Below are 70,339 nucleotides of genomic sequence, written 5' to 3' on the forward strand. Positions count from 1 at the left end.
TCGGAAATCATCTCCTCCGTGTCTGACGTGAAGTTCAGCCACAGTGGCCGCTACATGCTCACCCGGGATTACCTTACAGTCAAGGTCTGGGACCTGAACATGGAGGCAAGACCCATAGAGACCTACCAGGTGGGCACCACAGCAGGAGACCTCCAATCCTGGGTCTTTTTTCCCTATGCTGAGATCCCCATCGAGGGGCCTTCCTAGCCAGGTGTGGCTTTCATATGCCCAATTTATAGGTGAAGACACGGAGGCTGAAGAAATCCAGCAACTCATCCTCACACATAGCTTGGCAGAGGGTCGGAGTGCTCAGTCCTGCCTCACAGGGAGCTTCGGATGTCCCTAAACAAAGGCCCAGGGGCCTCAATTCAAGGGAGGAGAGAGATGTGGGAACAGAGATGAGCGTCAGGCTGGGCCCCAGTGGAGCGTGTAGATGATGACTTCCCTCCTCACCCCCGGGAGCCTGTATCGGAGCTGTACCATTAAAGTGGGTTAAGCGTTGCCCTCCCAGGGTGCATCTGTAAGTAGCGCACACAGAGGTGAACTTGGCACATGTTTCCTTTCCAGATCCTCAGCACAGGTCTATAAGCCCAGAGTATAGGTGAAGTCCAGGCCCTTCTTGGACAGTATTATTTATTATCTTGCTCTTTTGATCCATGCAGATATGTTAGGGGGTAGACAACAAAACTCATGTGATGTTAAAATAAAATGTGGACTTCAAAGAAATGTGGGATGGCTTCAAAGCCAGTTCCAGTTAGGTGGGGAGATCAGGGAGGCTTCTTGGAGGAGGTGGCATTTGTGCCAGGCCTTGAAGGATGAGTAAGATCTGGCTGTGCAAACATGGGTGGGAAAACACCGCATCAGAAACCCCAGCCGGTTCCTCACGGTGTCACTCCTTACACACGGGGTACCACGTGCTTGACATCTGTCACCTCCATTCCTTACTTCCCGGTGACAAGGAGCCATCATCCCATTTGGTGGAAAGGGAACCCGGGCACTAAGAGGTGGGGAGATGAGGGAGGTGTCTCTGGGCTGGGCGGTGACAGATTCAGAGCCCAGGCTCAGAGCCCTACGCTTTCCTTTCCTCCCTGCCAAGACCTGGGGGGAAGGCGTCCTGGGCGGCACAGGCCCCTCTGGGAATGGGTGCAGATGTCAGAGGGTGGGCTGCTCTGATCTGACTCAGGCCCCAGAGGAACAGCGCACGCCCCTGGAAGCCGCACACCCACAAGGACCGCTATGAGGACCGCCCCTTTGTCAGCCATGTGTGTATACTTGAGTTCTTGCGACTGCCCCAGTTCCTCCCTCAGGCCCCCTCCTCACACTGCACACCCCAGGCAGGACTCAGCCCTCCTCTGTCCCTGTGGGAATGGCGGAGACCCCAGACTAGGAGAGGGACAGGATAAGCCCGACTCAAGCCTGCAGGAGCAACTCTCTGGCTCCCTCTGGAGGCAGCTCAGGGAAATGAACATTTTAAACCCCCGCTGGCCCCTCATCCAGTCGCTTACGTCCATCCCTGTGGTCATCGAAGGCCCTTGAACCCCTGAAACTACGTGGAATGTTTTCTACCGGCATTTTCAGGGGAAGGGGGCACAGCTTTCCGAAATTCTCATGAAGGACCCCACGAAGCAGGGGAATGACTGCTCTGAAGGGTGAGGCCCTAAGCTGGGCACTTGGCATCTGGCCCAGCTGACCTACTGATGCTAAAATAATAGTAATAACTACATAAAAGCAGCACAACAACCAACATTTTTTGGTGGCTTATGATGTGCTAGAAATTGTATGTAGCAGGACTGTGTTCGGCTGGTATGCAGTGCTTAACAAATCGTGGCTGTTTTTCTCCCACCACAGGGAGTCTGGAGAGGGCACTTCAGGAAGGTGGGGGTGCTCCATGACCCTGGCAGCACCACAGTGGTTCCTTCTGTGATCCAGTCTGCCATCATTTGGGCGTTGGTTTTCCACCTTCATATGTGGTACCTCATGGTGGCAAAGTGGCTGCCACACCTCCAAGCACTTTGCCTACATTCCAGGCAGGAAATAGGAAATGTGCTTTATCTCACCCCTGGGATCTATTGCGTGTTTCACTGTGATTGTAAAATCTTCCCCAGAATGCTTCTCAGAAGACTTCTTATAACTCATTGTCTAGAATGGGTCCCCAGCAGCCACCACAGTGGCTGGGAAAATTAATAGTTTGACAGCCTCTGTGGTTGAAGAAGGAAGGGGTGAAGGGGCTGGGGACGGGTGTTGAATGAGCCACACTGTGGTAAGTCCATAGTAGACTTTGCCTCATCTAAGCCTCCCAGCTGTCCTGGGAGGTAGGGCCGGTGTTCTCTCCATCCCATTTTATTGGAAGACCATTGAGTTAGATGGTGACAGAGCCAGCAAGCAGCAGACCTCAGATTGACGTTCACTGTCTTTCTCCAGAGCTCCTCCTCACCCTGCCACTAGAGGGCAGGAGAGGCTTAGTGCACGGGAGAGAGAACAGCATGCATATTTGGAAGCATGCAGCACTAAGGCTGCTGGGACTGAGTAAGGGGGACACACAAAAATGCAGCCCCGTGATGGGACATGAACACTAAAACCTGCTGCCATTCATCCCCCTTGATTTTAGTTGTTACCCATACTGAGCCAGTACCCTGTGCCCAGCACAGTGCTCGACCCTGGGCCCAGAGAGAAGGAAGAACCTCAGCCTCACCTTCAAGGGTCCCAGACAGACAGGAACACAGTGACCCTCAGCCTGGTGGGGCTGCAGCTCAGGGGCCCAAGGGGAAGGCTGGGGTCACCAGGAGGACACGGGGGCTGGGGAGGATGAGCAGGGCCCCAGGCGGGAGTCCAGTAACCTTGTCTAACCATCCTGTCTGCAGTGAATAGCAGGCCCCTCCTCCCAATCCTGCTTCCCCTAATGCCACTCTGTTTTCCTGTGTAGCCCTTACCACTGTGTTAGTCAGATGGCTCAGACAAACAGAAGCAACAGGATGGGGAGAGAGACTGAGAAAGAGAGGGAGATTTGTAGGAATCGGCTCATGTGGCATGTTCTAAATCTACAGAACAGGCCAGCAGGCTGGCGACCAAGGGGAGTGATCGTGCGAGCCCACAGGCATCTGTTGGCGGAATCCACCGGTCCTCAGGGAGGTCTGTCTGTTCTGTCAGGGTCTTTGACTGATTGGACGAGACCCCCCACATGACGGACGGCAGCCTGCTTTACTCAGTCTATCAGCTTAAATGTTAACCTCCCCTACAAAATGTCTTCACAGAAACACCGAGGATCTGGGTACCATGGCCCTGCCAAGCTGACACACGAAATTGATATTCACACCACCCTTCACGTTTTCTGTGTTCATTGGTTGTTATTTTCAACTTCTGGGAGTTGAAACCAGGCTCCATGGCACCCAGTTACCTCCCCTTCCCCACCCAGAGGGCAGAGCCCGTGCCCTGTTGTCCTGGCAGCTCCAGCCCCAGCAGAGGGCTGGCACTCATGAGGCCCTCCGGGTACCGGGCTTGTAGGACCGGCTACAGTCAGGTGGATGCGGGTCATGGGATGTCACCGTCTCTCCTGTGAGGTCCAGGAATCGTGGGGAGGGGTCCTGGTCAGCCTCTTAGAGGCTGTGTGACCCTGTGAGCCTCAGTGCCTCATGCGGTGGACGGATGAGAAACCTGTGTGGGTTCCCTCTTCCCCTTTCTTCATGGCTGCCACCCTGTGTTCTTGGTAATCATTACCCTCGAAAGGCCTGCCCTGCACTTAATCCCAGAACTACTGTGGGGTTCGCCCTCTTATCACTTTAAGTTTGAAGAAACTGAGGCTCAGAGAGGTGAAGTACTTGTCCAAGATCACACAGCTGGGAGGGCAGAGCCAGGATCTGGCCCCCAGGCAGTTCTGGCCCCTGTGCTGTGGGCGTTCTGTTTGTCACAGTAGACTCTGCTCCTGGGTGCTGCTCCCTTCTCTGGCCACAGCTCGGAGGTCAGCCGTGTGCCTGGTCGCCTGATCGTGGGCCCCCCAATAAGATGAGCAGGGCTGTATTGGGCTGTGTCAGGGCATTCAGACCCTTGCTGAGATGAGCAGGGCTGCGTCGGGCCGTGTCAGGGCATGCAAACCCTTGCTGCTCTTTGAGACCCTCCTTGTGGAGGGGCCAGGATGATCGGGGTGCCCCGTCCACTCACCTCATCCCTTCTCCCACCAGGTCCACGACTACCTTCGGAGCAAGCTCTGTTCCTTATATGAGAATGACTGCATTTTCGACAAGTTTGAATGTGCCTGGAATGGGAGCGACAGGTAAGCCCTGACCTCCGCCCACACCTCACCTCACCGTAGGGAGGGTTTCTTCCCTGCAGGGGCCTGGGCTAGGATCCCGGTGACCGGCAGCACAGGGCTACTCAGCCTCGATGGGTCCAGGTGTCCGGGTGGAGCCCATGCTTTCCAGAGCAGGTCCAACTGTCAGCGTTCAGATTCAAGGGGCAGGACATGAAATTTTCTTCATCTTCTGTCACTGAACCTCACAGCCATGTTGGCGCCTGCGCTATAGGCAGTAGTGGGAACATATTTAGTTAATTCAGGGGCCCTAGTGATGTGCTCCCCTCTCTCAGCTTGTCAGGGGCGAGGGCTGTAGCCCAACACCTGGTCACCATCATCTATCCACACCTGCATGCCCTGAGACAGCCCTGCGCCCCTATGGCCTTGACCATCGGCCTACTCACCCCTCTTCCCATCACCACTGCTGTCTCCCTCTCTTCCTGGTGACACCCCACTCAGGCCCGCTGAGGCTCGGGGGCACCTCGGAGCTCCTGCACCCTCCAGGGCTGGTTATAACCCACAGGTCCAGCTGTCTCTCAAACTCACCTCCTTGGAAAGTGGCGCCCCAGTGCCAGAAGTGAGTTCCTGTGTCTCCCTAGCCTGGGCTCAGCCCAGGGTGGGTATAGACAAGGGGGTCGTGGCAGGGGCCCCTTACCTCTACCTGTGGGTCCTTACCTCTGTGTCTCTTTTCTGGGATTCTTCCTCCATTCTGGAGGTGGGAAAATCCCTCCTCTGCCCTCCCAAATCACATCAGCTTAGTGCTCAGGCTCCTGCCGAGTGTAAGATTCTGAAATGGACAAGCCTATTCTCCATCTGTGAGTTTCAAGCTCAGAAGCTGAGAGGTGGCTTCTCAGTGTCTCCTACAGCTACTTCCTCAAGGACCGGATGCCTTCTAGTCCAGCTGCCCAGATCCGGAAGTGGGTCTCCAGGTGACAGACAGTGCGGAGATAAAGACCACACTGGCTGCTAGATCAGAATACCACCCGTCAGGAGCCCATGTACTGTCACCTCCTCCCCGCAGTCCTGTCCAGTGTGGTGGGCAAGGAGGGCAGAGTGAGAGCCAGCAGCCCTGACTCGGGCGTCACCTGGTGGGGGGTGTCCACCCTGTGGATGGCATCAGTCTGGCTCTGCCAGACCTCTGAGAGTGGCCCGCACTGTGGTGGTGATGTGAGATGACTAGGCTATGACTCTCTGGCTCTGGGCACAGGACTGGGACCATCAGGGTTGGTGTGTGGGATAAGAGGAGGGGTTGGACATGGCAGGGACAGGACTAGGAGGGAGCCCCCTGGAAGCAGGGCTGGATCCAAGCAGGGGGCCAAGCCATTGTGTCCAGGGAAGGAGATTCCTGAGAGCTGCCAACATCCTGGAGCTCCCCCTGACGGCGGGGGTCTCTGAGCAGAGCCCGAGCTCAGGCGAGGGGCCGGCATGGTGATCACAGGGGGCCACTAAAGGATACTTAGAAAACCAGGATGGAGGCCTGGCCTGGGGCTGGACTGGCACAGCTGGGTCGGCAGGACACAGGACCTTCTCTCTAGGCCCTGCCCCCAGATAGATCCCAGACACCCCCAGCAGACAGGGCTCCTCCCATGCTCCTGAGCTGCAGGCCCTGACACATTAGGGGTTCCCTGGTGCAGTGGGCCCCAAGAGGGTCTATTCAAATCAGAGGAGAGGAACCTGCAGCTCTTGTGCATTTTGGGGGGTAGGTCCCCACTGGTTGCAACCCACAGCCCATCCTTCCTTCAAGCTACCACAAGGGGGCACCCACGGCCAGGTGACGCCTGCTCCCAGGACTGGGGAAGCCGCCAAACTCCTCCAAGCTGACAGTGGTGTCCAGGCCTGGGCTCTCCTGTCCTGCCTCCCACCTGCAACTTCCTGCGTGCACTTTACACGCCAGCCACGCCCTGTCCTAGTGGTCCCCCACCCCCCTCCCTGTTTCTCGCTGCACACCTGGCTCTGTCTGCCCGGCTGGAACCTCTGTCCTTGTTTACCTCCCGCAATGGGTGGCATGCCCTGGGGGGGCTACTATGACTCAACCTGTTCTGAGCCCTTCACTGGGACGGCAGGTGCGTCCAGTGGCTGTGGATGTTTCTAGAAGGCATAGAGGTGTGCCACCTCCCACTTCACTTTGAGCACTGTTCTGAGAACAACATGCCCCATGGTCAGGAGTCCACGATAAACAGATCCTGGGTCCTGCCTTCCAGGGGCTCAGAGGCTCAGGAGAGAAGCAAGGATCCCCCCCAGTCCCCGCATCCTTGCAGACCAAAGCAAACTCGAATCTTCGCGGGCTCCCAGTTGCTGCCCTCGTATTCCTGTTGACCCCCTCTGACCATTGGCCCGGCCCACAGACGGCCGCGGCCGCCGCATGGTGGCCGCCCGATGGACCCTGCAGTGGGGCTTCCCAGCGCCGGCAGAACGCGGATGGGCAGCGCGCTGTGGAGAAGCAGCAGCTCTCCTGCTGGACTCCCTCAGTTTCTGGTCCACATTCTACCCCTCTCCACCGTGTGCTTGAGGAAGCCCCTGGGCCTCTCTAAGTCAGCTCAGCTGGAAAGTGGTTCTAGGAAACTGTGACCTTGGTGGCCACTTTGGGGATGAGACCATGTGTGATGCCTTCAGCAAGATCCCAGTTGTATAGGCAGGGGTCCCAGTGATCCTGCGTGGACTATCATGTTGGCAGGCCTGCCCTTCCCCTGGTTACCCACCTGGAGGAATCCCGCAGACCCTCCCACACCCAGCTCCAACGTCCCCTCCTCCATGAAGCTCTCCTTATCTGTCCTGCCTGGTGGGAGGGATTTGTGCCAGCTGAGCGTGCTCAGGTGCAGGAGTCAGATACGCCTATACTTGCTCAGAGAAGTCCCAGGGCAAGGCTTCCCCAGGGGCTCATGCTGTATCCGTAGGGCCATTTTCTTCTCTCTGTGCTTCCCCATCTCTGTTTCTCCCTGCTTATCCTTACATACTAGCCTCGTCCTCTCCCTCTTCGGAGATGACTCCCAAATCATTCCCCTTTCCGTTATCCTCAGCCAGCAAACCCCTCCCAGGGACTGTGTAAAACTCTCATGGAAAGATCTGATTGGCTCTGTGTGGGTCACATGCCCACTTTTTGAACCCAGTTGGCCAGGCCAGGGGGCGGAGAGAGCACTGTGATTGACAGCTCACAGGGATAGGGAGTGCAGTGGCGCCATCTCAGCTCACTGCAACCTCCGCCTTCCGGGGTCAAGCAATTTTCCTGCCTCAGCCTCCCAAGCAGCTGGGATTATAAGCCCCAGTGGGGACGGGGTGGGCAGGAGCCTTTCTGTCCCCAAAGGAAAGAGGAGGGGAGCATTGGGGCTGAAAGCAGCCGGCGTTTTGATCCCACATGCAGATGAGGCTAGGAGAGGTGAAGCAGCTCACCTGCCCTTTTCCCTGTTAAGGGAATCTTCTGGAATTTAAGAAACCTGCATGAATGTAAGGAATGGCTCTCACGGTGCTGGGGCTTGGTGCTCTAGGATGAGAGGGGCCCCCTCCCTCTCCCCCAGAGCACGTGTCAGCTGATTTCCACACCAAACAGAGGGAAGATCAGGAACTGTGTGGGTTGCAAATAACTTTAATTATGTCGCTCTCCTTCTACTAAATGGATCAGAAGAGCCAGCGTTGTGTGACATCACGCAGGTTCATTATGTGAACTGTTCCCTGAAGAACAAAGGGGACTGCCTCCCCCCGGGCCAGCGCGGGGAATGTGGCCTCCCCTACTCAGCCTGTGGTGCCTGGGCAGGGTCCTTCTGTGGGACTCGTTCACCCAGCCCCATGCTCATGTGCTTCCCTTGTCCCAGGCTCTGAGTCACATATAAAGCAGGTGTGGCTTCGGTCACATGGACGATTAGGATCGAGAAGTACCTGGTAAATAACAAGAGACAAAGTGCCCCAAGCCCAGCACTGTGCGGGATATTCAGCCTGCGTCCCCTGATTTGCACTCACCAGGGGCTGCATTCCCTTGTTGACCCCAATATTTATAGAAAACTAAGATAGGGTGCGTGCCAGGGTAGGGCAGAGCTGGGATCCAGACCCAGGGGGACTGGCCAGAGCCTAAGCCCCTGACCACAGTGCCTGAGCTCACGTGTGAGCTTTTGTCCTCTGTGCATAACCCGTGGAGACCCAGGGATCCGCCTGGTTCTGTCTCAGAGCAGTGTTAACCCCAGGAAGCCCAACTTGGCTTCCAAAAGGAAACAGGGTTTCCTCCCTGAAGAGCCTTCAGCAGGACAACTTCTTTATCTCGTGGCTGCTTTTTGGAATGCCCTCTTCCTCTCCGCTTACCTCGCGCACCACAGCTGCTCCAGGGCCCTGCAGAGGCCAAACCCCAAAACCCTTCCTCTGGGCGCAGGCCCACAGAGCTGTGCTTTCTCTCCTGCCTCTTACTATGTCGATGAACTTATCCTTCCTCCCGTCAGCAGCATCCCCTCCTTAGGAGCAGGGAGAGCAAAGAAATGGTGTGGAATTCTCTTTAGCAGGATGGTGAGGGCGGTGAGCCTCTGCACGTCAGCACCGCTCGCCCCGTCCCTCATGGCGATGCGTGTTCCTTTATTCACCTGACTCCTTGGGACAGGCGGGCCCCTGGAGGGAAGCAGGGCCTGGTGGTTCTCTGTCCCAGCTGCTTCCGTGTCTACCTCCTGCTGTGGTCGCACAGTCCCTTTGGAAGGCCAGGGCTTTATCTCCTGGACTAACGGAAATTACAGGAAGGCATTGTCTCGTCTTTTCTTTCTTTCTTTCTTTCTTCTTCATCTTTTTTTTTTTCTTTTCCGAGACGGAGTTTTGCTCTTATTGTCCAGGCTGGAGCGCAGTGGTGCGATCTCGGCTCACTACAACCTCGCCTCCTGGGTTCAAGCAACTCTCCTGCCTCAGCCTCCTGAGTAGCTGGGATTACAGGTGCCCACTACCATGCCCAGTTAATTTTTGTATTTTTAGTAGAGACGGGGTTTCATCATGTTGGCCAGGCTGGTCTCAAACTCCTCACCTCAGGTGATCCACCCGCCTCGGACTCCCAAAGTGCTGGGATTATAGGTGTGAGTCACCGCGCCCGGCCAGGAGGGTATTTTCATGATGATTGGTGCAGAACATAAAAATGATCTTAGCTCCTGGCCCCAGAGTCTACATGTTGGTGGCAGCTGACATGTGAGGGGATATAAGAGACCCCAACAGACAGGGGAATAGAGGCAGGTGTGCGTTCCCTTTCCAGGGAGTGGTGGCTCTGTTGGCTCTGGGCTTGCCTTCTTTTCTGTTTGTTTGTTGTTTTGAGACAGAGTTTTACTCTGTCACCCAGGCTAGACTGCAGCGGTACAATCACAGCTCACTGCAGCCTCTGGCTCCCCAGGCTCAGGTGATCCTCCTGCCTTAGCCTCCCGAATAGCTGGGACTACGGTCATTTAAAATTTTTTTTTTGTAGAGGTGGAGTCTCGCTATGTTGTCCAAGCTGGTCCTGAACTCTTAGGCTGACGCGATCCTCCCACCGGGGCCTTCCAAAGTCCTGGGGTTATAGGTGTGAGTCCCCACACCTGGGCTTATTTCTTGAGAAGAGGCTTGTGCTCCTTCTCGCCTGACGCCTCTCCTTCTCCCCCCAGCGTCATCATGACCGGGGCCTACAACAACTTCTTCCGCATGTTCGATCGGAATACCAAGCGGGACGTGACCCTGGAGGCCTCGCGGGAAAGCAGCAAGCCCCGGGCTGTGCTCAAGCCGCGGCGTGTGTGCGTGGGGGGCAAGCGCCGGCGTGACGACATCAGTGTGGACAGCTTGGACTTCACCAAGAAGATCCTGCACACGGCCTGGCACCCGGCTGAGAACATCATCGCCATCGCTGCCACCAACAACCTGTACATCTTCCAGGACAAGGTGAACTCTGACATGCACTAAGTACGTGCAGATCCCGGCCCCCGCCACCCAGCCTTGCGCAAGTCATCCCGGACATGATCTTCACGACCGCAACGCAAGGAGGGGAAGGAAGTCACAGCGCCAACGAGGATGGCCGCAGAGGTGGCAGTGTGTGGACACAGGAAGCCTGAGCCCCCATCCCTGCCCCAGCTTCCCTAGGCCAGAATTGTGTTTGGCAGTAATTGTCTGTTTAAAAAAAAATAAAAAGGAAAGGAAGCGTTCACCGCCACAAATCATAAAATGGACATGACTGTGGAGTCTTACAGTTCAGGGTTCTTTCATTCACGTCCCTTCACCGTCTCGGTCTGCGGTCTTTACCACATCAATAGGACTTTTTATGCGTCCGGGTTAATTTTTCACTCCAGTGCGTCCTGCTGCAGGGGCCGGAGCTGATGGGAGCTGCTTCCCCGCCAGGCCTCACTGGTCCCAGATCAGGGCTCCAGGGACAGATGATGAATCTCAAACGAGCCAGCCAGGGGGTCTTTTGGTTATACATGGGGCAGTTCGCCCTGTCTCAGAGTTGATGATCTCACCTTTGTTTTTCGAATGGTGAATTCATGCTGAGAATTTGCAGATGCAAGCTTCTTTCCTAGGTTTTCTGAACGTCTTGAAACATCCCAGGTCCCAGATCTGGTTCTGTTTCCTGAGAGGAGCGGGGTGGGGTTTGTCTTCTGCGTGCCTGTGTCCTCATCTGATTCACCTGCTGTTTGCTGAGCCTCTCCTGTGTGCTGGGCATGGTGCTCAGCCCTAGAGGCAGTTGACTTACCCCCTGCAGCCCTCCCTGCAGCCGCTTTCCCCTCACCCTCCAGCATTCACTGGGCACCTTCCTGGAGCGGACACTGGCTCCCATTCTTGATTTTTTGGAATCTTCCTCCTGACTGTGAGGTGGGCGTTCATTCATTTCCATCGTAAGCACCAACTTCTCAAAGCGTGCCAGGCTCTGGGCTGGATGCTGGGGATAAGAGGAAACCTTAGGATCCCCTCTGTGCACGAGAAGAAACTGAGGCTCTGAGCAGATGCACAGGTCACCCATGGCAAGCGCCTGCCAAGCAGTGGTTTCAGGAGCCCATCCGGGTCTTCACACGAGGTTCTCTCCAGTCCATCTCGTGGGTGGCTCATGTTTAAGTGACACTCGAATGGAAGGTTTGGAAAGGAATGCATCTCTGTCTTGGAAAATAGGACATGGCAGACTTAGCTACAACAAGGGTCCAGGAGAACTGAAATGCAGGATGGAAGAAGGAGAAGATCCCCGGAGCTCCTTGCTCTGCTTGGTGGCTTCAGGAGTACGGCCCTCCCCGGGACTCCACTTCAACCTGGGCTTGCACCCTCCTTGAGCCAATGCACTGAACTGCCTCTGAAAGGAAATTGCATGTTCTGACCATTTTAGGATACCTGTACTTTAAGGACCACACAGTCCCAGAGGACATGTCCCTCGGGAACTCTGCCCCTCTGACAATGAGGGCCACAGAGAAGGTGGTGTTTCCATGGTAGATGTTCCTGTTCTGATGATACCACACCTGCCCACCGCTCTGAGTCGGCTTTGCTCATGGACTCACAGCAGAACCACGTAGTTTGGCATTTTGATTCAGAAAGCGAGGAGCAGAGACCCAGCCAAATCCAGCCATTTTGTTTTGTTTTGTTTTTTTACAAGATGTAACATAACCCAGGAAATAGACCCAGCTGAGGTTATTCTCAGTGGATTACAGTAGACTTTTGTGTGTGTAAAAGCACAAAGTGCATGTGTACTCACTTCTGGCCATATAACATGTACACAGGGAAATGGATCATTGGTTTTTTTTTTTTAATCAATGTGAATGAAGAATGTTTGTTTATATATCACTATAAAATCCAGTTGACCTGGACAGTATTATATGTACATATCTATTCTAATTAAATTTAACAATCAAAGGATTGGATTACATTTTTCCCCCTTGTAAAGAGGTTTGAGAATGTGGTTAATTGTATAGATAGCGTGTTGAAGCCAAAACCCAGCTCTGAGGGCCTTACCAATTACTTGGATATTTGCTACGATCCATCTCCCTTTGTGAGTCAAATGTTAAGAGAGGAAACTTGTATTTGCAGCTAGAGGTTACTGTCACATCATAGATTTAACATTTACCATCTTCAAAGTATGAATCTTACATGTTCTTCAAAAGGAGGTCTTAATACGGTTCCTAGTTCCTTACTTCTGTTTTAAACTTTGGGTACCAAACCAAAAAGGAGAAAAAAGAAAGGAAAAGATCTTTTTTGAGGAAAAGTATGTCTTTGGATCCCTGGAAAATAATGATGTCCAAAGCAAATTGTGAAGATAAAATGTGTGTTAAGAAAAGGTGTCAGTGGGAGGGACAAAACCAGAAATGGCTGAAGGACCAGCGTAATAGTCACAGACTTGCATCCCTGCTCTGCTTACATTTTCTGGTCTTCTCGAATGTACGGGCGTTCACATGGTCATTGTGAAGTTGTTGGGTTTTTTTAAATTTAGCTCTTCTCTGAGGACGAAGCTCTTGGTGATGGGGGTGGTGGAGGTGGTGGTGGTGGAGGAGGTGGGGGTGGTGTGGGATACATGGTGGTCAAGTTGTCAGCCCTGATCAGTTTGGACTCTGTAACTCATAGGTGCATTCTTTTTCTCTTTGGTGTCTCACAAATTACCCAATTGTTGAATAAAACTATAAATATGTTAATACCAGCTTTTTCCAATAAAATAACAAATGTTACATCAAAAACGAGGCCCAGGATGCTGTTTGTTTTTAATGAGTCCAATCTCATGGAGGTGGAGCCCATCGGGAGGCAATATGGCAAGTGGGGATGCCCATGGGCTTTGCACTGGGAAGCTGGGTTCCCATCAAGGGTTTGCTGCCTCTAGCTCCTAATTCAGCTCTTAACTTTCCCTAGCTCTGAATTCATCACTGAGGAAATGGAGCTAATAAGACTCCCTATCTTGTAGGTTTGTGGTGGGAGAGAAAGGGCAAGATTAACTTGGATAGTGCAAAACAGTGCTTGGCACACGACACTCCGTAATGATAGTTGTCTTGTTTTGTCTTGCATCAGGTGCGCGTGGCCCATCATGATCTCCACACACACACTCTCCATGAGAATATGATACAGATGAGGAAACTGATTCAGAGAGGTTAAAGAATTAGCTCACAATCACATAGGTAGCACATAACTCCTCATTCAGTTCTCCCCCACAGACGTGCCTGAGGGTCCCAGAGAATGGAAGCCTCGGGGGAAAGAAACGGCAGGGTACCTGGATTCTTCAGGAAGCCAGAGAGGCCCCGCCCCACCTGCCACAATTGCTGAGCTAAGCAGGAGAGTGTGTGGGTAAGTTTCCCTGCACCCTGCCAGGAGCCAGGCCCTGCCTCTGGCTTTCAAGAGGGAGTTTTGGGCTTCAGGTTCAGCAGGAGGAAGGCAGGTGCTGTTCTGTGGGTCTGCGGACAGGGGCTTTATTGGCGCTCAGTTCCACAGCTGCAACCTTTAGCTACAGTGCCAAGTGGAATATAGTTTTCAAAACTCTGATAATGAATATCTGCACAGACATAAGAGAATATGGAAAACATAGCCATGGAAACACGTGGAGACTCTAAGGAAACCATGGAAATTAGAAGCATGATTGCAAAAATAAAGATCTCTGCAAAGATTGGAAGATATGGTTGAGGAAATTTCTCAGGAAGTAGAACAAAAAAAATCAAGGAGAATCCCAAAGAAAACAGATGAGAAAAAGGGATAACCTCGGCCAGGCGCGGTGGCTCACACCTGTAATCCCAGCACTTTGGGAGGCCAAGGCAGGCGGATCACTTGAGGTCAGGAGATGGAGACCAGCCTGGCCAACATGGTGAAACCCGTCTCTACTAAAAATACAAAAATTAGCTGGGCATGGTGGGGCACGCCTGTAATCCCAGCTACTTGGGAGGTTGAAGCAGGAGAATCGCTTAAACCTGGGAGGTGGAGCTTGTAGTGAGCCGAGATTGCGCCACTGCACTCCAGCCTGGGTGACAGAGTGAGACTGTGCCTCAAAATAAATAAATAAATAAATAAACAACAAAGCTAACCTCCTCTAAGAGGCCTCAGCACACAGACATGAGGAGTTCAACAAAGAAAATGGAGGCAAGATAATATTCAAAATTTTTCTGACCTGAAGAATCAAACTTTGCAGATGAAAAGAAACCACTGTGCCTGGCACGATGGCAGAAAGCCCACCCACTTCCAGGGCCATCCCTTTGAGGAATCAGAACTCAGGGAGACTGAGAACACTGTAAACCATGGCTTAGGAGAATCAGAATACGTCTTCAGGCTTCCCAGCAGCAATAAGGGAAGGGAGCGCTGCTTTCAAACTCTAAGAAGAAATTTTCGAACCTCAAATGCTGGCTATGCCCCTTCAAACTATTGATTACACTTGAGAGGGAAACAAAGACGTTTTAGCCACGCGGGGTTTTGTACCAATTAGCTTTTGATTTAGGGTCTTTAAAAAAAAAAGAGTAAACATTGGCTATTTCTTACAATTCCGTGTGTGGGCTGGGAGGCAGAGTTGAAGATGAATGTTTTAGACCAGCCTCACTCACAGCTTTTCTGGTTGGCTCAGGGTAACACAGATGCCATCAGCAGGCGTCTCTGTCACCCAGTGGGCTGTCCCAGGCCAGCCCTGTGATCGCCCCAGTGTTACCAGAAAGCAGTCTCAATCCAGACCCAAGAGAGGGTTTTTGGATCTTGCACAAGAAAGAATTCGGGGCGAGTCCACAGAGTAAAGTGAAAGCGAGTTTATTAAGAGAGTGAAGGCAAGAAGGAATTGCTGTCCACAGGCAGAGTAGGGTGTTCCCAAGAGCAAGAGGAGGAATGCATGTGCCTTAGGCACATTGCTTGTTTATATATAAGACAACAAAGCCACAAAATCCTGGGGGAGGTGTGCTCTGCTACTAGGGCTGGTGACTAGGGATTGTTCATCTTTGTGCAACTACTCTCTTCTGCAAGAATCTTTTCTTCTGCAAGAATCTCTCTTCTGCAAGAATCTTTTCTTCTGCAAGAATCTCTCTTCTGCAAGAATCTTTACAGCAAATCTTTTTTTTTTTTTTTTGAGATGGAGTCTTGCTCTGTCGCCCAGGCTGGAGTGCAGTGGTGCAATCTCCACTCACTGCAACCTCTGCCTCCCAGGTTCAAGCAATTCTTCTGCCTCAGCCTCCCAAGTAGCTGGGATTACAGGCGCCAGCCACCATGCCTTGCTAATTTTTTGTATTTTTAATAGAGATGCATTTGACCATGTTGGCTAGGCTAGTCTTGGCCTGACCTCAGGTGATCTGCCTACCTCAGCCTCCCAAAGTGCTGGGATTACAGGTGTGAGCCACCGTGCTCAGCCACCAAACTTATTTTTAAACTAAGAATGCTTTTGTTCTTAAGGTATTGGGACATCAGGACATTTCCTGGGTTTGTTAAGTCCGGGGTCTGTTTGGTAAACATTGTTCACTTAATCCCTATCTATAAATCTCCTGTTGACTAAGAACGCCTAACCTCCTGGGAATGCAGCCCAGCAGGTCTCAGCCTCATTTTACCCAGCCCCCATTCAAGATGGAGTCACTGTGGTTCCAATGTCTCTGACACTGGAGCTCCCAAGGTCAGTAAGATAAGCGCCAAGGCACACCTGCTTCTCAAGTCTCTGCTTGTGTCACATGTACTGTCATCCCATGGGCCAAAACAAGTCACAGGACCAAGCCCAGGTCACTGCAAGAGAAGACGACCCAAAGGTATGGACCTACGGTGGGGAAGTTTTCAAACTGGCTCCCATTCACGTAAAGACAACTTCTCAGGAAGCCGCTGGAGGGTGTGCATCGCTAACACGAAACCAGGAAAGAAGGAAACACATGAGGCAGGGACCCCTGGTTGTCCCTGACATCTGACCTTCCCTTTGCACATCACAGTGGACTTGTTGTCCGGACACAGGATCATCCGCCAGAGCCAGGTTGGGCCAACAGAGAGGACATGGCAGTGATCTGCTCCAGGCACTGCGGTAAGAGGGGAGAAGCCTTTCACCTGCCCTCCCATCCTAAACGCTGGCCAGACTGTAGACGCAGTGCTGGAAGGGTAACCGCCCAGTGGGTTCACCTCGCCCACTGCCTGGACAGAACCGATTTATCAAGACAGGGGCATTGCAATGGAGAAAGTAATGTATGCAGAGCCAGTTGTGTGGGAGACTGGAGTTTTATTATTAGTAAAAATCAGTCTCCCCAAGCATTCGGGGATCAGAGTGTTAATTTTAATTTGATTAATGAATGAATTTGGAGACAGAGTCTCACTCTGTCACCCAGGCTGGAGTGCAGTGGCACGATCTTGACTCACTGCAACATCCACCTCCTGGGTTCAGGCGATTCTCCTGCCTCAGCCTCCCGAGTAGCTGGGACTACAGGCACCCGCAACCATGACCGGCTAATTTTTGTATTTTTAGTAGAGACAGGGTTTCACTGCCTTGGCCAGGCTGGTCTCGAACTCCTGACCTCAAGTGATCTGCTCATCTCGGCCTCCCAAAGTGCTGGGATTACAGGCATGAGCTACTGCGCCGGGCCAGGATCACAGTTTTTAAAGACAATTTGGTGGGTAGGGGCTTGGGAAGTGGGCAGTGCTGATTGGTCAGGTTGGAGATGGACTCACAGGGGGTTTGAAGTGAGGTCTTCTTAATATCTTCTCTTCCTAGGTACAATGGTAGAACTGGTTGAGCCTGATTACTGGTCTGGGTGGTGTTGGCTGATCCATTGAGTGCAGGGTCTGCAAAATATCTCGAGCACTGGTCTTAGGTTTTCCAATGGTGATGTCATCCCCAGGAGCCATATGGGGAGGTTCAGACTCTTGGAGCCAGAGGTTGCATGACCCCTAAACTGTTCATTTCTAATCTCGTAGCTAATTTGTTAGTCCTGCAAAGGCAGACTGGACCCCAGGCAAGAAGGGGGGTCTTTTTGGGAAAGGGCTGTTACCAATTTATTTCAGTCAAACCATGAACTGAAGTCCTTCCCAAAATTAGTCTGGCTTATGTCCAGGAATGAACAAGGACAGCTTAAAGGTTAGAAGGAAGATGGAGTCAGTTAGGTCTGACTTTTTTCACTGTTGTAATGTCCTCAGTTATAATTTTGCAAAGGCGGTTTCAGAAGCTGGAGCAGCTAGTTTAGATCTCAGGATAGAAAATGTGGGTCAAAAGAGAGAGAGCGACAAGAGAGAAGAAACCTGCCTGGAGCCAGCACACTAGCCTAGGCCACTTACTCAGATGGTGACCTGAGAAAGAAATACAATTCTGTGTTGCATAAACTGTTGTTTGTATTGGGGGGTCTCTGTTATAGCAGCCTAGCCTGTTTCCTAGCTAATCCATCTGGGATCCCAGAAACAGGGATACCACAGAGGAGAGACGCAAAGGGAACACCCGGGTGACAGTGAGGGAGTCCCCAGGGTGACAGCTGGGTGGTGGCCTGGAGAGTGAACAGTCCGGATTGACACAGGAAGATGGAAAGTTCCAAAAAACAAATCTACAGGGGCTGGGGAAGCAGAAATTGAGAGCTTATCTGATCGTTTTAACACATTGAGACGAATTTTCTATTTTTCACAAATGAATTAGTGATCAATGTGGAAAAAAATAGACAAAAAACTAGATAATTATTAGGCACAGTGTAAACAAAAAGTAATCATAAGCCAGGCGCGGTGGCTCATGCCTGTAATCCCAGCACTTTGGGAGGCTGAGGCGGGCAGATCACCTGAGGGTTTTGAGAGCATGTCCACAAATCAGCCACTAGTGTCTGGCAGGTGGTAGGTGTTCTGCAGGGAGTAGTCAGCTGCCCCACCCAGCTCTGAGCCCCAGCTCCCTCCTCTGATGTCCTTGGGGCTCTTCCAGCTCCAGCAGAAATGGGGAGCGGGGTACCGGGTCCCCTCACTGCCTGGCTTGCCGGGCCAGGCTCTCGGCTCTCAGCCCGTTATACACTTAGTCTCAGCTGGGGCTTCCCACAACGCAGCACCCGCGTTCTTTCCATCTTTGGGGGTGGGATTCAGCACAGGACCCCACTGTCCTAAAGAGACAGGTTATTCTGTGACTAAAATAGGAAGAAAATGGCCTTTCTGGCTAACAGCAGAAAAAAAGCACATCATCTAGTCAGAGGAAAGCTAGAAGCAGTGAGTTTAGCTGATTGATTTGATCACTTCTGGAAAGACAGAAAAGGGAACCCAAGTCTTTTCTGTTTTCTTGTTTGTTTTGTTTTGTTTTCCCCAGGCTACTTTCCAAAGTCACCACAGAAGTTCAACCGTTTAGGAGCAACTTTAACGATGGTTCGCCAGCCTCCAAGGTGCGGTTTCCTAGCAACTGGGAAGCTTTTAGAGCTCCACATAATTGATCAAGTTATGAGTGACTCAAGCAACAGCAAAGTCCTTTTTAGAAAAACAACAAAGCCCCTTTATCTTTACCTGGGTGCTGTTAGAATTACGTGTGGGGCCCACACAGTCAGATGACATCATGAGCCTCAGAGAGGGACAGACTAGCTGCAAAAGGCAGCAACGTTCAGGGACAACAGGCAGGGAGCAGGAATCCAAGGGTTTTCCAGGAGACACCTCAGAGAGGGGCTCAGGAGCCATGCAGAGGGGCGGGGGCGTGGGAATCTGGGACTCTAGAGCCGTGTCAGTGGCCCAGTCTGACGCCATCACTCCAGCTGTGTCTCACTGGAGGCTGCTGGCGAGAACCATCTCCTCACCTTTTCCAGCGTGAGAGACGCCCACATTCCTTGGCTCATGGTCCCTTCCTCCATCTTGAAGCCTGTAGGGTGGCATCTTCCAATCTCTCACCCTGACCTTCCAGCCTCCCTCTTACAAGGACACTTGAGATTACATTGGGCCCTCCTGGATAGGAAAGTCCAGAATCATCTCCCCGGTATCAAGATGTTTAACTGAATCCCATCCGCAATGTCCCTCTTGCCATACAAGGGAACACAGGAACACGATTTGGGGATTAGGACCCGGACATCTTTGGGGGCTGCGATTCTACTGCCCACAGTCTTCACGATGGAACTGTCTATTTTGCAACAGCTGCCAGGATGAGAAAATGCATGGTGTCCAGCATACAGTAGGTGCTCCATTAATGTTGGTGAAACTGGGCAGAGCATCACGGTGCTCACGGTAGATGACTGTAGCACTTTTCTCTACCTGCTATTGTGCTATATTCACTGACTGGTGCGTGGTCCATCTCCCCACAAACACCCCTCCCAGCAGGGCAGGGGCTCTTCTCTGTGCATTGCTGCATCCCCTGTGCCAGGAAGAGTGAAGCACACAGCAGGAGCTCAGTATTTTGAGTGAATGAGTGTTCATTTTATTTGTCATGAAGAGGAAGCACCATGTATCGGATAGGAGCCTGGCCGTCAAAGTGTGCTTTCCCCGGGCTGCCGGATGAGATGCATTGGGCCACGTGGCTGTTTGATAGCCCCGACACCCCATCCTGCTGACTGGGAGCTGGGGTGGTTACAGGATTCTGTCCTCAGGTACCAGACTCAAGAGATATAGGTCCTGCTTCGTGGGCATCTGCAGAAATGTGGGTTTTGTCACCTCACTTGGGCGTGCACTTGCATGATGTAGGATTCAAAAAAAAAGGAAAAAAGCATTTGAATAATTGAACTTGTTTGAATGCCTGGTCTTTAAGAGCATGTCCAAAGGAGGCAGAGTGGGCTTTCTGATGGCTTCACCGCCCAAGAATGGACAGTGAAGGCCCCCTGAAAGAACGCCCTGGGGAGCTGGGCTTCCAGAGGGCTCGGAAACTCTGGCACCAAACCCTCTCCTGGCACTTGGGATGGCACCACCCAGTTGGGTCTTTCCTGACTCATTCTCTCAAATGCTACTACCTCATGGAAACAAAGTGAGACTCTGCCCCCGGTCCCTCCCTGGTTGTCCCACAGCTCCGTGGGGTGAAGGCCCAGCCCAGAGCAGGTGGCCAGGATGGGGTCTTAAATAACTGCTGTTTCTGCAGACGGCAGGTTCTTTCCTGGGTGGGGGGTATGGAGGGGGGAGAGCCTCTCCGTAAAACCCAGGACAAATGTGGAGGCTGCAGTGAGCCCAGACAGCACCACTACACTCCAGCCTGGGTGACAAAGGGACCCTATTTCAAACAAACAAAAAACGGTGTTGCTAAGAAGTTTTGAAAACCACTGACCTAGCCCAGAACTTTCCATTTTACAGATCGGGACACTGAGGCCTGGGGACAGGTGTTAAATGGTGCCTAGTGGTATAGGGCTTTGTGGCAGAATGAGTGGAACTCCGGACCATGCCCAAAAGACAGCACCACTCCTCCTCCAAGCTGTGCCTCTGCTGGTTGGTTAGAAACTAATCAGGGGTGCTGAGTGGCAGCGTGGTGGCCCAGGGGAAGGGGACAGGTGGGGCTCCATCCTTCCTGCTGTGCTATGGCCTCCACTCTGAACCTCGGTGTCCTCTTCTGCAGATGGGGGATGTTAGAGCATCTTCCTCATCCAGGTGTTGAGATGCTGTGTTGTCATCTTTGTCCACTCGGAACGCATCATGCGGCTTCCCTCCTCTGCACAGTCAGTGGGGATCCCGGGGGCAGAGTCACAGGGCGAGGGTCTTCCATGGCCTCACAAATCCGCAGGATGGGGAGAGGAAATGGGACTGAACTCCAATCTCATCTCACCGCCTGGGAAAGAATCCCAGGGGCGAGCCCGGGGCTCGGAGTGATGACACTTCCTGCCTCTCATGTGGTTTCACGCAGCCCCTCCAGGCAGGACAAGCCAGGATGAGGACAGTGTGGGGTGCAGCTGCCACCACCCAGTGCCGTCCAAGGAAGATGGAGCAGCCGCATCCTGCACGGCAACACCAGGTGGCCAAGCCAGAGCGTGTGACCACTTGCCACTCCCCACCCACAGCAAAGAGGCGAGGCCTGCTGCCCAGCAGAGAGCAGCCCAGCCTACGGGGGTCAGGAGCAGGTATAGGCCACGTCCTCAACCTCAGGGGAGACACCAAAGACCCAAGGGGCTGGGACAGACACAGGCTGCCCAAGAGGGGTGAGGCTTGCTGAGGGACCTCCAGCTGCTCGGGCACCCCCGAATGACTACGTTCTGCTTATAGTTCCATGGGGTCATCACGGCAGGTGAGGGAACACAGGAGGCGGTTTCACCACATGCTCCGGCATGGGCGGCAGCCCCCACACCGCGAATCACCCTGTAGGCTCCGCTTCATGGGTCACTGGAATTCGAAGAGAATTCGGAAAGTGACTGTGCCCTTTCCGCTCAGTAAGATCTGAGAGGATGGCTGGGCTGACACGCCATGGTCACCTTCCGCACAGGTGTCTCTGCACAGGCAGCCCATGCCCAGGCCACCCCACAGTGATAGCAGATGCCCCAGCCGGAGGTGAAGCCAGGGTCTGGCTTTGGCAGGAAGCTGTCGACTGTGAAATATCAACCTTGCTCTTCTGTAACTCAGACCGCACTTGCACTTCATTCAACAGGAGTGCGGGCTCCGCTCGTTCTCGCGCATGCACAAGAAAGACTTCTTTTCAGTAAAGGAAGGAAGGAAAGCACTGCAGGTTCACTAGAGGTTTTTATTTCAGCCACTCAGGACCCTGGCTCTCTGCTCCACAGCACTGAACATAGTCAGGCTCTTCTGAGCACTGACAGGGACCCCTCACCCCACCCCCCACCACAGTGTTCTCTGTTTCCCCAGTCCCGATGGATTCAGGCAAGACCCTCACAAATTCACCCACTACCTGCTGGACAGGAGGGTCATGAGGCAGCCTGCGGTGCTGAGCTCAGTGTGACATAGCGCCAGTGCGCCGCCTCTCCCAGCCTCTGCTGGGGCTGGGCCTTGACCACATGATAGGCACCAGCTGCTGTGCACGTCCCCCAGGAAAGGGGAACGGCTGCTAAGGGTTAGCAGTGACCAAAGAAATAAGAAACGCTATTGTGGAGTTTACATAGATGCTTATTTGGTTCTTTAAACAACAAATCCAACACGAAAGTAAATAAGAGGCAACAGGGCGCTTGAAGGTGGGGGAGGAGAGGGAATCTCATCTGTAAAGTGCTTTTCGAGACACAGGAACCTCCTAGTCTAGCCTGGCACACCCGCGTCACTCAGAAAGGCTGGGCTCGGGGTGGAGATGGCATGCAATTCCCAACACACTCGGCATTCACAGTGGACAGAGCTACACAGCGGCCACCCCTTTGTTGGGGTCCACACAATCTACACATGGACGCAAGGTCTCTGCAGCCAAGGTCTGCACACGTGGGCACACACGGCACTGGTGCACGCCTGTCGGGCTGGGGCCACACTGGGGAAGGGCCTCACAGCAACATGCACTGGAAGCTCCTCGTGGCGGACCATCCTCAGGCCGCCGACAGGAACGGGAAGAAGAAGAAGTCGAAGGCGAACTTCACGGCGTCATGCACGGTGCTGCGCCAGTCGTGCTCGATCTTCACGTGCCGCCTGGCGGGCGAGAGCTGGGCCATGCAGTTGAGGCAGCTGATGGCCTTGAGCTCGAAGACAGGCCACTTGCTGCCCAGGCGGCCCTCCAGGATGGTGCTGAACTCGATGAGGCTGCCCTGGCGCAGGCTGAGCAGCACGCTCTTGAACTCGCTGCTGGCCCGCAGCACGATGTCCTTGGTGACGTCGTCCTCCTCGCGGCCGCGTGAGCTGTCGGCGCCACTGCTGAATGGCATGCCCACGGTGATCTCGAACTTGTAGCGGTCGAACTTCTTGATGTGGCAGGGGTGCTTGGCCAGCAGCTTAAGGCGACAGAGCTCCTCCTCGGCCGTAGAGGTGTTGCCAGGGCTGCAGGCAGGGTAGGCCTCGCCGTAGAGGCAGCGCATCCAGTCGCCGATGAAGAGCGGGAGCATGTTGATGGCCGACTCGGCGCTGTTGTCGATGTCGGTCACGCGGACGTACTTGAAGCGGCCGGTCCACGTGACCCTGTGGCCCTCCAGGTGGCTGCAGAGGATCTGGGTGCGTGCCATGTTGGTCTCCTTCCAGGCGCGTGGCCCACACAGCGCCCCGTACTGCTGCCAGGTCAGTGTGGAGTTGTAGACCTTCATGCCCTCTGAGCGGTACACGTAGAACCAGCAGAACAGCACGATGGCCGTGAGCCACACCAGGATGAGCTTGACCATGGAGCTCCGCGTCAGGGACTTCACCATCGCCACCACGGAGAAGCTGGCCTTGGCCCACCAGCGCAGCAGCAGGGGCACGCTGCAGACCGCCATGGTGACTGCGATCTTGGTAAGCTCCAGAGACACGAACCACCGGGCAAACTGCAGTGCGCCCACCAGCGCCAGGCCGGCCACCAGGATGGGGAGGGCAAAGAGGAAGAGGAAGTAGCCGATGGAGGCACGGAGCAGCCCCAGGCCGGTGGACTCCAGCAGGATGACCACCGAGAGCTCGCACCACATGAAGCACACCAGGTAGGGCACCAGGTAGCAGTAGGTGCCCTTGAAATTCCTCAGCTGCGCCATGCGGAAGAAGAGGTAGAGCAGGTAGACATAGAGCAGGCAGGGGATGCTGACGTTGAGGACGACCAGGTGGCCGACAGGCACAGTGATGAAGGTCTGGCCAAGGACCCTCAGGTAGGGCCAATTCAGGGGCATGGAGGGCAGCAGCGACAGCAGGCCGGCGGTGACCTCGGTGGCCAGGGCCCTGCGCGTGTAGGGCTCTGCGTGGGTGCTCAGGCTCAGGTAGCTGGTCACAGTAAAGAAGCCGGCGATGACAGCCAGCTCCGAGCAGGGGATGCAGTCCTTGCTGGCGATGGGAAAGGAGAAGATGACGAAGACGACAGAGAGCAGGAAGTGGGCGTAGGGCTCCAGGTGGTTCCAGCCGAAGTTGACCTCGGCCTGCTCCACATCCAGGTTGGGCTCGAAGCGCAGCAGCAGGTCAGTGAGGGTGCGGAAGTTCTCCCAGGCCTTGCTGTCCTGGAACACCTTGAGGGTGCAGATCACCATGGAGATGAAGGACAGGTAGAAGATGACCAGCGGGATGAAGAAGGCGAAGAAGTCGATGGTGAGGTTGCTGATAATGAAGAAGAAGATGAGAGCGTTGATGTGGTGCGTGGGGATGATGGTGGACAGCCAGTGCATGCCCGCCCTGGAGGCCATGTCGATCAGGTACTCCTTGATCTCCATGATGGCGTGCAGGGGGTACTTGACCACCTAGGGGAAAGACGGTATGTGGGAACTAGGCTAGGACAGGACCCCCACCGCTCCCACCTCACGCCTCCCTCTGACCACCCTGCCTCTGGGCAAAAGGAACATGCACCCCTGCGTTTTCCCGTCGCCGGCCCCATCCTAGTAGTCCTCCCTCCATCCTTTTCCAGGTGGCCCTCCCCACGCTCGCGGTCCCTGTGGGCCCTCCCTCTTCTGGGCCTGGAGCCCTTCTCTGTCCTGTGCCTGGCTCCCCACCTTCTGCCAGTGTGACCAGATGCATGTGTGCTTCTCTCCCTGCAAGACCTCCAGCAGCCACGGGCTCCCCACTTCCCTCCCCTCAGGGTCACCCACATGAAGAGATGATGGAGCCCTAAGATGCCTGTCTGGGAGCTGGTTTTGTGACCCAGCTCTGCACTGCAGCAAGGATGTCACCTCCCTGAGCCTCCATGAAGGGAAACGGCAATCCTCAGGAGGCTGGGCTCTAGGAGGGGAAGCCACAGGCAGTCCTGGGAGGCGCAGCAGAGCAAGCGTCAGGAAAAGGGAGGTCAATGCAGACACAGGCAGAGGGACCAGCACCACTCTCCCAGCAAAGACACCATTCAACTGCACCGGGTGGCCGATTGAACTGCCCTCCCTGTGGCAGAAGACCCTGAGAAGCAGCTGCCAGGCCACCTGCCGCCCCTACACACACGCATACATTCACACACACACATACGCAACCCACCCCTACACACACGTGCACACACACACAACCCACTCCTACACACGTGTGCACACACAAACCCACTCCTACACATGCACATTCACACACACACGCAACCTACCCCTACACACACATGCACACACACACAACCCACCCCCTACACATGCACATTCACACACACACGCAACCTACCCCTACACACGCACGCACACACAACCCACCCCCTACACATGCACATTCACACACACACGCAACCTACCCCTACACACACATGCACACACACACAACCCACCCCCTACACATGCACATTCACACACACACGCAACCTACCCCTACACACACATGCACCACACAACCCACCCCCTACACATGCACATTCCACACACACGCAACCTACCCCTACACACACGTGCACACCACACAACCCACCCCCTACACATGCACATTCACACACACACGCAACCTACCCCTACACACGCACGCACACACACGCAACCCACCCCTACACACGCACATTCACACACACATGCAACCCACCCCTACACACACGTGCACACACACACATGCAACCTACCCCTACACACACGTGCACACACAAAGCCACCCCCTACACATGCACATTCACACACACACGCAACCTACCCCTACACACACGTGCACACACACACAACCCACCCCCTACACATGCACATTCACACACACACGCAACCCACCCCTACACACGCACACACACACACACAACCCACCCCCTGCACATGCACATTCACACACACACAACCCAACCCTACACACGCACGCACACACACGCAACCCACCCCTACACACGCACATTCACACACACACAACCCACCCCTACACACGCACATTCACACACACACACGCAACCCACCCCTACACACACGTGCATACTCACACACACAACCCGCCCGTACACACATGCACACTCACACACGCAACCCACCCCTACACACGCACATTCACACACACACGCAACCCACCCCTACACACACGTGCATACTCTCACACACAACCCGCCCCTACACATGCACACTCACACACACGCAACCCACCCCTACACACGCATTCACACACACACAACCCACCCCTACACATGCACACACATGCAACCCACCCCTACACACATACATTCACACAACCCACCCCTACACAATTCACACACACACAACCCGCCCCTACAAATGCACACACACACAACCCACCCCTACACACGCACACACATTCACACACGCACACATTCACATACACAACCCACCCCTATACACATGCACACATTCACAAACATGCGACCCACCCCTACACACACGTGCATTCACACAGGTGCACACCCACCCCTACACACGTGCACACACATGTACACACCCAGTCCTACACGTGCATCCTCACACATGCACACCCACCCCTACACACGTGCACATATGCACACCTACCCTACACGTGTGCACCTATACATACACACCAGCGCACGCCCCCCATGGTACTTATAATAGGCACACAATCCCATACAGCCACGGCCAAAGGCTGCCCTCCCCCAACCTGTGGGTCCTGCTTCCCTGCTCTGCACACAGCGCTGAGGTCAGAAGCAGCTCTTGGCCTTCACCACAGCCAAGAGGAGCAGAGGGCTGAGGGAGGCATGCTGGGAGCAGCATCAGGATGGGGTGAAGCCCCTATGCCTGCCTGGTCTGTGCAGAACTCAGAGACCCTGAGCCCTGCCAGAACACGGGGCAGCCAAGCAGAGGGACTGGAGGGGATGTGAGAGAAAGTGGCCATGGTGCCAGTGCTTATGCAGCATGGTGTGGCATACGAAGCAGGGTCTGGGCATCTTCAGAAGTGCCAGGGGCCTGGACCAACACCAGGAAGTGGACGCCTAGGGGGTGGCCCCACATGGGGGTAGGGAAGCCTAGCTGCGTGTCCAGAGTCCACTGAGGGGCTACGTGACACAGCCAGGCTGGAGCACCGACAGACAAGAAGTGGCAGCTGCACCCTACGAGCTCAGGGCCTCGGGGAAGCACCAGCCCCACAAACCCCCTGGGGCAGGCTTTCTCCACCCAGCCCACCAGAGGGCCAAGGAGGGATCCCAGGTGAAGGGCAACTGGGTGACAACACCAGAATGTGGCCCTCACCTGCCAAGAGCCTTGGCTGTCAGCTCTGGAGGACCAGAACACCTGGAAGCAACCGGAAGACTGAGTCTTCCACAGATGAGAGGGACAGGCTCACGGAGGAAACGGGAGTGTTAGGAGTGTGTGCATGCACATCTACACACACAGACCGAGCCTTCCACAGATGACAGGGACAGGCTCACGGAGGAAACGGAAGTGTTCAGGAGTGTGTGCACGCACAACTACACACATAGACTTGAGTCTTCCACAGAAGAGAGGAGAGGGGCAGGCTCATGGAGGAAACGGAAGTGTTCAGGAGTGTGCATGCACGTCTACATGTATGAGGGAACAGCTCTGCTGCTTCATATATATTTGTGACAGTCCACTCAATCTGTTTTATAACAAGCAAATAAATGATTAAAGCAGTTAACAGCTCCCTCAGCTCTCTCTGGGGTCAACAACCTTCTCCACGAGCAGAGAGGTGCTCACACTGCCAGGAGATGGCCAGGGGTGACTAGGGAAGACCAGGCACTACAGTGTTTGAGGGCATTTCCAACGCTTGCCAGAGAGCCAGAGGGCATTTATGAAAACCAACCTACTCCAGGGTTTGTCTGGGGCGAGCCCCTGGAGTATGACACCAGGCCAGCCGGCTAAAATCAACAGCTAGAAATGAGTCAACATGTGCGTCAGCCGGCAGGCTGCTCAGTTAATCCCTGTGTGGGGGCCTTGTTAACAGCAGGACAACTAAAGGTGGCCCGGACCACCACTGCTTACTACCACTGTCTCACGCACGACCACCATGGTAGCAAGGGGGTGGCCTTGGTAAAAATTCATCTGAAATCCCGTCTTACTCAAAGCCATGCACATTCTTTTGCCTAGAGGAATACATACAGCCACCTGGTTGAGAGGACCTTTAAAAGACAAGGAAGATTCTAGAACATTATGTCGGATGGCATCTTGCCTCTGCTCAGACAGTGTGGAGGGGCTGGCCGTCCACCTGAACTCAATGACCAGGGAACGATTCTCTTTTTAAAGCCCCAATTTCTGCTCCCTGCAGTGTCCACTCAAGACCCTCCTCTGACATGGGATTAAAAAGTTCAGTCTCCTTTTCTGCAGAGAAGGTTCAAACAAATGCAACTCCGGAGACGGAAAAAGAATGAACTTTTAAGAATGAGTGAGGAGTCTGCTTCTATGAATAGAACACTGCAGAGCTCTCTGTCTGGGCCCGCGGTGATCAGCCCTTCTGCCGCCACGAGAAACCAGGAAGCGGTATCACCACACAGGTGGCCGAGCGGACCCATGAAGAAGGCGGGCTGCGGAAGGGAGCCAAGACGAGATTCTGCTCAAACCTGTGGGCAAAAATGTTCCTGTGTCGGATTTTCCAATTATGTAACGTTAAAAATGTTTGGATTTTAAGATGTTATTAAGTTTGTTTTCAGAGGATTTTATCTACGATGACAGCTTGCACCTCTAGGCTCCAGAAGAGAACTGTGTGGAGTCTGGAACATTCTTTGTGGGAGTAAGCCTGGCTCACAAAGAGGCATCTGCCATTTTCACTTTGGGTGAAGACCTCTCTGTCCCGCAAACAGCTACTAAAAGCTGGGACAGCTCTCAGCCTTGGGAGATGCTTGTGATGATTCATTACCTCCCTCACAAGAGACTTCTAAGAAGACAAGCTGCAAAGGAATCAAAGCGCTCTGACAGCTTCAAAAACCGAAGGGAAACGGAGCCTTGTTTATTTCTTGTCAGAATAGTTTAAATCTCTCCCTTCTAAAAAGGACTTTCAGGCTGGCTGGACACAGGGTCTCATACCTGAATCCCAGAAGTTTGGGAGGTCAAAGTGGGAGGCTCACTTGGCCCAGGAGTCTGAGACCAGCGTAGGCAACAACAGTGAGACCTCATCGCTACAAAATTGTTTCAAGCAATCAGCTGGGTGTGGTGGCCCAGGCCTGTCGTCCAGCTGTTTGGGAGGCTGAGGTGGGAGGGTGACTAGAGTCTGGCGCGTTGAGGCTGCAGGGAGCTGTGACCGTGCCACTGCACTCCAGCCTGGGCAACAGAACAAGACCCTGTCATTAAGTAACATAAATAAATAGGACTTTCAGGTGCTACACAATATTGGACTCACCATCCGTAAGTAGGTGACATCATTTTCCAAACAGGATGCACACGCGAGGAGCCATTATTATAATAGAACTTACGCCAGACGGCGTAAACCGGGACACCTGGGCCATGGGCGCCTGGCCCGAGGGTCTTCTCCAAGTTACCCTTTCACCTGTGACCCTCACTGGCATTTCGGGAGTGTCTTTGCCAAAACCATGCCAGAACCCCAGCTTCCTCATCTCCCATGAGTAAGGAGATGATGGCACCCAATCTGTGAATACGCTTGCCTAGGGCCAGCTCTGAGCAGACCATCAGTAAAAACCATGTGCTCCCTTGGTTCAAGTTCTTGGCCATCCTGGCCCATGTCTCAGAACTTCAGCAGACCGGTCAGTGTCATACCCTGGACATACAAGTGGGAGGAGCAGAGCCTTCCACCTGCAACCCTAGAGGACTCGCAGCTCTGGGCACTCGGAGGGTTCACACTCAGACTCATCTGGCTCCGAGTCCCTGGAGCAGGGCTGTTGTGCCTGCTGCTCTCTGGGCTGAAGCCGCTCCTGCAGCACCTGGGTTCCTGCCCTTCCCCCCAGAGGGTGGGCTTACTCTGACCCTCTCCCTGGTTCCAGGATGGTGACCTTTCAGCTTACTGCCTGCCTGACAGCTGGTGGCCCAACCATCTCCTGGTCCTGGCCCTGACTCATGCACCCATCTGAACACACTGATGGCAGTTCCTCCAGGTTCTCAGTCTGTTCAGAAGACAGAACCCCAGGGTGTCTGCATGATGCTGCCCGCAGGCACTGTGACAACCATCTGCTGGGGCCCCTTGTGCTGGCCTCAGCTTGGGGATCCTGGGTCATGAGGCCAAGCTTCTAGAAATCCTGGTGCTTTCTGCAGAGTGAGACAGGCACACATCTAACTGAACCATGCGAGCTGAACCGTGGGCAACTCTGTGACAGGCCATAGGGCCACACGGCCAAGAAAACAAGCTGTCAGGCCCACATTGCTGGGCTTCCTGCTCCCCGCTTTCCTCCTGCCGCCCAAGCTGCTCGTGTCCTCCAGGTGTGCCCAATGTCACCCTGCACAAGTGCCACCCACCACGCTCCCACACTGGCCTCGCTCCCTGAGCCCTTGCAGGTCCAGGGGCAGTGGGCGCCTCTGCAGGTCCTCCCTGGCCTGATGGACATGGCACTTTGTTTTGGGGGAAGGCATCTTCAAGGCACTGGCCTCCACTCTGGACATACACGGAGAAATCTGCTAAGTGACGAAGTCTAGATGGAAGTCAGCCTCCAGCCCGCCCCACCGCCCCCTACACTCTGCACAGAAAGACCCGAGGGCCCCGTGCTGGCCATCCCAGCACTCCTGCCCAACACCGCCCCTGGTTTCTAAGCCTGACAGCTCAGAAAAGAAAGGCCTCCCTCCTGGGGACACATCCTTATGAGGACAGATGATGTCCCAAGGTGCCAGCGGCACGGTTCTGGGACACTCTGTGATAGGCAAGAACCTCCTCACCTGCAGCTTCCTGGAAGGTGCCCTGCCTCAGGTGTGCGAGTCCTTGGGAGGCAGGCTCCGGCCTCACTGGGGTCTCGATCACTCACCTTCAGGCGCAGTGGCAGGTCCTCAGGGCTCTTCCCCGCCAGCTCGTCGTCATCTTCGTCGTCCTGCAGGAACAGGCTGCTGGGGATGACGCCCTTGGCGTACTTCTTAGTGATCTCCACAAAGTCATCCAGTGCGATGTAGTTCTTGGCTGAAGCATGAGAGAAAACAGCCTGGGGGTCCCACACTGCAGCCCCACTGCCGCCCTATCACAGAGCAATGGGCTGGGGATGGTGGCATGGGGCCAAGCTAAGACAGGAGCTGAGTGGGTTCAGGTGGAGGAAACCCTTCCCTGGGCAGCCTGAGGGGTGAGGACCAGGCTGGGTGAGGAGGAAGGGGGCAGGTTTGCCGAGTGCCAGCCTCCACTCCTGGCCCCTGGCCCCTGGGTGTGCTGTCCCCCACCCCAAGTGTCCTTCTCTGCCTAGCTCCTCATGCCTGGAGGCCACTTACCCACACCTTTCACCCAACTCACCTACCAAGCCTCACAACCTGCATCTCCAGTGCATGCTGACAGCCTCCTTTACCTCCAGCCAGCATGTGGCTTCTCACAGCACAGGTGACAAGCCGCCCTGTAGGCCAGCACCCTGCCAACTGCTCCATCCAACATGATCTGCGCCCCCAACCCCTCCGTTCAACATGATCTACCCAGGGCCTACCGTGTACCTGCTAACCGCTCCATCCAACAGGATCTGCCCACGCCTACTATGTGCCTGCTAACACCTCCATCCAACATGTGTCTGCCATGGGCCTCCTACATGCCTGCTAACCCATCCATTCAACATGCGCCCTGCCATGGGCCGACTTACCCCTCCATCCAGCATGTTCCACCAAGAGCCTGTTACGTGCCCACTGACCCTCTACCCAACGTGATCCACCGAGAGCTACGCGCCCACTGACCCTCCATCCAACACGATGCCCAAGGAGGGAACGAGGCCCCTGAAGGACCCCAGCTGCCGTGGGTCAGATGCTGTCCAGGAGGCCTCCATGGGAAGGATGGGAAAGAAAGGACCATGCTGGGGCAGGGCAGAGGGAGACAAGCCAGGGTGCTGCAGAAACCCTAGGGAGGAGACAGGCTGCATCCAAGATGGCAGCCGTGATAGTGGGCGCTGACAGACCTCCTAATGGATCAGCTGTGTGTGCAAGAGAAGAGGAGTCGGGGCAGCACCCAGATGTAGCAGCAGCAAAGAGAGATGAGGCAGCCTTGGGGGGCCCACACAGGTGACGGGTGGCACAGGCCTCAGCAGCTCACTGTAGACACCCGAGCTGTGAGCTGACCATGGGACAGCCAGGTTCAGGAGATGTGGAAGGAGCATGGGCAGGAGGCAACCTGGGCGGACTGGGGGCTTGAGGGTTGAGGACGGCGTCTGACACACAAGAGTGGTCACCAGTGCCACCCACACATTTCCCTGCCAGGGCACAGTCCCCACGGGAAGGCCCCTGTCCTCATACGGATGAATACCTCGGGCAGGATGTCCTGTCCTGAGAGACAGAACATTAGTCTAGGGACACCAAGAAGGAGCAGCCAGTGTGGCAGCAAGGGCCCCGGGCCTGGCCAAGGAGAGCGCTCTAAGGAGAAGAGCAATCATCTTTGCCCACGCTGCCAACGGATCAAGTCAGACAAGACAGGAAGTGACCAAGCAAGGAGGTCACTGATGGCCTGGATGAGCCGCTTTGGTGGAATAACGTGGGAGAGGCCTGAGAGCATGGGAGGGGGAACGAGAGAAGGGGACGACAGACACCCCTTTCTGGGAGTTCTGTTGGAAAAGTGGACAGAGAAACAGGTGATGCCTGATGGGAACGTTCTGCTGGAGGGGAACAATGTGGGTGCTGGGGTCCTGTCCCCGAGGGCCTGGCGGAGGGGCCCCCAGGCTGGCCGTGCCGACTCCTAACTCACCGCCAGCAACAGAGACTGGGCCCAGCAGCAGGTGTGCCCGGCTCACCACAAACCCCTGTGGGAGTGGGAAGTGAGGTGGGGGTCTAGACTCTGTCTGCAGTGCCACCCAGGATGGAGACCCAGGCTGGGCTGCTCCTGCCCAGAGGTGCTTCACTTCAGGACAGCAGGCACCGTGCCACCTCGGTGGCAGGACACTGTCACAGCCTCTCTGGTCTTTGGGTTTCCGAGTCACAGATTTCTTCCCATTTCCATGTGAGGCGTTTCTTTGTCTCCCCCAAATGGAGCAGGAAACCAGCAGCCCAAGCACCATGCCCGCCCACGCAGAGGCAAGGGCTCTGACCACACCCTCTGGACAGTTGCTCACTGGCCCAGCGGGAAGGGGGGATCCGTGCTCCCACCTGTACTCTGCTCTACATGCCACAGAGGCTCCTAGGACAGGCGAGGTCCCTCAGTCCCATCGTCTGATCATCTCACTGTTCAGAAGGGGAAACTGAGACCCAGAAAAATAAAATGAGACCTGCCCATGTCACAAGAAGAGTCTGTGGCAGACCTGGGTCTTGGCCCAGGCCCCCACTGATACTGAGCCCCTGAGCCCCCCCGCCAGTCTATCTTCTCCAGGACAGGAGCTCCCAGTGCCTCAGACTGCAGAGTCTATCCCACGTGAATGGAAGACAGCGAGGCTGGCCAGCTGCACCTGGAGGATGTGAAGTCTCTTCACATTCTTTGACCACAAACTTCCCAAAGGCACCCCCAGTTCAGTGTGCCCCAGAGCTCTATCCCCCCGCCTAGGATCTGCCCGCTCTGTTCCCTGCCTACCTACAAAGGGCCTACGCTGGGGCAGAGCCCCTTCCACACCCTGCTGGGTCTCCTGGGCCTTTGCTCATGCTGTTCCTTCTGACTGGAGCCCCTCCCCTAACGCCCTCCTCATCCTTCCCCACTCAGGACTCCCCCGCTGGTCCCCACCCCCAGTATTTCCCTGTCCAGGAGGGACTGGCACATCATGGTTTCTGTCCTGTGCATGCACTCGAAGTGGGCAGTGTCCACTCCCAGCATCCAGAACACTGACCCCCAAATGGACCGCCTGAGATCCTAGCAGGGCCAGGATGGGGTCACACAGGAAGGAGAGGTTGTCCTGCAGGCGTGGGCCGGGAGGCATGGACGAGACGGGGCAGGCCAGGATGGGTGGCACAGGAAGGAGAGGTCACCCTGCAGGCGTGGGCCGGGAGGCATGGGTCAGACGGGGCAGGCCAGGATGGGGTCACACAGAAAGGAGAGGTCACCCTGCAGGCGTGGGCCAGGAGGCATGGGCGAGACGGGGCAGGCCAGGATGGGGTCACACAGGAAGGAGAAGTTGTCCTGCAGGCGTGGGCCGGGAGGCATGGGTGAGACGGGGCGGGGCTGCACTCACACTCGCTGCTGACCAGGCGCTCCAGCATCCGCCTCTGCTTCTGCAGGGACTTGGGCACAGGGCCTGGCTGCACCCCTCCATCTGCAGGGGACAGGGTGGATTAACAGTCAGACAGGCTGACCATCCCCTCGTGCCCTGCAGCCCACCAGAAACGGACGCACTGTTCCCAGGGCACACCAGTTCCAGGGGCGTCCTACGTTCTGGGGATCACAGGGCCCCAGGGCAGGGAGTGCAGGGGCCACCACACCTCTGCACCTCCAGCTGCTAGGGTGGACTCCACACCCTGTAGTGTGCTCCCACTTGGTGATGGACACAGTCCGTCCCATTGGTAGACGTGGTCAGAGAGCACTGGGCAGAATACCCTCTGGTTTGCTCAATGAGTGAGCACTGGAGTCAGGGCAGATGCTGTCAAAATGCCACCCACACACCTCCCCACTAAGGCATGGTCTCTACAGGAAGGTTCTGGTCCCCTGGTCCCCACAAGGAGGGCCCCTGTCCTCACAGGGAAGGTCCCAGCTCCTGTGGGAAGACCCCGCCCCTGAGGGAAGGTCCTAGCCCCGTGGGAAGGCTGGCGCCCAGGGTGAATCCTCGCACCGTGCTCGTTGACCTGGCCGACATTCTCCAGCAGCTCCGCCACGGCCACCTGCTTCTTCTTCTTGGGGTTGAGCTTCCAGTACATGACCAGGGCTGCCTTGCGCACGGCCCTCTCCAGGTCAGTCTCGGAGGAGAGTTGCCTCACTTCCCGTTCGTTCTCGGATGTGATGCCTGAGGGACAGGATGTGGTCAAGGCCTTGTGTGCCCTGCCTAGAGCTTTCAGTGCCACTCTGACTCCGCCAACTCTGCCTGGAAGGCTTTCGAGGGAGACTCATACAAGGTGTCAGGACCTGGTTACCAGGGAAGGATGGATGGACACCTGGCCAGGAGGACATCGCACCATGCCCCTGCTACGTCCACTCTCCAGTTGGGAGGCCAGGCTGGTCTCGCAGCAGACGGCCCCAAGCACCCCCTACATGGTGGCGGGAAGGAGGCAGCCTCTTCCTGTTCCTCCTGTTCCCATTTCACCCTCCCAGAAGGTGCTGCTATCCCCCTCTCAGAGGTGCAGACACCGAGGCACAGGCCTGTGTTCTGGCTCACCCAAGGTCACACATTCAGAAAGAGGCAGAGCTGTCTTGAACCCACGGTGGTCTCACTGCAGTCACAAGCCTGGGTGCACTGGCAGGGCCATCCCTGTGTCCACAGAGCTTTCCTCTGTCTCACACACAGCTCAGCCCTTTCTAAGGAAGGCTCGGACAGCAGGGAGAGGGAGAGCAGGTTTTACTGCTGGTCAGCGGCTACCCTCCTCCCTTTACCCTCAACGGCCTGGGATGCCCACACAACCCAGTAGAGGGCAGGAGGACTCGCATGGAGATCCTTTTAAACATTGCCCAAATTTTCCACGTGAGCACGTATTTCTTTTCAAATCAGAAAGCACAACTGCACATCAGAAGGTGTATGCAGCTGGGGGAGACACAGGGGGCCAACCAGCCTCCTCCCTTGCACGCTCTGCTCCAGCAGCCTCTGGGGTATCCCTGGCTCCAGACAACGAGCCGTGTGGGCCGCCTGAGCCCCCTCCAGATCATTCCACCTGCTCTGGAATCAGGAGGCCGGACTGGTGAGAAATTCTGGCTAACAATGCCACTGTTAGTTTTTTCAAAACCATCAGTTTAATTTTCAATGAAAGACTGTGTAGTAAACGTAACTCTTAAAATATTATGATACAAGCCAGGTGCAGTGGCTCACGCCTGTAATCCCATCACTTTGGGAGGCCAAAGCGGGTGGATCACCTGAGGTCAGGAGTTTGTAACCAGCCTGACCAACATGATGAAACCCTATCTCTACTACAAATACAAAAATTAGCTGGGGTGGTAATCTCAGCTACTCAAAAGGCTGAGGCAGGAGAACTGCTCGAACCAGGGAGGTGGAGGTTACAGTGAGCCGAGATCACGCCACTGCACTCCAGCCTGGGTGACAGAGTGAGACTCCATCTCAAAAAACAAACAAACAAAAGACAGAAGACAATACACCAAAATAGGGGAGCTGCTTCTGGGCTTCAAAGTTATGAGTAATTTGTATCTTTATGTTTTCTACATATTCCAAGTTTTCTATGATAAGCATAAAATACTTACACAAAGGTATCATTACAAAAAACACCTTTGTGACACCCACTTTCATCTTTCCCTGAGACATGGAACCTTCAGGAAGCACACTGCCCCACGGCGCCAGGTACAGCCACTTCCCTTGCGCAGGACAACGTCCTAACTGAGCACCCGTGGCCTGAGCTGCATCCCTTTCCTCCCCTGCCTCTCTGTTTGAAAGAGATTATCTTTGAAGGGTCAGCCTGCCTCCTCCCAAAGTGAGCACACCTGCCCAGCTCTGCGTGGGCCCACAGCCCCTCGGCTGGTCCGCCCAGACTGGATGGATGTCAGCTCAGGGGCATGGGCCGCTCTGACTGCAGGTCACATCACAGTCTCCAGCTTTGCCTCAGGGAAGCTGCCTATCAGCTGAACCCAGGATCGACGTCTCCGTTTGGATCAGAACCCAGCAGGGGAGCAGGATGTCTAGTTACCACTTGGAGACACCAACACAAGCCAAACAGAATGAAAATGGCTTGGTCTGTTAAATATCCCATCTTAGGTCCAGAAACAGTGTCTAAAACGACAAGGCCACCAGCAAAACAGAAACTGAAATTTCCCAACAGCATCACCGGCATTAGGTTTGGTAACATTTTAGTTGTTCAGTTAGCAAGCAGCATTGCAAGCTGCTCAACCCTCCAGAGGCCGTCCTAAGCCTCAGGCAGACCCACCCTTTCTGTCCGCCAAGCACCGGCGGAGCAGCTTCACAGCCTCCCGCCGGCCCTGCTTTGCGGCGAGGACCAGCCAGTCCACAGCGGTGCAGCTGTTGAGTTCTTCATCCGTGTCGCCGGCCAACTGCAGGTAGTGCTTCCCCACCTGCAAGAAAGGCACCAGTCAGCCTCCAGCTTCTCAGACCCTCTCCCACCCCACGCTCCCAGCCAGCCCACCTCCTTTCACCCACTTCCCTTTGTCACCCAGGCCAGGAAGGAAGGGGCGGAAATGGGGTCACACCAGGCATGTCCACTAGGCTAGGCCCTACTGAGCCTCCGGCCATTCGCTCCTCCTCAAAACAAGGTGAGGAAGGTGTGGCCACCTCATCCACACAGTGAAGGAGTCATCACGGGCTCCGACTGGTACAGGTTCTCTTCCTTGAGTTGCTCCTGCCTGCCAAAGCTCACCATCAGTGCATGGAAACCAGAACCATGACTGGGTCCTTTACACCTCTCAAAACAGTCAGGGGACCACAGAAAGACAGGGCTGGAGAGAGGCCAGCTAGCCAGGGGTTGGCACTGGCCCACTGCCTGCTTTTGCAAATAAAGTTTTATTGAAATACAACCATAACCACTCATTTGCATGTTGTCCATGCTGCTTTTATGTGCTCCACAGCAAAGCTGAGCAACACGAGAAATTGTGCGGAGTCCAGAATATTCACTATCTGGCCCTTTGCAAAAAAAAAAAAAAAAAAAAAATCCCTGCTAAAATGGTTCAATCTTCTCATTCTACAGATGGAAAAAGTGAGGCCCGGGGCACAGAGAGCCCATAAAAGGGCTCACTATGCTCCCCAGCCTCCAAATGCCCGGGCAAATGGATGTCGGAGGAACTTTTAAGTATAACATGGCTGTGAGGTCAGGAAATAATTTTTTTTTTTTTTTTTTTTTGAGATGGAGTCTCACTGTGTAGCCCAGGCTGGAGTGCAGTGGTACGATCTCAGCTCACTGCAACCTCCACCTCCTGGGTTCAACTGATTTTCCTGTCTCAGCCTCCTGAGTAGCTGGGAGTACAGGTATGCACCACCACGTCTGGCTAATTTTTGTATTTGTAGTAGAGACACGGTTTCACCATGTTGGCCAGGCTGGTCACGAACTCCTGACCTCAGGTGATCCACCTGCCTCGGCCTCCCAAGGTGCTGGGATTACAGGCGTGAGCTGCCACGTCTGGCCAGAAATTCTTCATTTATAGTTTTGCATTGAAGCTTTTCTCCTCTTCAGGGAGAAGAGGGGGCGGGAAACTGCTCAGGGTAACTGTGGTCACCCGCTTGAGTCCTGTGCAAGGGGACAGAGTGAGGTGGTAAGAACTTGCCTCCACAGAGGACACAGGAACCCCGGCTACCTCCTGTCTCAGCCTACTGTTGGCTTCTCCCCTTACCGTAATTCAAAATCATTGTATTTCTGTGCGTCTACTTGGGTTTTTTGGGTCTACTTCTTCCACTAACCTGTCACCCATGAAGACAGGGCCACATCACGTCCCCAGCACTGGCACAAAGCCCAGCCCGTGGCTGATGCTGAGTTAATGGTCATTGTTCTGAGGGCCCTGTGCACACAGCTAACAGCCAGGGGAAAGGCCAATTAGGGAGACAAGAGTGTGCAGCATACACAGTGTATGCTGGGGGGTGGCACAGAGCAGGCAGCCGCAGAAAGCCAGGAGGTCATCCTGGAGGAGGTGATGCCCAAGATGAGGTGTGAGCTGGACAAAAGGGGGATGAGCGCTGCTCCCCAGGGGGGTGCCAGGAGGAAAACTGGCACAGTGAACATGGGCACCCCACCAACATGGGGCTCAAGCGGGGTAGGGTGCATCATGCTGGCTCCTGACCCCAATCTCAGGCACCAACACTTCTCTGTGGGCTGTGGAGCTCACGGCCAGGCCCGTCGTGCTGGGGGCAGCGTCCTGAAGTCCCCGCCGGCACTGCAGTCCTCACCTCAGTCTGTGCCTTGGGGTCCCCGGCCTTGGCCCTCTCCAGGATTTCTTCAAAGGGGATTTCCACGTCTCCTTTTCTAGGCCCTTTAACACAAAAGAAACAAACACACGTGTCACAAAGCCAACTTTGTCGCTTGTCAGAAGGACGGAGGGGATGGCAGGACGGTCTTCAGATCTGCTGCTGTTCGTCACCTTCAAATCCAGGCCAGGAGTACAGAGAGACACAGAGAGGGAAGCTGCCCAGAAAGTCACTGCTTGCCTTCCAATCACAAGCAGCCCCGAGCAAGCTGAGCAAACTCGACGCGGTGCGGTGGTTCAACAGCAATTCGAAGCTCTTGGGGTGGGAGGCACGGGAAGGAGGGGAGCACAGAGCCAAGTCCCACCATCACGCCCCTTGGCTTAGGCCTGCTCCAGCTGGGGCTCTAGAAAGATCCAAGGACTCAAGTTTGACAGCCCATGACCTAAAGAATACAAAGAACCTGCATCTAAAGCCCAGCACCCCAACAGATCAAGTTCATGTTTTCCATGATCGTACCAACATAAAACATATCTTTTTGGAGATTAAAATCAGTGTATATACATCTTGATATTACCTTTTCCTTCTTAAGAGTGAACGCCTTAGTCTGTTCGAGCTGTTATAACAAAAATATGAATACCATAGACCAACCCTGGTGGCTTACAAACATCAGAAATGTATTCCTTTCAATTCTGGAGACTGGGAAGTCCAAGACCATAGTGTTGCAGACTCCGTGTCTACTGACTGCCTGTTTTTTGGTTCAGGTCTTCTGGCTGCGTCCTCACAGGGTGGAAGGGGCAAGGGAGCTCTCTGAGGTTTCTTTTATAGGGGCACTAATTCCACCGTAAAGCCACTGCTCATGATTCATCACCTCCTAACACCATCGGACTGGGGGTGAGGATCTTAGCACATGAATCTGGGAGAGACACAAACTTTCAGTCCATAGCAGTGGATTGTCCTCTGGTTTCCCACGATGCGCTGCAGTCAGTTCACCGTTTTGGTGGCTCCTAGATCTGTCAAGGAGACACAGCCAGGTTACTGGACCTCTCCTCTCCTCTCCATCAGGTCCGTAGGTTGCTTCCAATAACCTCTTGTTTTCTTTTCTTTTGGGACACCCCTCTCCCTGGACATTAACTCTCCGTGGACGCAACTCTTGCACAGAGTTTCGGGCCTGGCTTCCTTGCCGGGGTCCTCAAGGACGTTGCTCAGAGATGGTATCAGGCCCCGCAGGGCAGCCCTTTTGGACACCACCCTCCCCAGAGCCCCGAGGCCCTGGTGCTCCCTGAATCCATCAAGGACAGTTCTCCCTCCTTGCTGCCGTCGCCCCGCCAGCCCCCCAGCGTGCTTTCTGGTTGCAGGCTCAGTAGCAGGCTCACAATTCCTAGAGGAACTGCAGACACAGAGCCTGCAGGCACCAAGGCCATGGGCCCACACAGCAGTGTGAACGATCACAATGACACAGACCCACGTGTGGATCCACGCTCAACAATAAGGTGCTGTGTGACCTGGTGCAGGTCACATCACTGCTCCGAAGCAGCTTCCATCTGATCGTTAACATCAGTCTGATAGGATGGTTTATGATGAAAAGACATGCTTTGCAGTGAGTGGTCCAGAGTCGCCGTTCACAAGAGGAGGCTTTCTCTTCCCTCCCCACTTCCCCAGGACACCCCAGGGCCGTTGCTGTGCTTCTCACCACAACGCCAGCACCTCTCACGAATTCAAATCTCTTTACTTGACCAAGTTCACAAGCCATATTATTCTTCCCTTTAAAAAAAAAATCGGCCGGGCGCGGTGGCTCAAGCCTGTAATCCCAGCACTTTGGGAGGCCGAGGCGGGCGGATCACGAGGTCAGGAGATCGAGACCATCCTGGCTAACACGGTGAAACTCCGTCTCTACTAAAAAATACAAAAACTAGCCGGGCGAGGTGGCGGGCGCCTGTAGTCCCAGCTACTCGGGAGGCTGAGGCAGGAGAATGGCGTAAATCCGGGAGGCGGAGCTTGCAGTGAGCTGAGATCTGGCCACTGCACTCCAGCCCGGGCGACAGAGCAAGACTCCGCCTCAAAAAAAAAAAAAAAAAAATCAAAACATGGAAGGTCCAAGCCTGTGTGGTTGTCTAAAAAGATTCTTCCAGCCCGTAATTAATTTTTCACAGAAGTTATTCATAGCCTGACATTTCTTTTTTTCTTTTTTGAGATGGAGTCTTGCTCTGTTGCCCAGACTGGAGTGCAGTGATGCGATCTCGGCTCACTGCAAGCTCTGCCTCCTGGGTTCACGCCATTCTCCTGCCTCAGCCTCCCAAGTAGCTGGGACCACAGGCGCCCGCCACCATGCCCAGCTACTTTTTGGATTTTTAGTAGAGACGGGGTTTCACCGTGTTAGCCAGGATGCTCTTGATCTCCTGACCTCATGATCTGCCCGCCTCGGCCTCCCAAAGTGCTGGGATTACAGGCATGAGCCACCACGCCCGGCCAACAACCTGACATTTCAAGACATCTCCCCAGTATATAGAATCTTTTTTTTTTTTGAGACGGAGTCTCGCTCTCATCGCCCAGGCTGTAGTGCAGTGGTGTGATCTCGGCTCACTGCAACCTCTGCCTCTTGGGTTCAAGCGATTCTTCTGCCTCAGCCTCCTGAGTAGCTGGGAAAACAGGCGGCCACCATCACACCCGGCTAAGTTTTTTGTATTTTTAGTAGAGACGGGGTTTCAGCATGTTGGCCAGCTGGTCTCGAACTACTGATCTCAGGTGATCCGCCTGCCTCAGCCTCCCAAAGTGCTGGGATTACAGGTGTGAGCCACTGCGCCCGGCCCAGAATCTCACTGAGATGGACAGACACTCTCTTCATTATTCCAGTTTCCATATGGCAGTGGTGGGCTTGTCCTGAAGACCAATTAGCTTAGTCCATGAAGCAGGAGTCTTCACGGGCTCAGAGGCAAATCCCAGCATGCTCACTGCTCAGTGCCAGAAAAATCACTCCCAGAAGCCGGCTGCATCAGTGTGGGCCACCTAGGCCCATGAAACACACGTTTTTCTGTGTGCTCGACCTCCGTTCCTTGCTTTTTCTGATGACTGCACCTTGATGCCCCTTTTGGGGAACCCCCCCACTCTCATGGTCTAGGTGGCACTGCCCCGTCCCCTGTGCCGCATAGAAGGCCTGCACCCCCACCTGGACAATCAGGGTTGCCAGGTCATCTCCCTGACTACAGCACCTGGTTCAGGGATGGACATGGCCCAGCAGGGTTTGTGCTAGAACTGCTGGGAAATGGGCTTTCCCCTTCTGCTGATCTTGGCACATGGATGCCAGCTTGAACTGTGGAAGGTCACCCTGTGGGCAGAGCCCCTGAGAGAGAGGCAGCACAGGAAAGCAGAGTGGAATGGGGGCGGGGCGAGTACTTCCTGATGACATCACCCGAGCCCCTGGACCCAGACATGCCTGAAGCAAGCTACTCTAGGCTCCGCAGATCCACGGCCTCATCAACCCCTTATTCCTCTACTTTTTTGGCTTGTGTCAACTTACATTGAGATTTTGTCACTTGCAACTAAAAGGGTCCTGAATCTAATTCATTGTTTGAAAGTCTGCCTATTAATCACAAAACAGCAGTGTGATCAGAGCTGGATACCATGGGCAGGTCTCCTTCCCCCTGTGAGGTTCCATGGAGAACACCCGTCACCTTTTTAATTATTTGTCACGCACAGGCCCTATGGATTTGAGAGATTCATGGATGTCATGCGGAATCAGTCAATGACCCTCACTTTCTCAGGCACTATCTAGGGCCTCCTCCAGGATGCGCCCCTTCCCAGCACAGCCCACTGCCATTTCTTGCTGGAACCTGGGTCATCGTCCACCGTCTATCACAGGTTCCGCCAGCCTTCGTGGATGCCATCTATGTCCATGGGTCTCACCCATCTTGCTCCCAGCTTCCACTACGGCACTGGACAGTACACAGTGAGCAGATTTGGGGAGGAACAACGGGGATCCCAGGAGGGAACCACTGCAAACAGGGCCTGCAGCTGCCCTCTCTCCTCCCCAAATCCTAGCGTAGTCCAGGATACACAGCACTTGCCTGGCTGAGCAGCTGAACTGCCAAGCTCAACTCCCTGACTTAAACAGATATTCTGCAGAAAGAGAAAAGGATGGAGAGAAGGCTTCTTCCCAAACACAGAACATCAAATCCACCCAAGGGGCAGTGGCTGGGGCCTCTCTCCCCAAACAGCTGGCTCCAAACGTGCACAAAATTCTCCCAGAGTGGGCTGGGAGTAGGGCAGCTGGCTTCCACTTTCACATTACTGATGCATCCAGACATGCTTCTATAGTGTTTAAAATTTTTGGATGTATGTCAAACGCTCTTAAGAGTGCAATCTTAGGCATGGAGTACATAAATACAATGTAAACCTCCCATATCTAAGGGTGCTGCTGCTCTCTCCCTGCCTCACTGGTCCTGGGCAAGCCCTTGACCTCCACGATCTCTCTGCTCCTCTCGTGACGCCCACAACAAGGGGCTGTGCCAAAGGGAAAGGTGGAAAGAAAAGACGATGTGCTGTGTGCTGTCATCATCCCTGTGCCAGAGACAGGGCACAGGGTGGTGGCCTCGCACCACCGGGGCATCCCCCACACAGGGAAGCTGAGGTCACCCTGCACTACAGGCATCCCGTCAGCCTCTGGGACACTGACAATGATTCGCATGAATGAACAGGCTGAATGGTCCTCAGCCCTCTCTTTCCAGGGCTGGCTGAACTCTGAGGTGGGAACAGGGCAGACAGTGGCCTGGAGGCCCTGGCAGGGAGGGCACCCTTCTAACAGGCCCTGCCCAGGGGCGTTGGACTGGGCCCCCATCGCTGACCCAGTGGACCTTTCCTGAGCAATGGCCAAATGCCAGTCTGGGGTGCCAGGAGCCGAGGGCTCCACACTGAGAGGCAGGACTCCTGAGCTCACCACAGCCCGCCCTGGGCCAGGCGAGAACGAGCACGTCCACCCGTGAGGGCTGGGGCTGTGTACACGACTGTAGACTTCACTCGCGGTGGGAGGCTTCCTGGAGGTGATGTCTGAGCCTTGGAGTACAAGTAAGACAGGCACATTGCCAAGTTCCCAGAAGACTCAGCCTCACCAGATCCTGCGGCCAGTCCTCCCAGTGTGGTGTGGGGGGCTCCGCAGGAGCACAGCAATCAGATGGGCCAGGTCAGGATACAGAACAGACATGACAGCTGCTTCCTAAATAATCAAGGGCAGGTGCCCCAGCAGCCAGCACAGCCCCAAGCAGCACCTCCTGCTGTGCCTGTCCCCAGGGCAGCGGGGGCTCCATGCACTCCCACATCTGCGTCAGAGCCCCAGCCCCCGCTGGGCCCCCTGCAGCCCCCATCTAAGACTAAGCTCGCACCCCGCTGGGAACCACCCCCAGGACCCTACCTCCTGCTGTGCCACCACCGTCCACCTGGCAGCCCCAGCCAGAAACCTAGAGGCCACCCCGGCTTTCTCCCCTCCCTGTCTACCTGTCCCTCAGCCTTCCTGTGGCCTGGCTACTCCTCTCTCTGCTCCGCCTCCTGGCTGGCCTTTAATGTAAACAATACATCTGACAGCTGAGGCCCACTCACAACAATCCCCTCTCCCTTCCCTGACCCTCGGGACCCTGCTTGGCCTGGTTGACCTCTTGACACCATGGCCAATTCCTCATGGGTCTTGGGTGCCCTATGCTGGGCTCCCTCTCTGCCCAGGGTGCCCTCAGTGTAAGAGCTGGGGTGCCTGCTTTCCCCACGCCCGAAGGCCCTTCTTCGTCCCTCACTCAGCGGCTCTGGCTGGCAGTGCAGCCTCGGTCAGCATTGGTGGGTGCTTCCTGGTGGGGTGCACCTCCTCCCCAGGGCTCCTGCTCCTGTCCATACCTGTGTCCCTGTGGCTGCCAAAGCGATCCCCCTACCCCTAATGGCTGGAAGGCCTGGCAGATTCAGCAGCCATGTGGGCTGGCCGCCCACTGGGGTCAACAGAAAGGGCATATGACTGCCCCAGAGTCTCATAGTGAGCTGGGCCACCTCATAGTAGGGTGGGCCTCCGGTCAAGGTGGTGGCAGCACTGCTGTAGAGACTTGTAGAGATAAGACTGCTGCTCGGAGACGGAGTGGCAGGTACGGCTCGGAGAGCTCCCGAATCTCGCCTCCTTCCTCCTCCACCAACCCCGGGCCATGTCCTACCAGTAGACCTGTGAATAACCGAGGCAGCAAGAGAGCTAAGGGCCACACAGTGGGAAGGGGTGGGGGGTGGGGCCTCGGCTGGTGCCCAGGAGGCCTGAGTGCCCACCAGAGCCACATGCTTAGCACACACTTAGCACAGGCTAAGCACATGATAGCCACAGCACGCCCAGCCTGAAGCTTTCCTTCCTCCCACCTGCACCAGGCCCGTCCCTCTGTGCATCTGAGCCTGCCCTTTAGCCCCAGGGCTAAACAGAACAGGCCCAGAACAGACTTTCTGCCAGGGCGTGGACTCGCACAGCAGTATCATGGTGGCTGAGTGGCTTGGTGTCAACTCTAGGTCTCTGTGCCTGCTGGATCACGTAGGACCAGGTGTGACCAGCCCAGCTTTATTCTCTTGTTGAGCAGAACAACAGGTTCCCCCAGGGCTGAAGACAACACTGAGGTGATCACAGGACTCACCACAGCTACCTGTGAAGAAACAGCCCCCCGCCCAACAGCCCTGGGGCAGCCATGGACAGGCAGGTGCTGGCCCTGGTCCACGGGCACATCACTTGGGCTGCTGTCAAAAATCAGAACAGACAACACTTCTCAGCACACGGGCATTCACACTCCACACAGGACAGTTTCCCCTCCCAGGGCTGCCATGAGGAGTCACGGCCTGGCACAGGGACGCCCAAGAGCCTCACAGCTGCCTGCGGTCTCCTTTCTAGCCTGAGTCACTGTTTTCTTTACCTGTCTGGGCCCAGGAGCCCCTGAGTTTCTAAGCCCTGACCCATCGGCAGTGGTTCCCCAGGTGGCAAGTGACTTGCCAAGGCCACAGGGCCAGGATGGGAAGGAAGCGTGGGGCTCCAGCCCAGTGAAGTTTCTGAAGCAGCTCCGCCCCAACCTTACTGAATGGCGGGCTGAGAAGGGGGTCAGTTCCTCACAGAGGCAACCAGAGAAGGGCGACCCCAAGGCTGCTCTTCTCCTGTTTCCCAAGTGTACAGGACAAGGAGCAGCTCAGATGGGCCTCCGATGGTGCCTCCTCCAGGCAGTCTTCCTGATGCCCTGAAGAGTGACCAGGCTCTCCTGGGGGGCCCCTAGGGGATTGCAAGGTGGGCTGTCCCCCGCGCTGCACTTAGCCCCCAGAATGTAGTTCCTTGTTCACTCCTGTCTCCCATATTGCTCAGGGCTCCTGGAGGGCAGGCCCGAGCCTTCACTCCTGTCACCAGGGCCTGGCCAGGCACTGGTCTAGGGACAGGCCAACCTGCTCTGTGTACTTCTGAGCCTGTGACATGGGGATCCCTGGGCACAGCTGACCTGAGGTCCATAGTGAGCACAGGCTCCAGGATATGTTCAAATCTCCCCTCCACCCTTCACCAGCCACAGGACGCCAGGTCATCTGCTTACGCCCTCTATCCCTCGGTTTCCCATCTGAAAAATGGGGCAGCAGCAGAGCCTGCCCCCCAAGGCTGTTAAAGAAGCAAGTGGGCTAATGCCCTAAAAAGATGCCTGGCTCAGGGACGTTTCAGTTAAATAGCCACCCTTGTTGCCACCTATTGGTATGTTAACTGACACTCACCCATCTATGTTGGCTGGACGGGGGAGCTAAATAACAGACTCTCGCAGCAGCTGCTACTGGCAGGGACGCTGGGCCCTGCCCTCCCTGTGGCCATTGGGCATGCAGGGCCAGGCCTGCTGTGGCCACATCAGTGACCAGTGACTGGGAGACGGGACGCCCACTGCCCCCAGCTGCAGGTCCGGTGTTGGGGGCTGGGCTCTCAGGCAGCGCTCCGGGCTTGCTCTTCACCACCCCCACATTGGAGACAGATGCCAAACAAACCACAGCTGCTTCCTGACTCTTCTTATCTGAAACACACACAGTCTTGGACTCTGTCCTTTGCAGGCTGTTCTCACTACCCAGATTGAAACCAAGCTTCCGAGCCCCGGTCTCTTTCCCCCGAAGTCGTGAGGCTGGGCCCAAATCCCGGGGTCAGGCCCCGTCCACCCAGAGGCCTCCAAAACAAAGCAGAGGAGCACGGTGATCTTTTAAGGAGATGTAAAGACAAACAGGGCCCAGGGCTGCAGTGAGATTCTGAGGGCGCGTCCAGCATGAGCGGTACATGGGAGTCTCAGTGCACTGCGACCGCAGCAGGGAGGCTCCACGGCCCTGCCAGTGAGGTGACTGGAACAAGAAGGAAACCTGGGCCACTCAAGCGCCTCGTCTCTCACCCGCTGGGTCACTTGGCAAGTCACCTAGACTTAGTGCCTGAGTTTCCCCTCTCAGGACGGCCATGAGGAGTCCCACTCTGGCACATGGACAAGGCTGGTGTACACAGCAGGAACTCACCATGGATCTGGGGCTTCTGCATGGGCAGGAGGGGCAGCGATGAGCTGGGACTGAGCTCCCCTGGCAGCGGCCTCTCTAGCAAAAGTGGAGGCTGACTGAGGCCTAAGTGAGCTGGAGAAGGTGCCCAAGGGCCGGACTCCTCTGGCTCACACCCACCACCCTCACACCGCCACCTGGGAACCAACAAGCCTGTCAGCTCTGCCTGTGAACACCCAGGGCCTCAGTCAGCTCTGCCTGTGAACACCCAGGGCCTCAGTCAGCTCTGCCTGTGAACACCCAGGGCCTGGTCAGCTCTGCCTGTGAACACCAAGGGCCTCAGTCAGCTTTGCCTGTGAACACCCAGGGCCTCAGTCAGCTCTGCCAGTGAACACCAAGGGCCTTATCTCTGCTTGTGAACACCCAGGGCCTGGTCAGCTCTGCCTGTGAACACCCAGGGCCTCAGTCAGCTCTGCCTGTGAACACCCAGGGCCTGGTCAGCTCTGCCTGTGAACACCAAGGCCTTAGTCAGCTTTGCCTGTGAACACCCAGGGCCTCAGTCAGCTCTGCCAGTGAACACCAAGGGCCTTATCTCTGCTTGTGAACACCCAGGGCCTGGTCAGCTCCGCCTGTGAACACCAAGAGCCTTAGTCAGCTTTGCCTGTGAACACCCAGGGCCTCAGTCAGCTCTGCCAGTGAACACCAAGGGCCTTATCTCTGCTTGTGAACATCCAGGGCCCCAGCATCCCGCCTCAGGATGGAGGTGAAGGGTGCCCCTCCCTCACAAGTCTCCCTCAGGGAGAGGAGAAACTCAGCACCAAGGGCTTCGCCCGCATGTGGCCTCACTCCCGACAGTGTGGCTGTCACCTCTGGCCTGCCACCCTAGTTGGTTACAGAGGGCCGGTGAATTTACTCCACATGTTTGGATGCTGTTGCAAACAGAAGCTGTGAAGTGATGCATAGGCCCTGGGAAGAGAAGGACTGCAGAGGGGTGGGGGCACCAGCACCACCTCGAGTGGGTGCCACACAGGTGACAGGTGCAAGGCTCTGAGGAGGTGGGTGGCCCCAGCGGACGGATGCCTGTGCACAGCATGGGAGATGCACAATGCTAAATTGCAGGGGACCTGGCGGGGGGACCTTCCAGGGGTGGCTGGACCCCGTTCCCACCCAGCTATCCCTGAACAGCCCCAGCCTGGGCTTCTCAGCCTGCCCCCTTACCGGTGCCGTCTGCTCTCTCCCGGCTCCTGGTGTGATGGGCCTGGGGCTCAGCGGGGGCTGCTGCGTCTCTAACACCAGGGCCAGGGCCAGCCTGGGGTCCGGGGGCTCGGGGCCTTTCGCTCCTCTCCTGCTCCAACGAGGCTGTGGCATTGAGTCGGGAACGCGCCTGGGGCTGTGGTGCTGACGGGGGCTGTGGGCAGGAGGGGCCCAGTGGAGCAGTGTCGGAGTCCATCCTGCCTGGAAGAAAAGTCAGGGTCAGGCCCACCCAGCACCGGCAGAGTCCACTCTGGCACTTAGTGTCTGTTGGAGATGGAAAAGCAGAGGGAGGCAGGCGGGGGAGCTGCCAGACAATCCATACAGGATCTCGCGAACACTCAGCACAGCCCCCATGGGCCAGCCCTGCTTCCAGGGAGGAAACCGCGGGAGGACACTCACCCATGTGACTCTACAGATGGTACGGCACTTACAATCTCAGACCGGCAAGTGCCGAGGCCTGGAGTCCTTGCCTCACCGGGCATGAGCCACACAACCCTGACCTTCCCTCATCCAAGAAACGATGATGATAGCAACACCCAGAGACCACGCACATGGAGCCCGGCTGCAGGGGCCTGAATTGGGCCCCACATCATGTGTCCACCAACGTCTGTGAACGTGCACTTAGTTGGAAAAACAGGTCTTTGAAGACGTACTTAAGGATCTTAAAATGAGATCAGCCTGGAGTAGGGAAGCCCTGGCTCCAATAGCTGATGGCCTATAGGAAGAGGAGGGTAACAGAGCCACGTGGAGATGGGTGACAGCGGGCAAGGAGCAGGAGGACCACTGGCCACTGCCAGAAGCTGGACAGAGGTGAGGAACTGAGCCTCCCTCAGAGCCTCCGGGAGGGACCCACCCTGCTCACACCTTGACTTCAGACTTCTGCCTCCAGAACCATCAGAGAACAAACCTCTGTTGTTTTACGCCACCAAGTTTCCGGTAGTTTCTTATGGAAGCCCTAGGAAACTACGACACTGATAGTGAGTAAAGTTAAGTAAATATGAGAGGGGAGGGGAGAAGAGGGCAGGGGAGAGAAGTGGGGGAGCCAAACTGGTGGAGCCGGGATTCATACCCAGATCTGCTGCTCCACAGCCCCCACCCCAGGCCCAAGCCATGGCACCGAAGTCACAGGACTGATGCCCCAGAAATCAACACACATAGTAAAAAGCAAACTAGGCAAACAGTGCGGTGGGGGCATCAGAAGAGACTAGAGTGCACAGAGATCCTGTGACCCGTGTCACGCCAGAGCAAGGGCTTTATTTTATTCAACAGAGGCCCTCACACGCTGCTTAGCAACATGGAAAAACACCACCATCCCTGTAATGAAGGATAACCACTGACCACAGACACAGAGCTGAAAGCGCTGCAGGATCCCGAGCCCCGGGACCTGGATGGGGCCCTGGATGAGAGGCGTTAGGGGTGGGATGCAAACCCCTGAAGCTGTTGGACCTTGTACCTGCCGTGTGAGGCAGTGGAAACTTCTCCTCAGATTCCCAAATGACCCTCCCAAGCTCAGGGCCACGGCCATCCTCTGAGGGGCAGAGCAGGGAGAGGCTGGTAAGCAGAGAATCTCGCTCCCAGCCCCAAGCTGCCGCCGCGCTGTGCTCCTGGCTCTGTGCCCACCAGCTGTGTGGTCCTGAGCAGCCCACATCCCTCTCTGCACCTCAGCCTCCTCATCTGAAAATGGGGACAGGGCAACTGTGAGGACCAGTGAGACCAGTCACCATGGGTGGCACGAGGGAGTCCCCCGGCCACCTCTGAACACCCAGTGCTTGGCATGGAGCCGGGTTCCAGGAGGTGCCCAGAGGTCACTTTTGGGGGCAGCCATGACTGGAAGAGTCAGGAGTGGCCCCAGGCTCCCATACACAACAATTTCTGCTCCATTCCCAGCTGCAAATGGGTCCTAAAGATCAGATCCGTGCCGCTCAAGAACTCTGCATATTTCAGTCCACATGGTCCTCCCTTACAAGGACTGAGTCCTCAGTTTAAAACATCCCCCAGGTGCAAACCATGCATGGTCAAGCTTGGGAGCCTGCTCCGTCCTATTTCCAAGTTCCAAGCTCCTGGGAACTGGCACCTTCCACAAAAGCAGCCATTTAACTGCACGTGCAGACCTAAGTGCCCCCTTAGTCAGTTGTGGTAGAGAAATACAGGATTGCACGCAGAACCCACACGCTGTGGGCAAACAGAACCACGGTCCTGCAGGCCACCGGACCACCTGAGACGGTGAAAAGTCAGGTCTTCAAATGACACGTGGCCATGTCTACCTTCTCTCCCATGGTTCCCACTGCCCCCAAGTCAGGTGTCACTTTCTCAGACAGAGAGGGAGGGCACCTTTACTGAGCGCTGACCTACGCCAGGGCATCTCTGCCATTAAGACCAATGGCTCTGTTCTCGGTACTTGTCTTTTCTCACGAGTTCCTTGTATGCCCCTGGAAGGTAGATCCTGCTGTCATCCCAGAGTTACAGATGGGGAAATGTTTTATCCTTCAACCCCACCCCACTTCACAGACAGGAACCGAACCCAGGTGCAGGGAGGGTAGGGACCTGCTCAAGGTCAAACAGCTCCAGGTACCAGAGCTGAAAATCAAATCCAGACCTGCCCAATTCTAATGCTTCTGCAAGCTCATTTCTGAAAACGATGACTCTGAAATCCGACTGCCACTGCATCCTCTCTCCCTGGGCCCAATCACTGCAAAACGCTGGCTACCCTTTAACATCAGCGCACAAACACTGACCTCCACACTTCCCTTTCCGCAGGGCCCTCTTCCTGGAATGCCCCCAGCCTAGACCCTAAGCACCCTTCCAGTCAAGAGCTCCAGCGACACCTCCTTTGTGGGAGCTTCCAAGCTATGTCTCTCCTGAGTCCTTGTCTTCCTCACCTGCTCAGGTAAACATACAGCACTCAGGTGATCACCTCTCCATCAGAGCCCTCCCTCTGCTAGAAGTTACAGCCGGAAGCAACGCGGCGTGGGGTCGGTTACCCTTACTAGTGGCCACATGACCTCACTGTGTCTGTTTCTCTATATGTAAAACGGGGATAGCACCTCCCACATAGGGGTGCTATGGGGATTATGTGTATGATGGAAGAGAAAGCAAACTATTGGGCATTTAAAAAAAACCCTAAGCCATTACACCCAGGTGCTAAACAAAGACATGTTCAGTTGGAAAACACGTCGTAAAAGGCATTTCAGGAAAACAGATTCTAGCTGGCCTATGTACCATGTCACACTGCAGTTAAAAAAAAAAAAAAAAAAAAAAAAAACAGTGTAAAGGAAAATCTGTGGTTAGTAAGAATGGATGAACACGGAGGGTTAATTTTCAGGTTCCCTGAGGGTTGGCCCGGTCTGGTTTGGATCAAAGGGCTTGTTATTTCAAACCCAGCAAACCCAGTCATGGTCGGTCCCAGGGACAATGAAGATCAGAAAAGCTCTCCTGGCGGAAGGAGCTGCTGTCTGGTCCTTCCCTCTCTGAGTTTTCCTGAGTGTGACAGCCACTGTGAGCCCTGAGGGCAGGGGCTGCGGCTTATCCACTCAGAAGACCCGCTGCCTTGCCTGGCCTATGTTAAGCACTTAACGTATGTGGGCAGAAGCCTGAGGTAGCCTGGCCTAGGGCAGGAGCACCATCCAGGCAATAACGCTGTGGGACCTTAGCAAGTCCCTCCCCCAGATCCCAGCATCCAGGCGTCCCCAGCGACATCTACTCTGCACCCCCAGATCCCTACCTGCACGGTGGGGTGCTCAGCCTCAACTCCCCACTGGTGACCACAGCAATGGCTTAGAAGCCGTCACTGTGTAAGATCCACAAAAGCAAAGTTGCTAGCATTCTTTCCCCATGAGCACTGTGGGGTATTTTTATCCCATCCAAACATAAGGAGTTCAGCTGAGAGGCCACCACCCGGAGAGGGCTGCAGCAATCACGCATCCACTCAGACCCACAGCAGAATGACCACATGTGGCCTTCTGCCCTAAAGGCTCTGGCCCTCACCCAGGCCACCCTCATTCTGTTCTCTCTGCGAGGGCAACCCCACCTCCCAAGCCAGCGCCTCAGAAACAGCCCCCATGGGAAGCCGAGGTGATGTTCACGCTCTCTCTGATCAGTGCTTCCGCCTCCAGGATGCCAGTCCAGGGGAGCCACTGGAGATGCCCTCGGGGCTCACATACAATGTCTGTCACATGGCACTTTCAGCACTGTCCAGAAAGGGGCTGGCTGTAAAATCTACACCCCTCCATATGGTGCAATGCTGTGCTGTACAGCTGGTAAACGTGACTTCGTACATGAACGTTTCGAGACAAGGAAAAGGTCGGCATAACACTGTTAAGGCAGGATTTAAAGCATTAGCCAGAGAAGATATTAGCAAGAGTCTGTTTAGGATGAAAACAAAATGTATCTGCAAAAAAAATGGAAGAAAATGCCCCCTAAAAAAGATACTTGCTGTCTCTGGGGAAAGATTATGCGTGGTTTCATTTTATTCTTCTTTTAAACATATTTCCCTAGTTTTCTATAATGAGTGTGTAATGTTTTTGAAATTAAAGCAAATGTTATTTTAAAATCCATCTGTGACCAAGCCCTAAGGGAGCAGGCCCAGGAGGTCCCGGCCCTGGGATGTCTGCTCTGGCATGGCCTGACCCCTGGCACAGTGCTGCTCCTCAAGACAAGGGCACAAAGCCCTTGATGGATCCCAGGTACCTATTTTTTGCTCAGAGTATTAAGGGCCAAACCAAGGAACATTCCAGCTCTATCCAATGTGGCACACTGACAGAACTCAGAGGGATTTGAATTGGGACTGCCCCAAGCAGCAATCATGACAGCCATAGTGGCCAAGCCCCCACCACACACCTGGCACCTACTCTAGGCCTGGCCTGGATGGGCAGCAGGTGTGGACTGAGGGTAGGTCCATCTTGTGCCAGGCACCCCTGACCTAGAGAAGTCTCGTCCAGGGCCAGCACTGGAACAGCTTCATCTAGATGGGAAGGGTAACACCTAAACAGATACCCACAAAGATGGCACAGAAGGGGGCCCTCACTCCACTGCGGGAAGAGGCAGGCCAGAAATCCTGCAGGCCTCAACTGAGCCTTCTGGACAAGCAGGCAGGAGCCAGGCAAAGTGGGAGGTGGCTGGGCATTCCAGCAGGGGGTGTGCCCAGGAGTGGAGGCAGCAGAGGGACAGTGAGCTGGCCTTGTGGCCAGGAACATGCAGGTGACTGGGAGGTGACTGCTGGGGAGAGGACACAGGAGGGAGACGCTGAGTGAGCAGCAAGGCGGGTCCCTGAGGGCCTGAAAGAATACTGGCTCAGGAGGCGGACTTGACCCGATAGCCAACAGGGAAGTGGCAGCTGAAGAACCAGCAGGGCTGTGTGGAGCCAGGCCTGGGTCGGGACCAGGGAGGAACCTGGGGGCCATTCAGGGAGAGGCAAGGGTCCTGAACCAGGGCAGGCATCCAAGTGAGGCTCAGGAGCCAGGAGAGACAGGAGAGAACCAACTGGGAGTGAGGAATGAAGGGCACAGGGGGTGGTCTGGTGTGCAGCTGGGGCTGGCTGGCTGTGGTGGTACCACTTCTGGAGGTAGGGCCGTGGGAGGGGAGGGGAGCATGTAGCATAAAGCTCCTGACCTGTTATGATTCTTATTGCTACCGTCATGGATGGGTGTTTGGGGTCTGGCAGTGCAGACATCGCTGGGGGTTGAGACTGAGCTGGGGTCCCCTCTGTGACCCGCCCCAGAAGCCTGTCCAGCCCTGGTCTGGGATGGGCAGGGCAGGCCTAAGTCAGAGACACCCTCCATGCTCTTCCATCCTGGGAAAGAAGGTGAGATGGGGTCTCCCAGCCAACTTTTCCTGAGTCTGCGAAGGGAGGACAAAGGAGCAGGCAGGGAAAAGACGCTGAATACAACGGAGCCTCCATGGGAATCACAGACCCTTCGAGACAGAAGTAAACAGGTGGGGACAGTGGCAAAGGTGGCCTCTGAGCTTCCTGTGGTCTCCCTACCCTGCTGCAGAGAATGGGCAGCCAGCACATGGGGTACCCAGGGCACAGCTCCTTGAGTGATGGATGCTGGCAGAAGAGAAGGCCCTTTACAAACTGCAAAGCCCTGGGCCAAATGCCAGGGGTCATGTCCAAGGTGAGGAGAGGCCGGGCTGCTTCTGGAGAGATGGGGCAGAGGCCTCACACCAGACTCCGTCCTGATCAGTTTCATGGTCCTGGGCTGGCACCAAGCCCTGCTGAGCCTCAGCTTCCTGGGGTGCCAAATGGGGACTATAACTTCTCCACCTAAGGCTACTGAGAGGGTTAAATCTGGGTGGTGGGGGGTGGGGGTTGCACAAATGCGACTTCCTTGGAATTCATAACATCAACTACTAAGTGGGTGAGAGGCCAGGGCGCCATCACATCCAAAAGGGCTGGGCAGGATTCTCCAGAAAGTTTTCGTTGATCAAATAAAAAAACTAATGATCCAGAGGGTGGAGTTCATACGAGGCAGGGTCCAGGGGCTGCCACTGAACACCCTCAACTCTCTACTGAGGGACCCAGAGAGGGAGAGGAACTGCCACGGTGCTCCTAAGTGGGCTGTGGGGATTCAGAGTGACCCCTAAGCTGCCCCTCGGGCGGGCGGGTCCAACTCCCCTTCCCCCCACAACACCTCACGGGGGTCCAGGCGCGTTCTAGCGACCGGGCGGGCACCGAAGGCGGCCGTGGGTCCCGGGACTGCGGGGGAGGGGCATGACGGGGCAACTTGGGGGCCGGGAGGATGGCGCGGTGAGGGGGCCTGCTCACCGGCCGCTCCGCCTCTCGGGCCTGCTGTCCCGCCCGCGGTGGGGTTCCAGGCGACAGCGCGCGGGGACCCGGGGCGCGCCCCCCTAGTGACCCGTTCGGGCCCGGGACAGGAGTCGCCTTGCGCACTGCAGAGCGGGCGGGATCCGCGGCCCTCCAACTTCGGGGACCTTGCCGGGACTTTGGGACCAGCCACCCATCAGCTCGGAAGGGGAAACTGAGGCCCGAAGTGGGCAGTGCCTCAGGGCTCTTGCCCGCCTCCTACGCGCCACCGCGCCACGGCCCCAGCCCCGAAGTACTCACCGGCCCGTGAGTGGGCTGCACGCGGCGCCGCGATGCCCTGGGGTCTCTGGGCCGGCAGTAAAGTTGTTCCGGAGCAGCAGACCACAGCAAAATCGGGAGAGGCACTGCCGCGGCGGAGCAAACTGCACCGGCTGCTGAAGAGCCGGCTAGCGCGGCCCTCGGCACGAGGGGGCGGGGAAGGGGCGGGGCCTTCGGCCGCCCTCCACTCCAGACGCGGTCCCCCGGATGCGGCGCCAGCTCGGCCTGCTGAGTGGTCGGTGCAACCGCCAATCACGCCACACCTCCGCCAATCAGGGTGCGCCTCGCCTAGCTGCTGCCGGGCACTCCCCCTGCGCGGTGGGCCCGAGGGGCCAGAGGGCGGGTCTGGCTCGCCCACAGCGAAAGTTTCCGAGCGGACTCGGGCCCCGGCCCCGCCCCGGCCACAGAACGTCCAGTTGCTTAGCGAGGCCGCTTGCCTTCTCCTGTAACAGGTGGTTTGGACCCGTGGAGAAGGCTTCGGCCACCTTTCTTCCACCACTCCGGTCTCAGCGGCCCCAACTGCAGATTCATTACATTTGCTGTTGCAATATTAACACACGTCTTGAGCGCCTATTCCGGCGCTGCAAGAGCGTCTAAGGGCTCCTCTAATAACAGCAGCAGAGATGGAAAAATGGGGCCTGTTTGAAACGTGTGTCTGCAGCCAAGTGCTGCTTTCAGTGCACAGAATTAAATGCAATGTAGCAAGCTTTTCACACGGTGACTGTGGGATTCCTTTAAAGTTTGTGTTAGCCCAGGGAGTGAGCAAGGCTCCGGCAGTTTGGAGACCCTCTCCTTTGGTTCCTGTCTGGGAGGCGTGGTTTGGAGATGAGAGCGAGAGTCTATCCTTGAGAGGCCCTTGGGAATGTGAGACCCTGCCTGCTCTGTCTCTGGTCCCCACAGCCAACCTGAGATACCTGTCCTAGTTATCACAGCAGAAACTGCGGCTCGGAGTGACTGCCGGAGATAGTACTTACCAACATGTTGGGAGCAGATATTCCAGATGGCTTTGGAGATGAGTTCTGAACACACTACTTTGGAGGACTTTTGTCAAAGTGGCGTAGTTGACGTCAGTCACCTCATTTGATTCTCCAGCTGCCCCCACTGCCCACCCTCGATCCCCAGTGTTCACCTGTGATGCTGTGAGGCTCGCAGAGGAAGGAGGAAACCTGCCGTGAGCCTCGCCTGCTCTGTCCAGGTTGGCTTAGGTGCTTTCACAACTTTCACAGGCCCCCCTGGTAACCCAAGGAGGCAGGTGGCATTGGGCCCATTTTTATTGATGTGAAAACTGAGGCTCAGACATAGTTATTTGCCCAAAGTCTTGAAGATGTCTTTCCACCTTATCATACACTAACTGTAGAAAATTTGGATAATTACTAAAAGTAGAAAGGAGAAAAAAAATCACTCAAAGATGATTACTGTTCACATTTTGAGATTGATGCACATTTAAGAAAATAATAAATATTAATGTGAACACACAATCACAGAGAGCCTGACGCACTTCGCAAACCCTTTGCAGGGACTCCTTAAGCAGAGAGAAGAGGACAGATTGTGGAGGTCTAAGGGAAGAGAGAAAGTGCAACAAAAATCTGCAAGACAGCTTAGGGAGTCTCCATCAGAACACAGCAACACGGAACTTACTCCACGGAGCTGGAGACTGAAAAAGCAAGAGGCAAATTCAGAAAGAGAAGAGTGGAGGTAAGCACAAATGAGCAAACTGGAAGATAATGTGGAGTAAATGCTGTATGATATAGAGGAAAAGCACTTGAAAATCATCAGTACAAAAAGCAGAGACTGGAAAGACAGTTCCAGGAGGTGTATTACGCAAAGGACAGGTACTGCAGGAGGAGCTATAGGGGAAACAGAGGTTAGCAGAGTGCCAGGAGGAAGTGTCCCTGGGAATCCCAGATGCCAAGGGAAAAGAGAGGGTATTGCAGAGTTCCAGAAAGAACAGGTCACATCTAAGGGGGAGGAAAGTCGAAGTGGTTCCTAGGGGACTTTGGAGCAATGTCCGGGGACTCTGATTATAGGATCAAGGATCCTTACCATGGCTACTACAAGATTCATCTGTCTGGACAAAAGAAAGAAAATATCCAATGTGGAAAGACAGAGAAAGGACCCCAGTCATGTCCCCTTTCAGAGCAAGATATGCAGAGTTCCCCTGTCACCGAGACAGTTCAATCACAGTAGAGATTTCAAGATAGAGCAAACGCTCAGAACAGGAAGTGGTGTTGAGCAATGACCCTTGCAAAATATACAGTATGGCTAATCCACATGTGCCTGTGATTTTGTAACTAGCAATGTCACATAAGGATTCTTAAAACATAAGCTACATGCTGCAAGAGAAAGTTGTATTAGCCTGGAACTGAAAAAAAAATAGAATCTTATCACGGAGAAGTCAGAATACTTTAAGATCACATTTGGTTGAGGGGAGAAGGAGGAAGTAAAAGGATCTGATTTGGTGAGTGGGGAAGGAAAGCCTTTTGGTGGTGGAGAGGGGGGCTTCATTACCATTTACTTTTAATACATTAGCAGGGGAAGATTGGTTTAATTATGACTCTCAGGAATTGGAAAGTAGCAACTCACGGGAAAGAAGCAGAGTAGAACTCCTGAATTACTAGGTAGAAGTTGGGGGAGGGATGGAGGGAGAGTAAGGAAGCAAAATTAACGGGGAAAAGTAAATACTAGCAAGAACAATAAGCTTAATGACAGTAAACATAAGATGAGATAAAGTAAATAAAGCCATGGCTACCAGACTTCATAACACAGGCAAATGGGCTGAATTTCCCATCCAAAGTCTGTAAGAGTGGGGCAAAAACTAAAGTCCAGTTAAGCGCTATTTACAAGAAACACACCAAAAACATTGAGAAGTAGAAGCCCACAGCAGACATTTGCAAAATGGCAAATTACTATTGATAAGGAAGAATGCGTGGTGGAAAGCATGCACGGGAACAGAGTGGTATTTATGTAAGGGTGCCAGGCACAATCCACAGAGATTTCATTGTCACGCATCTGAATGAGCCAGAAAATCTAGTAGCCACACACTTAAAGCAATAACTGCTAGAAATACTAGAACTCATTAAAACACAGCTCTGGTGGGAGAAAAAGCCAGCTGTTCAATGCTATCTCTTTTAGGACGCCTGTCCTCGTTCCCCCAAGAGCTGAGCTCTGCATGTTGCTGTTGAGTATTCAATGAATGAATGAATGAATGGATGGATGGATGAATGAGTCACCTATACCAGGACTTCATACAAGCTCTTTCTTGCCCACAGCACAGTGTTCAAACTCTTTAACCTGACATCCAAATATGCCCTCCACAGTTCAGTCCTTTGATGTCTGCCCATGATTTTCAGACTCTGCATTCAAGTTCTTGCCCCACTTCCTTCCCTACACCTATTTAAAACCTACTTCCATTTACTCAACAAACGTTTACTGACTTTCGGCCGGGCGTGGTGGCTCATGCCTGTAATCCCAGCCCTTTGGTGGGCCAAGGTCAGTGGATCACTTGAGGTCAGCAGTTTGAGACCAGCCTGGCCAACGTGGTGAAACCCCATCTCTACTAAAAATACAAAAAAAATTAGCCGGGCGTCATGGCGCATGCCTGTAATCCCCGCTACACAGGAGGCTGAGGCAAGAGAATCGCTTGAACCCAGGAAGCGGAAGTAGCGATGAGCCAAGATCACACCACTGCACTTCAGCCTGGGCAACAGAGTGAGACTCCGTCTCAAAAATAATAATAACAATAATAATAATAATAATAAATAAAAATAAAAAATATGAATGCTTAGTGACATCCTACCTGTTCCAGGCATCGGGCTACATGCCAAGTACTGAAAGGAAATGAAAACAGAGGCTTGGTGAGTTATCATCTGAAGGACAGCAGAGTTTGGGGGTTTACAGGCTATTGGGGTACCAGGCCCCCACCAAGATCACTTCCTGGAGCCTGTGAATGGTACCTTATTTAGAAAAGCATTTTTCCAGATGTGATTAAATAAGGATTTTGAGAAGGGGCCATTAGCCTGGCTGATCTCCTTGCAGGAGAGAGGCAGACAGAGATTTGGTCACACACACAGAAGTTGATGTGGACATGGAGCAGAGAGAGATTCCAAGATGCGGGCATTGAAGATAGGAGTTCTGTGGCCACAAGTGAAGAGATGCGGGCAGTCCCTGGACTCTGGAAGAGCAGGGAACAGATTCTCCTTGATTTTTGCCCAGTGATACTGATTTCAGACTTCCAGCCTCCAGAACTGTGGCAGAATCCATTTCTGTGGTTTAAGCTACTCAGTTGTGGCAATGAGTTTTTAGCCCACTGAGTTAGTGACATTAAAACAACATGGGACAGGCATGGTGGCTCACACCTGTAATCCCAGCACTTTGGGAGGCCTAGGTGGGTAGATCACCTGAGATCAGGAGTTCAAGACCAGCCTGACCAATATGGTGAAACCCCATCTCTACTAAAAATACAAAATTAGCCAGGCTTGGTGGCATATGCCTGTAATCCCAACTACTGGGGAGGCTGAGGTTGCGGTGAGCCGAGATCATGCCATCACACTCTATCCTGGGCAACAAGAGCGAAACTTCATCACAAAAAACAAACAAACAACAACAAAAAAAACATATAGTGCTAGCTGGGCGTGGTGGCTCACACCTGTCATCCCAGCACTTCAGGAGGCCAAGCCCCAGGGACTGCTTGAGCCCAGAAGTTCAAGATCAGCCTAGGCAACATGGCAAAAACCCATCGCCACAAGAGAATTTAAAAATCAGCCAGACGTGGTGGCAGTAGTCCCAGCTACTCAGGAAGTCCCACATGCCTGTAGTCCCAGCTACTCAGGAAGCTGAAGCGAGAGAATTGCTTGAACTGGGGAGTTCGAGGCTACAGTGAGCCAAGATTGCACCACTGCACTCCAGCCTGGGCATCAGAGTGAGACCCTGTCTCAAAAGAAAAGAAAAGAAAGGAGAAGAGATAAGAAAAGAACAGAACATGTCGGGGCATGGTGGCCACACATTGGACTTCCAGCACAACGCAACCCTAGGACCATCTATGTCGGCATCCCTGGGAGCCAGGCCCAGGAATCTGCATTGTGACAGGTTCCTGGCGGGGGATTGTGAGATACAGGAACATTTGAGACCCATACTATAAAGCAGGGTGGTTCATAGTGTGCTGGGTCCACCGGACCAGCAACATCAGCATCCAACATTCCTCAGTCACCTGGACGCCTGTTACAAATGCAGAATCCCGTGCCAACCATGGACTTCCTCAGTCAGAATTTGCATTTTAATAAGATGCCCTTGGGATTTGCATGCCCATTAAGGTTAGAGCCAGTGGTGGCATGTGACTGTAGTCCTAGCTACTCGGGAGGCTTGGGCAGGAGGATTGCTTGAGCCCAGGAGTTCAAGACCACCCTGGACGACATAGTGAGACCCTGTTTCTAAATAAATAAATAAAGCAAGCTGGAGAAGCCATGCTCCAAGCCGGAGGTGCTTAGCTCAGGCTGTGCACATAGAGCCACCTGGAGAGCTTGTCCTGCCCAGGTCAGCTGGACCAGAAGTCTGCATTCTATGGGGAGTCCTGGATAGGGGCGCAGCAGAGGAGCCACATGGGTGCCTTTGCAATTTAGCAAGGTCTGGAGCTCACTCAGGCCATGTGCCTCATCCGCTGCCTCTTTTCTGAGGCGATCCCATCAGGCCTTGACCACGCCTAAGGTAGGAAGCTCTCTTTGCTGTTATACCCCAATGGATCTTCGTAAAATGATGTGACACACAGAGTGGCCTCCCTCACTGTCCGAGAGTCTGAGGCTATGGAAACTCCCCAGGATCATACACCCTGCAGCTGCTGTACCATAGAGCCTCTGGGTTCTCACCCCCCTCCTTCCTTCTCCCCGACTTCCCTGCTTGTATCCCACCCTGGGCCCGCCACTCCTTCTCCCTCCTTCCCAATGTTCCCTTTATAAACCTGAGTTCCCTGCCCACTCTGCAGTCTCCTTGGAATCACAGCCCAAGTGGCTGGAGTTGTGGCTGGTGGGGGTGTCGTGGGGGGCTTGGTGCTGGTCACACGGCTCTGTGTCACCAGGGCTGGTGCCACATCAGAGGCCCACGCCTGCCAGCACCTCCACACACACCCCCGTGCACACGCCCACCTGCACACACACACTGCGTTGTCACCGGGTAGCTCTGAGCCCTCCCATGGGTCTGAGTCGTGATGTGCTCATCTCTGAAGGCAGAGAGCAAGTGCCACTTAACAGCCCGCAGATGAGTCACCAAGTGCATGGGGAAGTTTCATTCGGGAAATTAAAAAAAAAAAAAAAGCCAGGATGCAAAAGCAACTTTGAGGCAGAAGGAAAATGCCCTGTGTGGGGAGAGGCGCTGTTCCCAGAACTGCCTGTGTCCCAGTCATGCCCCTATGTCACTGAGCAGTGCCAGGTGAGATCCCCCACCTCTCCAAGCCCTCACCTTCGAAATGGGCCCAGCCTGCCCTGGATGCAGGGAAGAGTGACCATGACAGCAGCCAGCAAGGGGCCTGGGCACAGGTCTCAGGTCCCAGGGCTGTGTCACCAGGACTGGACACTGGACACAGGACACAGCAGCAGCAGGGGCCTCATTTGCTGAGCACATCAATGTGCCCACACCACACAGGTGTCATTTCATGCTGAGTCTCTCTTACAAATGTCAGTCATTGGCAGGAAGGGGCATTCGTTCAACACCTGCTACCCGCTCCCTCACAGGTCTCGCTGGGTGCCATGGTGTGAGGTGGAAGGGTCTAAGGCACACAGCCCCGTACCTGCCCTGGAGGGGCTTATTATGTCTGGAAGCTGGAAACCCCAGCCACTGTTATTCTAGGGAGGGACTAACTGGAGGAGAAGTGACGCCAGCCTACAGCTTCCTGGCAGGGGGAGAAATTGCAGTGGGTGACGGTGGTTAGGGAAGGCTCCCTGGAGGAGGTGCTGGCTTTATCCTGCCCCCTACTCCCCTGAGTATTTTTGAGATAGAGTCTCACTCCGTTGAGTGTAGTGGTACTATCTTGGGTCACTGCAGCCACGACTTCCCAGGCTCAGGTGATCCTCGTACCTCAGCCTCAGAGTGGCTGGGACTACAGGCAAACACCATCACATCTAGCTACTTTGTGTATTTTTGTAGAGAAGGGGTTTTGCTGTGTTGCCCAGGCTGGTCTTGAACTCCTAAGCTCAAGTGGTCTTCCCATATCTCTCTGCCCCCCCAAAGTGCCAGGAGTACAGGTGTGAGCCCCCACATCCAGCCGCCCCCACACCCAGCCACCCCCTACGCCTTTTTAATTGACCTTGTTTCTAAGAGCAGTTTGGGGTTCCCAGCAAAGCTGAGTGGAAAGTGCAGACAGTTCCCATAGACCCCACCGCTCCCCATGCAAAGCCTCCCCCACACCTGTTCCAATGGATAACCAGCACTGACACATTGCTATCTCCCAGAGCACAGCATTTACATCGGGGTCCACCCTTGGCATTGTGCATTCTGTGGGTTTGGAAAAATGGAGAATGACATGGACCACCACTGCAGCACGAGACAGAGCGGCATCACTGTCCTAAAGCTCTTTACGCTCCACTGATTCATCCCTTCCTCCCGCTGCCTCATGGTAACCACTGATCTTTTCCCAATCTCCATGGTTTTGCCCTGTCCGGAATGTCACAGAGTTGGAACGGTGCAGTGTGTAGACTTTTCATCCTGGCTCCCTTCACTCCGTGATATGCAGCTCAGCTTCCTCCATGGCTTGGTAACTCATTTCTCTTTATTGCTGAGTAATATTCCATTGTCTGGATGGACTACAGCTTATGGATCCACTTACATATCTCCTCACCTCCTGAAGGACATTGTGATTGCTTCCAAGAGGCACTGACTTTAAATCAGGGAACTGAGCATGGGGAGGGGTTATGACACGCTTAGGCAATGTCATTAGACCTGGAGGAACTTACTGGACCTCTCTGAGCGTCAATTCAGTAAATCCTTTGCCCCAAAGGGTTATTGGGAAGACCTGGGAGCTAACCTGTGTGGAAGTGGAGCTGGTGGACATCGGTTTCCTCCATAACCACACCAGAGACCATTGCCACCCCTTCCTGAATACTGATTACACCTGGTGACTCATTAAATCCACACAACAACCTGGGAGGTGGGATCATCCCCAGGCTACAGACCAAGAATCAGAGGCTCTGAGGTTGAGTGCTGTGCCCATGGCCACTCTGGGTCACCTCTTTGGTCCGACAGCCTCCAATTCCTGCGGCAATGCCACCGCACACTTATCCATCTATGAAATCCAGCAAGCTCCCCTTCTGCATTTCAGGTGGCTGTAAAGAAGATAACACACAGGTCACAAAAGATGTTTTTTTTAGACAAACACACCGGGGGTGTGGTTTGGGGTGGAGGAGCACTTGCAGCATCTCCTTTTTTTTTTTTTTTTGAGACAGAATCTTGTTCTGTCACCCAGGCTGGAGTGCAGTGGCATGATCTCAGTTTACCACAACCTCAGCCTCCTGGACTCAAGCAATCCTTCCACTTCAGTGTCCCAGCAACCCTGTAGCTGGGACTACAGGCACACTTCACCGTTCCCAACTAATTTTTTTGTTTTAGTATTTTTTGTAGAGATGGGGTCTTACATGTTGCCCAGGCTGCTCTTGTACTCCTGGGCTCAAGCAATCCACCTGCCTCAGCCTCCCAAAGTGCTGGGATGACAGGTGAGAGCCACCACGCCTGGCCTCCTCCCTCACTTCTTTCAGCCCTGAGTCCCTCCTATCATCTTTTCTTTTTCTTTTTTTTTTTTTTTTTGAGGCAGAGTCTCGCTCTGTCGCCCAGACTGGAGTGCAGTGGCGCAATCTCGGCTCACTGCAAGCTCCGCCTCCCGGGTTCACGCCATTCTCCTGCCTCAGCCTCCCGAGTAGCTGGGACTACAGGCGCCCGCCACCTCGCCCGGCTAGTTTTTTGTATTTTTAGTAGAGACGGGGTTTCACCATGTTAGCCAGGATGGTCTCGATCTCCTGACCTCGTGATCCGCCCGTCTCGGCCTCCCAAAGTGCTGGGATTACAGGCTTGAGCCACCGCGCCCGGCCTCCTATCATCTTTTCAAAACCCAGAGCTAGGCTGGGCACGGTGGCTCATACCTGTCATCCCAGCACTTTGGGAGGCTGAGGCAGGCAGATCAACGGGGCCAGAGGTTGAGACCATCCTGGCCAACATGGTGAAACCCCATGTCTACAAAAAATACAAAAATTAGCTGGGCATGGTGGCATGTGCCTTTAGTCCCAGCTACTCGGGAGGCTGAGGCAAGAGAATCATCTGAACCTGGGAGGCGGAGGTTGCAGTGAGCCGAGATGGCGCCAATGCATACCAGCCTGGTGACAGAGTAAGACTCTGTCTCAAAAAAAAAAAAAAAAAAGAAAAAGAAAAATGGAAAACCAGAGCTGGTGGGAGAGGGAACTTCTTGTTCACTTTAGCAGGAAACAATAGAACAAAATTTTAGGCATCACGGCACTTAGGAAATGTCAAGAAGAGCCAAAAATTACCCAACTCAGAATCCTCCCAAAACTTTCCGGACACCTGCTTGGCTTGGCAGCAGCGATCCAGAATAGCACAGCTCCATGTTGCCATAGAGACAGGCAGAGAAAGTGGGGGGCGGGGTGGGGAGCACTTTTGATGTTTGTGGGAGCAATTTGAACAGTTTTAGCAAAGGAGATACTGTTTTTGACAATCTTTAGAAATATAAATTACCCAGAGGCTTGCTGTGATCACAGATCATTGTTTTCCCTAGTTGTTCAATACAACGGAAGCTGCCAGGCTCTGGTTGCAACTTTCTTTGTGACATGCCAAAGAGCTTCTGGTAAGAGAAAGAGAAGAAACCTGGGTGTAGGAATGATCTTGGCACTCTCTCTAGGGCTGCCGTTCTGGTGGGACCCAAAATGCTACATGAACTCGTTTCGAGTTTTTCCTGGGGAAAGTATAGTCCTGGTGGTGATTCTCAATTCTACTTACCTTTGTCCTGCCCCTGTTCAGGGACCACAGGTTGGCACCTTGAGAGCTCATCCTCTTTGTCCTTGAGCAAAGAGGGACAGTCTGGCCTGACATCTGTGCAGAGACCCTGCCTGGAGAGACACCGGGGGCCCAAGACATGCTGAGCTTTGAAAGCAGCACAGGCAGGTATTTTCAGAATGAGGCTCAGGGTGGCAAGTGTGGAGTATGGACGGTAGGATCCAGAGATGGACTGCGAGGGGCTGGGAAAGGGTGGCACTGGAGCTCAGTCTTAAAGAAGGAACAGCTGTTAGGTGGGTTCCATCACTCCCCCTATTTTATGGTTCAGGAAACAGAGCTTTTACTGCCTTGTCTGGGGTCAGGTGGTAGTGGATAGAGGCAGAATTCATGCCCAGCCTGACCTCACTCTTGTTTTGTTTTGGGTTTTTTTTTTTGAGACGGAGTCTTGCTCCATCACCCAGGCTGGAGTGTAGCGGTGCGATCTTGGCTCGCTGCAACCTCCACCTCCTGAGTTCAAGCAATTCTTATGCCTCAGCCTGCCAAGCAGCTGGCGCTGGTCACCATGACCAGCTAATTTTGTATTTTTAGTAGAGGTGGAGTTTCACTATGTTGGCCAGGCTGGTCATGAACTCCTGACCTCACGTGATCTGTCCCCCTTGGCCTCCCAAAGTGCTGGGATTACAGACGTGAGCCACTGTGCCCAGCCCAGCCTGACCCACTCTTGATGGCTCAGAGCCTCCTGTGGGAATCAAATGGAATTGATCTTTTGCAACTGAGGCTCAGAAAGGTTAAGATGCTTGTTCGAGGCCACAGAGCCAAGGACCAAATCTTGTCTTCTCCCTCCTGGCAGGAGGGCTCTGTACCTGCAGACACACCCTGACCACCAGCTCATTATCAACCTGCCACATTTTAGACTGCTGCCTCCGAGGTCCCTCTGGGAGTTGAATGATGGGTGAACGTTTCACATCAGTGCACCTGGGCATGTGTCTCTATGTTGGCCTTGCTTTGGAACTTGCACAGCGGTTATCCTGTGTGACCAGATGCAGTCAGACCTTCCTGAAGGTAAGACAAGGTCTGTGTGCACATCTGCCTTCTCCCCACACCTCTGGGCCAAGGGAAGGGCTATTGAACTGAACTGCAGAAAGGCTTTGCAAAATATAAAGTGCTCATAAGGCCATGCTCGGTGGCTCATACCTGTAATCCCAGCACTTTGGGAGGCCAAGGAGGGCGGGTCACTTGAGGTCAGGAATTCAAGACCAGCCTGGCCAACATGGTGAAACTCCATCTCTACTAAAAATACAAAAATTAGCTGGGCATGGTGATGCGCACCTGTAGTCCCAGCACTTTGGGAGGCTGAGGCGGGAGAATCACTTGAGGTCAGGAGTTCGAGACCAGCCTGATCAACACGGTGAAACCCATCTCTACTAAAATTACAGAAATCAGCTGGGCGTAGTGGTGCATGCCTGTAGTCCCAGCTACTCTGGAGGCTGAGGCATGAGAATTGCTTGAACCTGGGAGGAGGAGATTACAGCGAGCTTTTACCACTGCACTCCAGCCTAGGCGACCGAGCAAGACTCTGTCTCAAAAAATTTAAAAATAAAGTGCTTATAAAATTTCTTGACCATAACGATTAAGATCGGTACTGCCTAAGGAACAATTGAGCTTTTTTTTTTTTTTTTTTTTTTTTTTGAGGCGGAGTCTCGCTCTGTTGCCCGGACTGGAGTGCAGTGGCCAGATCTCAGCTCACTGCAAGCTCCGCCTCCTGGGTTTACGCCATTCTCCTGCCTCAGCCTCCCGAGTAGCTGGGACTACAGGCGCCCGCCACCTCGCCCGGCTAGTTTTTGTATTTTTAGTAGAGACGGGGTTTCACCGTGTTAGCCAGGATGGTCTCGATCTCCTGACCTCGTGATCCGCCTGTCTCGGCCTCCCAAAGTGCTGGGATTACAGGCTTGAGCCACCGCACCCGGCCTGAGCTCTTTGATAGAAAGCTGAGAGCATCATTATCAGGAATTTCTCACAAAATGAAAAAGTCTTGAGAAGTAATTGTGGGAAGCACCGCCTCCAGCCTGGAGGAGAGATGGCTTGCAGGGGTGTGAGCCGCCAGCCGGCCTTTGCACTCGCTGCCCAACCTGGAGCACTCTTCCCTGCTCCAGGTCATCTTAGAGGGGAATTCTCCAACAGCCCTGACTCCCCAAGGCTGTGATCTCTCTGCCATTTCTTTCATCCACAGGCCTGGTCACAGTCCTGAGGTTGCTTGTATTATTACTTGTTGAAATGATGAATGAATGGATGGATGTTTTCACATCCTCCACACAGCAGGCCAAATGACATCAATCCCATCATGTCACTCTCTTGTTTAAAACCCTCCATAGACTTCCTGATGCACTTAGAAGAAAACACCCACTCCTCCTGTGGCCTCCCAGAGCAACCCTCACCGCTGAGCTCAGGCCCCTGTCTGCCCCTCGCACCCACTCAGCCACACTGGCCTCCTTCCTGTCCCTTGAAGACACCAGGCTCTTTCCCAGTCCAGGGCCTTCGCCCGTGCTGCTCTCTCTGCCCAGAGTCCCTGCTTCACAAAGGCGCTCACTCTTAGTCCTCCTTCCCCACACCTTCACATGGCGTCCTCTCCTGCTGCCCTCCGCTGCACCCTCCCACCCTTGCTCAATGCAGGATCTCTTGGTCTCCTTCGTTTGTATTTTGTTTGTGTCTTTGCCTGTGAATTGTGTCTTCCTCATTCTCCCTTCCTGGCCTGCAGATGGTTTGCCCACTGGTTTCTGCCCCTTGCTGGTGGTGCCCTGGCTGCCGTGACAAAGCGCCACAATGAGTGGTTTCAGACAACAGAAATGCATTCTCCCAAACAGTCCTAGGGTCAGGAGTCTGCAACCCAGGTGTGGGCAGGGTTGGCTCCTTCCTGGGTCCCTGCCTCTCTCCTGGCTTCACTGGTTGCTGGCAGTCTTTGCGGCGGTATCACTCTCATCGTGTCCCCATTGTTCCATGGAGTCTTCCCTGTCTCTGTTCACATGGCATGAGCTTCTCTGTGTCTGTATCCAGTTTCCTCTTCTTCTTCTTCTTTCTTTTTTTGAGATGGAATCTCACTTTGTCTCCCAGGTTGGAGTGCAGTGGCCCAATCTTGGTTCACTGCAACCTCCACCTCCTGGGTTCAAGCGATTCTCCTGCCTCAGTCTCCTGCGTAGCTGGGATTACAGGCATCCGCCACTATGCCCAGTTAATTTTTGTAGTTTTGGTAGAGATGGGTTTTCGCCATGTTGGCCAGGCTGGTCTTGAACTCCTGACCTCAGCCTGCCTTGGCCTCTCAAAGTGCTGGGATTATAGGCGTGAGTTACTGTGCCCGGACTCCTCTTCTTAAAAGGGCACCAGTCCTCAGAGTAGGGCCCCTCCTAGCTGCTACAGGTGGTGAGACAGATATGAGCAGGGCAGGAGAAGGCTTCCCCAACCCACGAGGAATGTCAGGGTATTTGCCGCCGGTTACATAATGACCTTATCTTCCCTTGCTTACCTCTTCCAAGATCCTGTTTCCAAATGAGGTCATATTCTGAGGTTCCAAGTGGGCATGGATTTAGGGGCCATTCAAGCAGTACACCCACACTGTCCCTAGCAACCAGTCCAGGGTATTTATTGACTGATCAATCAGATAACCACTGTGACCTGAGGAGGGTGAGAGGTGACTGGGAGGGCCAGCACTCCCACCTTTCCTCGTGTCTTGAACCACTGGACTTCCCAGTCAGCCTCAGGTCAGCCTGGAGGGCAGAGGTCAGCAGCATCCCAGAAACGCAGGTCTCAGGGCAGCAGCCTTACCAGAGGGTGACTCCAGGTCAGTGGGCCTGCTGCAGCTTCTTGTCTGGCAGAAGCTGGATGATCATCTTGCCAGATTTGCAGAGCAGCTTTAGTTGCCCGATGGATGAACAGAACCTCAGAGCCTTTCTCACTTCAAGGCTGTGTGATTTTCCAACATCACAACCCCAGCCAGGTACGGTGGCTCCCACCTGTAATCCCAGTACTTTGGGAATCCAAGGTGGGAGGATCGCTTGAGCCCAAGAGTTACAGACTAGCCTGGGCAACACAGTGAGATCACATCTATATTAGTCCACTTTCACACTGCTATAAAGAATTGCCCAAGGCTGGGTAATTTATAAAGGAAAGAGGTTTAACCGATTCATAGTTCAGTATGGCTGGAGAGGCCGCAGGAAACTTACAATCATGGTAGAAGGTGAAGGGGAAGCGAGGAAACTTCTTCACAAGGCGGCAGGAAGGAGAAGTACTGAGCGAAGGGAGAAGAGCCCCTTACAGACCATCAGATCCCATAGAACTCACTCACCGTGATGAGAACAGCATGGGGGAAACGGCCCCCATGATCCAATCACCTCCCCGGTCTCTCCCTTGACATGTGAGGATTATAGAGATTACAATTCAAGATGAGATTTGGGTGGGGACACAAAGCCTAACCATATCACCGTCTCTACAAAAAATATAAATAGATAAATAATTAATCAGCCAGCATGGTGGCCCGCAACTGTAGTCCCAGCTACTCTAGAGACTGAGGCTGGAGGATCACTGGAGCCCAGGAGTT

The 70,339-nt window shown here is 54.5% G+C and overlaps 2 protein-coding genes across 7 annotated transcripts in view; one reads left to right on the forward strand and one right to left on the reverse strand.

Moving 5' to 3' along the window:
* Positions 1 to 12,909, forward strand: part of PPP2R2C (protein phosphatase 2 regulatory subunit Bgamma) — a 247,969-nt gene extending 235,060 nt beyond the window's left edge. For all 4 annotated transcript variants that reach the window (XM_033213699.1, XM_033213697.1, XM_033213700.1 and 1 more), the window contains 3 exons: positions 1 to 129; positions 4,176 to 4,267; positions 9,874 to 12,909. The exon at positions 1 to 129 is cut by the window's left edge and continues 41 nt beyond it. In XM_033213699.1, coding sequence (XP_033069590.1) covers positions 1 to 129; positions 4,176 to 4,267; positions 9,874 to 10,165 — 513 coding nt within the window. In that variant the 3' untranslated portion in view covers positions 10,166 to 12,909. The remainder of the gene's footprint in view (positions 130 to 4,175; positions 4,268 to 9,873) is intronic.
* Positions 12,910 to 21,711: 8,802 nt separating this feature from the next.
* WFS1 (wolframin ER transmembrane glycoprotein) lies at positions 21,712 to 55,949 on the reverse strand. Of its 3 annotated transcripts, none has more exons than XM_033213701.1 (8): positions 55,753 to 55,949; positions 48,654 to 48,890; positions 38,937 to 39,019; positions 36,973 to 37,117; positions 34,725 to 34,895; positions 34,131 to 34,211; positions 30,831 to 30,979; positions 21,712 to 24,324 (listed from the first exon to the last, which is right to left on the reverse strand). In XM_033213701.1, exons 2-8 carry the CDS (start codon positions 48,883 to 48,885, stop codon positions 22,513 to 22,515), a joined length of 2,673 nt encoding a protein of 890 aa, XP_033069592.1. In that variant the 5' UTR covers positions 48,886 to 48,890; positions 55,753 to 55,949; the 3' UTR covers positions 21,712 to 22,512. The 3 variants fall into 3 exon arrangements, with proteins under 3 accessions (XP_033069592.1, XP_033069593.1, XP_033069595.1); XM_033213702.1 differs by having other exon boundaries at positions 48,654 to 48,886; positions 55,753 to 55,921; XM_033213704.1 differs by lacking the exon at positions 55,753 to 55,949 and adding an exon at positions 52,411 to 52,430.
* Positions 55,950 to 70,339: the final 14,390 nt, after the last annotated feature.

This window comes from Trachypithecus francoisi, unplaced genomic scaffold (genome assembly GCF_009764315.1).
Source record: "Trachypithecus francoisi isolate TF-2019V2 unplaced genomic scaffold, Tfra_2.0 Lachesis_group1, whole genome shotgun sequence".
In the NCBI taxonomy this organism is placed as follows: Eukaryota; Metazoa; Chordata; class Mammalia; order Primates; family Cercopithecidae; genus Trachypithecus; species Trachypithecus francoisi.

Coding starts and splice junctions, on each gene's coding strand:
- WFS1 (XM_033213701.1), bottom strand. CDS start 48,885: ATGGACTCCGACACTGCTCCACTGGGCCCCTCCTGCCCACAGCCCCCG. Junction 39,020..48,653: donor GGAGAGAGCAGACGGCACCG/GTAAGGGGGCAG, acceptor TTTGTGTTAAAG/GGCCTAGAAAAGGAGACGTG. Junction 37,118..38,936: donor ACCCCAAGGCACAGACTGAG/GTGAGGACTGCA, acceptor CCTTTCTTGCAG/GTGGGGAAGCACTACCTGCA.